Consider the following 72,089-nt stretch of genomic DNA (forward strand, 5'->3'; position numbering starts at 1 on the left):
CTCGCTGCATATTCGTCGCCAGACCCACTGGCTCCAGGTCATCTCTAAGTCTCTGCTAGGTAAAGCTCCGCCTCATCTCAGTTCACTGGTCACGATAACAACACCCACCCGTAGCACAAGTTCCAGCAGGTATATCTCACTGATCATCCCCAAAGCCAACACCTCATTTGGCCGCCTTTCCTTCCAGTTCTCTGCTGCCAGTGACTGGAACAAATTGCAAAAATCGCTGAAGCTGGAGACTTTCATTTCCCTCACCAACTTTAAACATCAACTATCTGAGCAGCTAACCGATCGCTGCAGCTGTCCATGGTCCATCTGTAAATAGCCCACCCAATCTACCTACCTCATCCCCATACTGTTTATATTTATTTACTTTTCTGCTCTTTTGCACTCCAGTATCTCTACCTGCACATGACCATCTGATCATTTATCACTCCAGTGTTAATCTGCTAAATTGTAATTCTTCGCTCCTATGGCCTATTTATTGCCTACCTCCTCATGCCTTTTGCACACACTGTATGTAGACTTACTTTTCTCTACTGTGCCATTGACTTGTTTATTGTGTTATTGGCTTGTTTATTGTTTACTCCATGTGTAACTCTGTCGTAACTCTGTTGTCTGTGTCACACTGCTTTGCTTTATCTTGGCCAGGTCACAGTTGCAAATGAGAACTTGTTCTCAACTAGCCTACCTGGTTAAATAAAGGTGAAATAAAAAATAAAAATAAAATTGCTGAAACATTTAAATGAATTGCTGGCAGCAATATTCAGCCAAGAGTAAAACACACATAGCCTTTTTCTGTTTGATAAAGTGCTTTAGCGTTGCCTTTCCCGACCTTTATCAAATCAATCTTATTTAGCCCCTGACTAGCCTGCCAGGGCTCATGATATGCAGTTCTACCATAATTCAATTAATTTATCCGGTGGAGTAATTTGCATTTGCAATTCTACAGGCACTTAAACTTAAATAAAGTGGAGGAAAAGTCAGTTGAATTAGCCGCGGCGCTTGTTAGCCAATGGGATGATCTGGCGTTCTTTCCATCGTCTCCTTCTCAAAACCCATTAGAGGAGAACGGTAAGAGAGGCGAGAGAACGGGAAGAGTATGCAATTGAGATCTTCCCAATCTATCATCAACTACTCAGTGAAATCATTGACAGTCTTCTTCCTCCCTTCCTCCTCTTCCACCCTCAAGATGAACACTCAAACTCCCTATGTGTAACGGTTTTCTAGTGGTGATGAAGGAGAGTCGGACCAAACTGCAGCGTGTCGATTGCGATCCATATTTATTAAACAAAACGTAAACACGACTAAACACTAAACACTACAAAACAATAAACGTAATGAAAACCGAAAACAGCCTATCTAGTGCAAACTAACAGAGAGTACAAGTAAGACACTAAGGACAATCACCCACGACAAACTCAAAGAATATGGCTGCCTAAATATGGTTCCCAATCAGAGACAACGATAAGCACCTGCCTCTGATTGAGAACCACTCCAGACAGCCATAGACTTTGCTAGACAACCCACTAAGCTACAATCCCAATACCACCACCAAAACCCCAAGACAAACACACCACAATTACAAAAACCCCATGCCACACCCTGGCCTGACCAAATACATAAAGATAAACACAAAATACTTTGACCAGGGCGTGACAGAACCCCCTCCTAAGGTGCGGACTCCCGAACGCACCTCAAAACAATAGGGAGGGTCCGGGTGGGCGTCTGTCCATGGTGGCGGCTCCGGCGCGGGACGTGGACCCCACTCATTTAATGTCTTAGTCCCCTCTCCCTTCGTCCCTGGATAGTCCACCCTCGCCGCCGACCATGGCCTAGTAGTCCTCACCCAGAACCCCACTGGACTGAGGAGCAGATCGGGACTGAAGGACAGCTCGGGACTGAGGCAGCTCGGGACCTAGGGGAAGCTCGGGAGTGAGAGGAAGCTCAGGAGTGAGAGGAAGCTCAGGAGTGAGAGGAAGCTCAGGAGTGAGAGGAAGCTCAGGAGTGAGAGGAAGCTCAGGCAGGTAGATAGATCTACCAGCTCCTGGCTGGCTGGTGGTTTCAGCAGATCCTGGCTGACTGGCAGATCCTGGCTGACTGGCAGATCCTGGCTGACTGGCAGATCTGGAAGATCTGGAAGAGTCTGGCTGACTGGCAGATCTGGAAGAGTCTGGTTGACTGGCAGATCTGGAAGAGTCTGGTTGACTGGCAGATCTGGAAGAGTCTGGTTGACTGGCAGATCTGGAAGAGTCTGGCCAACTGGCCAGGCAGATCCTGGCCGACTGGCACTACTGGCAGATCCTGGCCGACTGGCACTTCTGGCGGATCCTGGCTGACTGGCACTTCTGGCAGATCCTGGAAGACTGGTGGATCCTGGCTGACTGGTGGATCCTGGCAGACTGGCGAATCCTGGCTGACTGGCGGATCTAACTAATCCTGACAGACTGGTGACGCTGGGCAGACTGGCGGCGCTGGGCAGACTGGCGGCGCTGGGCAGACTGGCGGCGCTGGGCAGACTGGCGGCGCTGGGCAGACTGGCGACGCTGGGCAGACTGGCGACGCTGGGCAGACTGGCGGTGCTGGGCAGACTGGCGACGCAGGGCAGACTGGTGACGCTGGGCAGACTGGGAGCACTGGCGGCGCTGGGCAGACTGGCGGCACTGGTGGCGCTGGGCAGACTGGCGGCACTGGCGGTGCTGGGCAGACTGGCGGCACTGGCGGTGCTGGGCAGACTGGCGGCTCCTTGCAGACTGACAGCTCCTTGCAGACTGACATCTCCTTGCAGACTGGCAGCTCCTTGCAGACTGACAGCTCCTTGCAGACTGACGGCTCCTTGCAGACTGACAGCACTGGCTGCTTCATGTAGACTGACAGCTCTGGCTGCTCCTTGCAGACTGGCAGCTCCATGCAGACTGGCAGCTCTGGCTGCTCCATGCAGACTGACAGCTCTGGCTGCTTCATGTAGACTGGCATCTCTGGCTGCTCCATGCAGACTGGCAGCTCTGGCTGCTCCATGCAGACTGACAGCTCTGGCTGCTCCATGCAGACTGGCTGCTTCATGCAGACTGGCAGCTCTGGCTGCTCCATGCAGACTGGCAGCTCTGGCTGCTCCATGCAGACTGGCAGCTCTGGCTGCTCCATGCAGACTGACAGCTCTGGCTGCTCCATGCAGACTGACAGCTCTGGCTGCTCCATGCAGACTGACAGCTCTGGCTGCTCCATGCAGACTGACAGCTCTGGCTGCTCCATGCAGACTGACAGCTCTGGCTGCTCCATGCAGACTGACAGCTCTGGCTGCTCTATGCGGACTGACAGCTCTGGCTGCTCCATGCAGGCTGGCAGCTCTGGCTTCTCCATGCAGGCTGGCAGCTCTGGCTGCGCTGAACAGGCGGGAGACTCCGGCAGCGTAGGAGAGGAGAAAGGCTCTGGCTGCGCTAAACAGGCGGGAGGCTCCGGCAGCGCTGTAGAGGAGGAAGGCTCTGGCTGCGCTGAACAGGCGGGAGGCTCCGGCAGCGCTGTAGAGGAGAAAGGCTCTGGCTGCGCTAAACAGGCGGGAGACTCCAGCAGCGCAGGAGAGGAGAAAAGCGCTGGCTGCACTGAACAGGCGAGGCACACTGAAGGCCTGGTGCATGGTGCTGGAACTGGTGGTACTGGATCGAGGACACGCACAGGAAGCCTGGTGCGGGGAGCTGCTACCGGAGGACTGGAGTGTGGAGGTGGCACAGGATGGGCTAGACCGTGAAGGCGTACTGGAGATCTTGAGAGCATTGTTGGCACAGGATGTGCAAGGCTAGGGATGTGCACAGGAGGCCTGGTGCGTGAGGCTGGCACCAACTTCACCAGCCGACTAACACGCACCTCAGGACGAGTATGGAGCGCTAACCCAGGTGCCATCAAATCCCCAACACGTTCCGTCGGGCGAATTCCATGCAAAAAGCACCAACACAGCAACTCCCTCATTTCTCTCTCCTCCAATTTCCCCATTAACTCCTTCACAGTCTCTGGTTCTGGTCTCCTCCTTGGCTCCTCACGATAAACAGGGAGAGTTGGCTCAGGTCTGACTCCTGACTCTGCCACACTCTCCCTGAGCCCCCCAAGAAATTTTTGGGGCTGATTCTCAGGCTTCCATCCGCTACGCCGTGCTGCCTCCTCATATCTGCGCCTCTCAGCTTTCGCCGCCTCCAGTTCTTCCTTGGGGCGGCGATATTCTCCAGGCTGAGCCCAGGGTCCTTTACCGTCCAGTTCTTCCTCCCATGTCCATTTCTCCAGGTGGTGCAGCCTCTCCCACTGCAGCTGCTGCTGCTCCTGCTGCTGCTGCCTCTGTTGCCTCTCCTGTGGTTCCTGCCTGTTAACACGCTGCTTGGTCCGTTGGTGGTGGGTGATTCTGTAACGGTTTTCTAGTGGTGATGAAGGAGAGTCGGACCAAACTGCAGCGTGTCGATTGCGATCCATATTTATTAAACAAAACGTAAACACGACTAAACACTAAACACTACAAAACAATAAACGTAATGAAAACCGAAAACAGCCTATCTAGTGCAAACTAACAGAGAGTACAAGTAAGACACTAAGGACAATCACCCACGACAAACTCAAAGAATATGGCTGCCTAAATATGGTTCCCAATCAGAGACAACGATAAGCACCTGCCTCTGATTGAGAACCACTCCAGACAGCCATAGACTTTGCTAGACAACCCACTAAGCTACAATCCCAATACCACCACCAAAACCCCAAGACAAACACACCACAATTACAAAAACCCCATGCCACACCCTGGCCTGACCAAATACATAAAGATAAACACAAAATACTTTGACCAGGGCGTGACACTATGAACAGTTTTTCACTGCAGAAGATAAATTATTTTAAGGAGTGCAGATTCAAGAATACTCATAGATCTGTGTAGCCTGGCGAAAGTAAACCCAGCACAGGATACAAACTCATTTGGGGTTGTTTATTCTGTCAAAGCTTAAATTTAAAATAGGATCATGTAGAAGGGAAGTCACCATCAAGTAAAGTTCAGTCTAAATCACAATCAAGTGAAATAAATCTGCATGAAAACAATCTAAGTACAATAAGTACAAAGTGAAATGTCTAAACGGTAGTGGCTCTGCTTTCTATAGAATAACACAAGAAAATACAGAGACCGCAATGTTCACAGTTAGAATGGACTTTCTGACATTTCAAATATCTGGGTACAAGATGTCTATAGATAAAATGACATTATGCATGAAAACAAAAATAAATGCTGTCATAAAACAATATGAATACTTACAAAGACTCTGTCCAGGTGATACCCTAACACCAAAAGGAACAGTAGACCGTCATCTGACCCATACTGCACTGGGGGAAATGTCATATCAACAGTTACAATTAAAAAATGAAACAAAATACAACACCCTATAGCTTTACACGAAATAGAATGCTATTCTGATAATTACTCACGCTTCAAATAATGTTATCATCAACTCCACAACGTGGTCCCGAGAGCACTGGTATTCAGCTAGCAAGAAGCTAACATCCTCATGTCAACCTGACAGTATCAACAGGCTAACATGACCATCTGGCATAAATATTACAAAACAATCTCTTATACACTGCAGATTATGCAAAATATGATATATTCCGGTACAAGAGTAAGATAAAAAGGTTAATTTACCCATCTAAAGTAGCGTTGGACCCACGATGGATTTCAACAGCTCTCCAGTGAAATTGCTTGCCCTCACTCTTACAAACTACACACACCTTATTTATGGATCTCTTAAAGGGACAGTGCCATCTAGTGGATATAAATGAATACAGCTACGTGCTTTTACCACCTGGCTACATCTGTTTTCCCAATTAAATTGCAGAGCATCATTCCAAATATTCAACTAGATACTTAATTTCTTTCATATGAAATGCAATTTTCATGATACGCAATCTGACTACTATTAACGACATATAACATAAGAGATGTATTCCCTTTGCAGAACAGAAGTCAACCTTTCTCACAGAATCAGCTAATTACATTATGGAACTCAATTGTCTCGTAGTCTAGGACTATTGCCTTATCCTACAGTTCTTCCTTTAGAAGCGGCACTGCATGTTGTAGCCTTCTATAAAAAATACATTAGCATTCTGCTGTATGCCTACCTGTCAATAGTGAGTAGCAAACCAATTACTCAACCAATTCAGTTTGAGTATTGAATTTTTAATTGCATTACATCATTCTTTTATCCGCCATTTACTGAAGAGCGTAACACAAGCTTTTAAATTCTCATGTTTGACCTTGCTTTTATTAATATGTCATGTCTGCTGAACCATGGGGAAGGCATTGCTTGTGAAACGTGCCTTGTTCTCAGTCTAGCAATGATGAATGCCTCCTTGCATCACACATTGGACAAGAACCAATCATAAAGCCTTTCGATTAGGAAAGCAATATTTAAATAGTGTGTGTTTCGTACGCTTCTGAAAAATGGAATGTTCAGTCATTTTCCTAAGGTCACTGCAGGGAAGAAACAAATGAGTGGAATGTTTAGTCAGGTATAAAAATAAAAATGTTCCATTGATGAATCTCTCTACCTGCTCATAATGTAATACTTGGTTGCCTTGGTTTAAGTAGCTTTTGGTTTCTATTGGTATGTTCGCAAATGTTATTGAAAAACCAAGGCCTATGCAGACTATCCTGTATATGTACGCAGGGCCGGCTCCAGGCATAAGCGACAAAAGCGGTCGCTTAAAAATATACCTCTTCTATTTACCTCTCCAAATGACTTTAGGACCATCAACTGTCCGAGCCCCCCAGGAGGTATCCCGTCCACCAGAACCAGTGAGTTCGGATCAGTCTGATTCTCTGTGCTCTGAGTCGGAGGGGGACCAGCTTGAGGTAGGCTACGCCTTCCACAAGTGTTGAAAAGTACATATCTCCCATTTATAACACTGCACTAATCCAACAAATGCTCTTACAGTAAAGTGTGACCTGTGAGATACACAGATGAACTAAAAACACGAGCACTGCAAACACTCAGAACAAAGAGAGCAGCCGTGCCTGGACTTTGCAGTCTGCCTCTTCAAGTCCCCCTTCTGAGACTGGCTGCCTGTTGAGAACAAGTGACAGGCAGAACCTCCCACCTACACAGCAACCACCTCCTCTATATTCCACACACCAGAATTCATTGCCATGTGAGTGCACAAAAAAAAAATCGGTGAAAATAAATGAATGACACAACTGTACCAAAAACGATCAAAGTTGATGTATTAAAGTTTATTTATTCAAATATTGCCAGGTTGGTTTGCACAGCAGTTTCACAAGGTGTTCATTATTGTAAGTTGTATGGTATCCTTTGATGGTATTTATTTGTTCCACATTATTCATTGTTGTATCCTAGGACCTACAATAAATACACATATACACTACTGTTCAAAAGTTTGGGGTCACTTAGAAATGTCCTTGTTTTCCATGAAAACATACATGAAATTAGTAGCAAAATGAATTGTAAATATCGTCAAGAAATTGACAAGGTTATAAATAATGATTTCTAATTTAAATAGTAATTGTGTCCTTCAAACTTTGCTTTTGTCAAAGAATCCTCCATTTGCAGCAATTACAGCCTTGCAGACCTTTGGCATTCTAGTTGTCAGTTTGTTGAGGTAATCTGATAGATTTCACCCCATGCTTCCTGAAGCACCTCCCACAAGTTGGATTGGCTTGATGGGCACTTCTTACGTACCATGTGTTCAAGCTGCTCCCACAACAGCTCAATAGGGTTGAGATCCGGTGACTGTGCTGGCCACTCCATTATAGACAGAATACCAGCTGACTGCTTCTTCCCTAAATAGTTATTGCATAGTTTGGAGCTGTGCTTTGGGTCATTGTCCTGTTGTAGGAGGAAATTGGCTCCAATTAAGCGCCTTCCACAGTGTATGGCATGGCGTTGCAAAATAGAGTGATAGCCTTCCTTCTTCAAGATCCATTTTACCCAGTACAAATCTCCCACTTTACCACCACCAAAGCACCCCCAGACCATCACATTGCCTCCACCATGCTTGATAGACGGCGTCAAGCACTCTTCCAGCATCTTTTAATTTTTTCTATATCTCACGAATGTTCTTCTTTGTGATCTGAACACCTCAAACTTAGATTAGTATGTCCATAGCACTTTTTTCTAATCTTCCTTTGTCCAGTGTCTGTGTTATTTTGCCAATCTTTATCTTGTCTTTTTATGGCTTTTTCTTTGCAACTCTGCCTAGAAGGCCAGCATCCCGGAGTCACCTCTTCACTGTTGAAGTTGAGACTGGTGTTTTGTGGGTACTATTTAATGAAGCTGCCAGTGAGGTGTCCATTTCTCAAACTAGACAATCCAGTGTACTTGCTCAGTTGTGCATCGGGGCCTTCCACTCCTCTTTCTATTCTAGTTAGAGCCCGTTTGCGCTGTCCTGTGAAGGGAGTAGTACACAGCGTTCTATGAGATCTTCAGTTTCTTGGAAATTTCTCGCATTGAATAGCCTTAATTTCTCAGAACAAGAATAGACTGACGAGTTTCAGTCTTAGTTTCTGGCCATTTTGAGCCTGTAATCGAACCCACAAATGCTGATGCTCCAGATACTCAACTAGTCTAAAGAAGGCCAGTTTTATTGCTTCTTTAATCAGGACAACAGTTTTCAGCTGTGCTAACATACTTGGAAAAGGGTTTTCTAATAATCAATTAGCCTTTTAAAATTATAAACTTGGATAAGCTAATACAACGTGCCATTGGAACACAGGAGTGATGGTTGCTGATAACGGGCATCTTTACGCCTATGCAGATATTCCATAAAGAATCTGCCGTTTCCAGCTACAATAGTTATATTCAACATTAACAATGTCTACACTGTATTTCTGATCAATTTTATGTTATTTTAATGGACAAAAAAAAGTTTTTAGGTGACACAGTGGTTAAGGGCGTTGTACTGCAGCGCCAACTGTGCCATCAGAGACTCTGGGTTCAAGCCCAGGCTCTGTCGCGACCGGGAGGTCTGTGGGGTGACGCACAATTGGCCTAGCATCGTCCGGGTTAGGGAGGGCTTGGCCGGTAGGGATGTCCTTGTCTCATCGTGCACCAGTGACTCCTGTGGCGGGCCGGGCGCAGTGCGCGCTAACCAAGGTTGCCAGGTGCACAGTGTTTCCTCCGACACATTGGTGCGGCTGGCTTCTGGGTTGTGTAAGCAGTGCGGAGGAGGACGACGCATGGCTTTCGACCTTTGTCTCTCCCGAGCCCGTACGGGAGTTGTAGCGATGAGACAAGATAGTAGCTACTAAAACAATTGGATACCATGAAATTGGGGAGAAAAAGGGGTAAAAAAAAAAGTGTTGTTCTTTCAAAAACAAGGACATTTCTAAGTGTCCCCTAAATTTGTGTGTACTAATGTACTAATGAGCTATGCGAGATAGAACATAAATGATCATAATAGAGGACTGATGAAATGATTCCAGTGTAGACAAGGGAAGGGCAGGTTAATTAAAAACATGACAGCCAGACAAGCCAGTGTATGAATCAAACTGATTTGCAAATGAATGGAGTGGAAATTAGTTGACTTCCTGATCTGTAAGGTCACTTTAATGTGTCAAGCAGATTACACGTTTTCTTTGCCATTTCCCGAAACGTAGCAACGTTAAAGCCATAGATGTCATGTTGTAATGTTAACAAGGTACCCAAAAGTAGTTTGAAATAATGTTTTCATTTTATTAGCTAAACAAAACTTGTTTAAACAGCGAAATTGTCGCGGAAATCAGCCTTGTTTGCATAGCAATGATGTAAAGAACGGCATTGAGGCTGTAATGATCTCCAAAATTCGAATCATTAGGTCCTCACACTGTTGATATAGCAACGGACACACATAGTTTATCGAATCCCATTGTGACATAGAGGGGGACATTATTTGCCATGACTCCATGATTCCAAAAAATGTAATATGACAAAAAGCACAATTTTGTTTGAAAAGAAATAATAGGAACTCAGTCTGGTCTTAACTTACTTTGAGAGTAAGAATAGTAGAACACACCAGGTGCAATTTCGAAAATGTTATTATGCATCACACAGGAGGTTGGTGGCATCTTAATTGAGGAGGACGGGCTCGTGGTAATGGCTGGAGCGGAGTAGGTGGAATGGTATCAAATATATCAAACTCATGGTTTCCATAGCAAAATTAGTAAAATTGCATGAAATTTGTCATAAAATTGCAATATTTTGTTTCTCCGCCCCATGGAAAAAATTGTAGAATTGCAGGAAATGAACTTTAAAATGAACTTTTTCTCTCCGCCGTCAAGAGGAAATCTCGCTCAGGGCCCCCAAAAGGCTTGAGCCGGCCCTGTGTGTACACTCTCCAATGAAATATGCTTGAAGAACAAAAACTGTGCTGTTTTCACACAGCACCGACAACCTTCACTTAAAGAACTGCATATGCTATTCTTCTAAAAATCATGAACTAATTAGTCATTCCTTTACAAATGATCAATGAATATATGGTCACATAATAAATAAAGGAAATGTTTGAATGTAAGGAGCACCCTTAAAATGTATATACAAGTCAATGTCATGTTATTGTTGCTCTTGACAATCAAACTGAACAGGTTGAACGGTTAGACGCATAACATCCCAACGAAGATGCTGAACACAATTACCCCATTCTGAATTCCTTCCTACTCAAGCAAAATGTCAAATAAAACACCTATAGTACCTTTGCAACTGTGGTTCCCATATTATCCTTTAGCCTTCAAATCCCACTTCGAGTACAGGAAACCTCTGAAACCCAACTGATGTAACGAATAATCCGCCCAGGCAAGGTGGAGTCCCTGGAGACACAACATAACATTGCAGGTAAAGTTCAACATTAATAAATGAAAGGAAAACATCACCTCTACACCTCGGTCAATATAGGAAAGATATCGGGCTCGGAGACATACCATCAAAGGAGATCTGCTCGCTTTTCGAAAGACTAATATCACACATCAGCAAGGTAGGCTACAGTATATGAGTCCCTGAATGAAAATGGAAGATGAAATTGCTGTGCTTTTTAGAAGAATAAGAATGGATACTTCAGTTATATCCCATTGGGCATAGACATCAATTCAACGTCTATTCCACATTGGTTCAATGTAATTTCATTGAAATATGTCTTTTAGCAGACGCTTTTATCCAAAGTGACTTACATTCATGCATGCATCCATTTTTCGTATGGGTGGCCCTATGAGGATGGCATGATGATGATATCGTTTGGTGAAATTCGATGAGTTGTGTCATTCATTCACAATGTTTGCTTGTTTCACAGCTACTCTGAAAATACAGTTTACCAAGAAGAAAAATATAGTTACTTACTTAACTAAAGTTACTTTGCAAACGTTTTCATATCTATAAAGCTATCACGTCCTAATCAGAAATGTTATAGGCTCTGACTGGGAACAGACGTCAGTCAGTTCAACGTCTAGTTTTGATTTACATTTGGTTGAGTTGTCAACTAACGTGAATTCAAGGTGAACTCAAGAACAAAAAATCACCATGTCACTGGATTTAGGTTAAAGGTTGGGTGAGAAAAAGACAGCGCCCTTTACGTTGAGGACTTTTTGCAAATCCAATTAATTTTCCTTGTTGATTTAACGTCATCGCATGTACAGTATGTAAACTGTATGTAAGCTGACATATGGAATTGTTTTAAGATCATACTAAGGTCATACTATGGATAATTTAACTATTTGATTTAGAATTTTAGGACCCCTTTAGGTATACAAAAAAATATGTTTAAATGATTTGATAAAATAATGAGTTTGGCCTTTACTACTATAGTCCAGAGAAATACATTGAATAACACATTCATAAATGGCTATAAAGACAAGTAAAAAAAAAAATCATAAACAACAAGGTTTTGAAGGTGTTTGATAACAGATTGTTGAGCCAACCCGGGTGTGTATTGACAGTAAATCAACTTCGGATTTGATTACTGTATCAAATCAAGAGAATGTCTGTCGGTCAGGAGTCTTAAATATTGGTTTTAGTGATCATATGGTAACCTACTGTACCCGTAAGAAACCAAAAATGCTTCTAGAGCCAGGTAATAACTACAGGAAGGGACGGTCTATGAAACAATACTCAAAATAACGTTTTGTAGAAGGACTTGGATTGGTCTCATGTACAAAACTGTGATGATGTTGATCTCTGGTTAAGTTTTAGTTACTCACCTTCTCTGGACACTATGGCCAGTCTTTCTTTAACAACTTTTACCATAGCAAAGGTAACGCAAATGATTTGTTTGAGCTGTGCATGGTAACAGAGGACAATGTTTCCAATCTACACTGCTTAATGAGAACAAACAAATCAGCTGGGCTGGATAACCTTCCTGCAAGATTCATAAAGGAAAGTGCTTGTGTCACTGCTAAAATGATAACACATATTTATGTTATCACACATATTTGTAAACCTTTCTATTCGAAGGATCCCAAAACAGCCCGGGTGTTTCCACTCCACAAGAAGAGCAGATCAACACATGTAGGAAACTACAAAGTTGTTGAGAGATTAGTTTTATTCAACTTGAGGGATACCTTCTTGAGCACAAACTTCTTTATGAACTATAATCTGGCTTTAGAACCGCTCATTCCTCTTATACTTGCCTTATCCACCTTTTTGACCACATTAAGCAGGAAAGTGAGAAGTGGAACTATACAGGTATGGTCATGTTAGACTTGCAGAAAGCTTTTGACACTGTGGACCATGATATTCTCCTGATGAAACTGAAATCCATGGGTCTAAATGATGTAGCAGTGAATTGGTTTAGGTCTTATTTGACCAACAGAACACAAGTATGTAATGTTGGTGATGTTCTGTCAGAGGCCAAATAAATATTCTGTGGAGCACCTCAGGGATCAATTGTAGGGCCTCTCTTATTTCTTATATACGTTAATGATATGCCAGATACAGTAAAGTGCAAACTCCTGCTTTATGCTGATGATTCAGCCATACTGGTATCATGGTATCAGGAAGGATACAGTTTACATAGAGGAGACCCTGAGTAAAGAATTGCATTTTGTAAGAGATTGGTTGTCTGACAACAAATTGTCACTACATTTGGGAAAAACTGAATTGATTTTGTTTGGAACAAAATGTAAATTGCTTAGGGCTGACAAGATAACGGTAAACTGTGCAGGCAAGGAGATTGAATCTAAAACAAGTGTATCTTATCTTGGTGTGTCCCTAGATCAATCCCTTTCTGGAAACCTGATTGCTGCTAAAATTCTAAAATGCCAAAGAAATTGAAATGTTTATATTGTAACACTAGATATTTTGACATTAAAGTTAAGAAACTGCTTGTCTCAACCTTGATTCAGTGTCATTTGATTATGCCTGCTCTGCTTGGTATAGTGGGTTATCAAAAAAGCAGAAAAAGAGAATGCAGGTCATGTAAAATAATGTTATCAAGTACAGTGCCTTGCGAAAGTATTCGGCCCCCTTGAAAGTATTCGAAACCTTTTGCCACATTTCAGGCTTCAAACATAAAGATATAAAACTGTATTTTTTTGTGAAGAATCAACAACAAGTGGGACACAATCATGAAGTGGAACGACATTGATTGGATATTTCAAACTATTTTAACAAATCAAAAACTGAAAAATTGGGCGTGCAAAATTATTCAGCCCCCTTTAAGTTAATACTTTGTAGCGCCACCTTTTGCTGCGATTACAGCTGTAAGTCGCTTGGGGTATGTCTCTATCTTTTTTGCACATCGAGAGACTGAAATTTTTTCCCATTCCTCCTTGCAAAACAGCTCGAGCTCAGTGAGGTTGGATGGAGAGCATTTATGAACAGCAGTTTTCAGTTCTTTCCACAGATTCTCGATTGGATTCAGGTCTGGACTTTGACTTGGCCATTCTAACACCTGGATATGTTTATTTTTTAACCATTCCATTGTAGATTTTGCTTTATGTTTTGGATCATTGTCTTGTTGGAAGACAAATCTCCGTCCCAGTCTCAGGTCTTTTGCAGACTCCATCAGGTTTTCTTCCAGAATGGTCCTGTATTTGGCTCCATCCATCTTCCCATCAATTTTAACCATCTTCCCTGTCCCTGCTGAAGAAAAGCAGGCCCAAACCATGACGCTGCCACCACCATGTTTGACAGTGGGGATGGTGTGTTCAGGGTGATGAGCTGTGTTGCTTTTACGCCAAACATAACTTTTTGCATTGTTGCCAAAAAGTTCAATTTTGGTTTCATCTGACCAGAGCACCTTCTTCCACATGTTTGGTGTGTCTCCCAGGTGGCTTGTGGCAAACTTTAAACAACACTTTTTATGGATATCTTTAAGAAATGGCTTTCTTCTTGCCACTCTTCCATAAAGGCCAGATTTGTGCAATATACGACTGATTGTTGTCCTATGGACAGAGTCTCCCACCTCAGCTGTAGATCTCTGCAGTTCATCCAGAGTGATCATGGGCCTCTTGGCTGCATCTCTGATCAGTCTTCTCCTTGTATGAGCTGAAAGTTTAGAGGGATGGCCAGGTCTTGGTAGATTTGCAGTGGTCTGATACTCCTTCCATTTCAATATTATCGCTTGCACAGTGCTCCTTGGGATGTTTAAAGCTTGGGAAATCTTTTTGTATCCAAATTCCGGCTTTAAAATTCTTCACAACAGTATCTCGGACCTGCCTGGTGTTTTCCTTGTTCTTCATGATGCTCTCTGCGCTTTTAACAGACCTCTGAGACTATCACAGTGCAGGTGCATTTATACGGAGACTTGATTACACACAGGTGGATTGTATTTATCATCATTAGTCATTTAGGTCAACATTGGATCATTCAGAGATCCTCACTGAACTTCTGGAGAGAGTTTGCTGCACTGAAAGTAAAGGGGCTGAATAATTTTGCACGCCCAATTTTTCAGTTTTTGATTTGTTAAAAAAGTTTGAAATATCTAATAAATGTCGTTCCACTTCATGATTGTGTCCCACTTGTTGTTGATTCTTCACAAAAAAATACAGTTTTATATCTTTATGTTTGAAGCCTGAAATGTGGCAAAAGGTCGCAAAGTTCAAGGGGGCCGAATACTTTCGCAAAAATATGCTGTATATGCTGAATGTCCCCCCTAGGACCCACATAGGGGTACAGGAGTTCTGGGAGGTGGGCTTGTTGCCTGTGGAGTTCCGAGTGGAGTAACTTAATCTTAATCATATGTTTGACATCTTAAATGATCGCGCAATTAATAGATTGTTTTAATGTGAAATTAACATTGTTGATTTTTAAGGTTAGGGAGAAGTGCAGAGAATAGTGACACTTTTTAGGATGTCAATATAAATACATGTATTTATGGTTGTGTGTAATTTTGTCTTGTCTTATCATTATACGTGTTATTGTTTTTACCATCGAGGACCACTTTGGAAACAAGCGTTTGAATTAATACTTTCAAGTGATATCCTCTGGGTCCACGTTGTGCATTTTGTTGTAAATGTATGTTGCCCAAAATAAATTCAGTTCTATTCAATATATCTAGGAGATATAAGAAAGCTTAGGAAATATTTAGGGTTATTTTGTACACATATTTAACCCCTTTTTTTGAGTAGGCACAAAACTACCTTCATACATTTTTAAACTGGAGCCGGTTACCTCCAGATGACTCCCGTGACACTTGTGGGGGTCTCAGAGCAAAATGGAACAAAATCTCCCCTTTCCACAATGGTATCATATTAGTTGGTAGCCCAAACTGATATCTCTAGCTTTAACTGACAGATTTGGATGGGATTCCTTTATTATGTTACTTAGATTGACACACCGGTGCGTCAATCGACTCTGGGGGGTTTTAAACACAAAAACAATGTTTCAGGTGAGAATTAGTCAGGTCTGATGTCGGGAAAAAAAGGAAATTATTGTCTACTTCACCCATCTTTTATTCGATTTTTTGCACAAAACAAAAAGTAGTGTGTAGTTCCAGTAGTTAGCAACACCGCTACATGGAAAAAAGTCATTAAGAACTGAAAACACTACCAAGATTTGAATTTAGTTCAACTACCACCAAGCTACAGCATAATGTAATTTAATGACTACATGAAGTTCACTACTCCCCAACACTGTTCATTCAACACAGATGCCAAAGAGGAAACAGTGTTGATATGATTATTAGCTAGTAGCAGTTTCTCTATCTACAGTGTCCAGTCCACTTATATGCCAGTACCCAATCATATAGCAATCATACAGTATTAAACGGTAGTGGTATTGTCAGGTGAAACTATTTCAGCCATTTATATCTTTAAAAAAGTGATTAAGATACGTTTGCAGATACAATGCAGATGTGCTTGCTCTTTGGTGTTTTAGGCTGGGTATCTGTGCAACTGCTGATGTAAAAAGGGCTTTATAAATACATTTGATTTATTTATTTATCATCCTTACCAATCGTAATGAATTGATAAACCCTGCAAAGAAAGATACTGACTTGTTTCTATCAACCAGATTACATTTTTCATTTCCGGTTGCTGTAGGATTATTACCATGCAGTAGAAAACTGACCCAAATTAAGATCCTACATCTGTTATAACCTGCTGATATGTTGCTGAAGGAGTTCTGTTTTAATTGTACATTGATGGAGGCTGACAGAAACAGCTGTTAGATTGTGTAAAGTCTTCATCTGGTTCAATAGACCAGGACAACAGCTCCATCTACTGTAGACCGTAGTGTGTGTGTGTGTGTGTGTGTGTGTGTGTGTGTGTGTGTGTGTGTGTGTGTGTGTGTGTGTGTGTGTGTGTGTGTGTGTGTGTGTGTGTGTGTGTGTGTGTATGTGTGTGTGTGTGTGTGTGCGTGTGTGTGTGTGAATGCGTACATTTGTGAATGCACTTGCGTATGTGACACGTGAACTGTAGACAACTGCAAACCATCAAATCTCACAAAAATGTCTACTCTCTTTCCAACTTTTAGAGATGATGTCATTCTGAATCTACCCAGTACTTATTTTTCCCTTTGTGGTGCGGTTCACTCAGAAAGTGCAATGGCAATATACTCCTCAGAGACTCAATTAGATTGTACTTGTCAGCAGGATCTCTGCAAGCCTCATTACCATATGGGTTATTCATTGTGACCACGGTGTTGTTTTGTTTCCAACCAAAGTGTATGTGGTTAATGATGGCTGGCTTCACTGTAGCTATGGTTAGGTCTTTAGGAGGGCGCAAGGGAAGAGATAGGATTAGATTTTGATTCAAGTGTACAGTGGGTTATTATTGATCTCTGGGTTGTCATCCTTTGTGGGTTTTATGATGGATGAACTATGTGGAACAATTTAACGAGGCACTCTCAGCACCTTCGGCTGTGTACACAGTACAGTACATACAACGTCACTTCTTCGACTCTCCACAAAATCTGTAGCATAACATGATAGACAACCTGTATCACAAAGATACTTTGTAATGTATCTACGTGTGCATACTGCTAACTTTTAATATTGTAGGTTTCAATTCATAGCTATTTTCTGCTAAATTGTCCGCATCTCGAGTAAGCAATCACAGAGTACTGTGGAGTAGTGATTCATGGTGTTGTGTTGCTGCTGAGTGCTTTTTGTCATTGTTTTGGAGCCGGAGGAGAGCATTGATGGAACAGAAGGGGATGGATGGCAAATTAGTGTATATTCAAAATGGCTCCTCATCCACATGAGCAAGGTGGGCCACATCCCAAATGGCACCCTGCGGGCCCTGGTCATAATGAATCTACTATAAGGGGAAATTGATGCCATTTGGGACGTACCCTCAGTCTGTGATGAGTGATTTCTCTTAGACCATGGAGGCTCATGAATATCACAAATACAGTTAATGAGTACACATTACAGAGTGGTGTTTGACTTCACATTCAATTATAGGAGAGCGGAGAATATTTTTTGGCAGCAAAGTCAACTAATTAAAGGTGAGACCTCACTCTAGTGAACTGTAGCGGATGAAGGAATATGAGGACACTGGTGAAGAGGAGCTGTGTCTAGGTACAATAGGGACACTGAAGAAGTCGATGTGAGATGAGTGTTAATGCAATGAGATATTCTTATCGGAATTTCTGTGCTAATGTCCTTGAATCTTTTTGGACAGGGAAGTCTAATTACAATACATAAATGTCATATAGTCATAAACAGTAGTCCCTACAATGATATGGCTGATCAATTCACATTACACATCTAACACAAATAGGCTGCGTTTACACAGGCAGCCCAATACAGATCTTTTTTCACTAATTGGTATTTTGACCAATCAGCTCTAAAAAAAAGTCTGATGTGAAAAGATCTGATGTGATTGGAGAAAAGACCAATCAGTGGAAAAGAAAATAACAGAATTAGGTTACTGGGTGTAAACACAGCCTTAGAACTTGGGTAATCATGCACATATATGCTAATGCACACTGCATTTTCACAGATGCATGCACATTTTTCTGGCAAATAAAGCATTCATGGGGCTTTTTTGAATATTACATGAGTCTTTCCCTAGTGTGCTGAGACCTGCTGAACTAAGATTCAACCTGGCACACACACGCGCACACACGCACGCACACACACACACACACACACACACACACACACACACACACACACACACACACACACACACACACACACACACAAGGAGTAGGACATGCAGACCTTGTTAAATAACTCCATGAACCCTGACTTAGGTTGCTTGTTAGTCATAAGAGGCAGTAGCTTAGGATGGGGGTTTGTGGGTAATGTCATGATAATTGCTACAATGTCAACAGTGCAGTAGGAAATGTAAATGCTTATGTAAATCCACTGTAAATCCCAGTTCCCCTTTCTTTGTTCAAAGTTGTATATCATGTTTATCTCTTGTCAATTTTACACAAGAATAACTGTGTATTTCATTTGGAATTTGAATGGCTTGCATTAGCAACACAAAATATATAGACTTTTTTTTATTGTGTTATCGACTGTACGTTTGTTTACTCCATTTGTAACCATGTGTTGTTGTTTGTGTCGCACTGCTTTGCTTTTTCTTGGCCAGGTCGCAGTTGTAAATGAGAACTTGTTCTCAACTGGCCTCCCTGGTTAAATAAAGGTGAAATAAAAATTCCCAACCGGGGGGGACACGGACTGTCTTCTTCGGCCATCTCTTTCCTGTGTTTGAGAGGTGCAAAATACACTTGTAACTTAAATCTCACAGGACTGATTGATTTAATTTTGCTCCTGTGACTCTTTCATACTCTTGTAATGACCCGTTTGTAATGACCTGTCAAACACACCCTGGTAATGGCTGAAATGGGCTCAATGGAATACATTATCCTTCTGTTGTATCTTAAAGAGTGCTGAAGTGTTGTCGGGGATATAACGCCCCGTCTCGACACTTACGTCACAAGAAAGAGAAGAAAGAGAACTTTCCTTTTATGTGCAAATTAACAAAGTAATCGTTTAGTACAGTAGAAATGTTTACAAATTAAATGTGCTGAAAGGAAAGTAACCTCCGAAAATGAACACTCGGATTATAGTGATATTATGTCTAATCTTACAAACAATGTAAAGTAGATTAGATAAATGTAATCTAGAGCCAAGCATGTTGATTTTTAATCTGAGGGTATCCTGCTATTGACACAATTGTTGAATTTTGCAAGAGAATGTGAAAAAAACAGTAATTAATGAGTCAGTCTAGACAGCACAGGTGAGTGCAGCTCCACCCATTTATGTTAATGTTTCATATATGCAAATACACCTGGTGTATTCACGCAAATTAGCCACATATAATTTCATTTATTTGAACACAACATATATAAAAAATACCTGATACAATAAGAAAATGTATATGAGAGCATTCTAAGAAATAAATACATTTGACAATCAATTAAATACCTGAACTCCATTCATTATTTGTCCTTGCCTATAAAATATTTAATGCTATATATAATTCAGTCAATATCTAATGGATTATAAAAAAAAAAAAGTTATGAGTTTGGAGCATCTTCGTCCATTGCCCAACTGTTGCATTTATTAGAATTCTTTTGAAAACATTTTATCTGTTTCGACGCCCGTTGCTACTTATATTGGTAGCAACATAATGCCTCCACCCACAGCACACTGTCTACTTGAATGTAGTGTTCTCAGTATCATTTTATTTGTCAACAGTAGGCACCTGAACTGTCACAAATGTGTGCAGAAGACTTAGTCTGGCATTTTTGTACCAATACTAGTATACTGTATATAGTCAAAATGTGCATTGCAAATTACCATCCCTGTCTATTCCTCAAGACAGCCTCTTTCAATTCATTCTTCTGTCATTGTCCTTCACTTTTTTTTCAACCTTTATTTAACTAGGCAAGTCAGTTAAGAACAAATTCTTATTTTCAATGACAGCCTAGGAACAGTGGGTTAACTGCCTGTTCAGGGGAAGAATGATAGGTTTGTACCTTGTCAGCTCTGGGATTCAAACTTGCAACCTTTAAGTTACTAGTCCAATGCTCTAACCACTAGGCTACCCTGCCTCCCCACTTTTTCCTGTGGGCCTGCCTACAAATCTCATCACATGACATAACCAATGTCACTGCCAGACAGGCCGCCCTCTCCCCGAATCCACCAATAACAGGAGGGGCTCTTCTAATCACGCATCAAATGAACTAAACCCCTAACATTCCTTTATTAAACCCTGTTGGCTCTGCAGGTCTGTAGCGAGAGTAGGTTATCCCTGTACAACTCAAGTCTAACAAGATGTCGCCACCATGTCTTCCAAGAGAGTATATGTGTTTAGTATGGATTGGGGGCTCTGTGACACGTATCGGTCATCGATTGTGACACTAAAGCGGGTCCGACGGAACAGTGTGACAGTCACGGAGAGATGAAGACACAACTCTCCAGTGGCCAATTAGAATGGATATTTTGACCATTTCTGGTTGCTTATCAGTGATCACGCTTCAATTGGGGATTTGTATTGAATTGAGTGCTGCCATTAAATCAGTGACTGTTTAAGGAATACAGTTACTGTCACCAGTTTTTGTCACCAGTTTTTTTTAAATAATTCAAAGTTCAAATTAATTCAAAGTTTTGATATTCAAGCTTTTCCGTTCATCTCGAAGGCTTACGCGTATGTCAGCTAGCTCGTCAGGACACAAGCTCTTTTCTGACAGTTTGTGATATCAGTTGTTATGTGGACGATGATTATAACCTCCCCCATGCAATATTCATGGCCATATTGGAGCTCCTTCCAACTGGACACAGAAGGCATTTCAACATCTAGTTTTGATTTACATTTGATTGAGTTTCAACTAATGTGAAATCAACAACAACAACAAAACTGAAACAATTCCCTTATGTTGATGACTTTTTGCAAATCCGTTCTCAAAGTTGATTCAATGTCATCACATTTATTTATTTATTTTATGATGCCGAAACAACGTTGATTCAACCAGTTTTTGCCCAGTGGGTTATCTCTATGCCCAGTGGGTTATCTCTATGCCCAGTGGGTTATCTCTATGCCCAGTAAGTGGCTGTCCTTCATTGACAAAGACCAGGGTTCCCCAATAGGCGACCCACAGGTCAATAATTTATAATTTTCACTGTTGGACATAAAAGACTGTAAAATCACCAGGAAATCATCTCAAACCCACGCATAAATAAAGAGGCATATGTGATCATATTCTAGTGTAATCAAAATTTGAAAGCATTATGTTTTTGTCAAATATGATCTATTTGGGCCTCTTGCGGACAATTTGCAGTGTTAAAATGATTTAGAATTATGTTCCTGCTCCCAGACCATCCGCTCAAGAAACAATCGGCCCAGAGATTAATGTCATTGAGGACCCCTGACAGAGAGAGAGGTTTTTCATTCGAATTTTGAGTTTAGAGTTTTGTAAGAAACAAATGATAACTGTCTGCACACAACTGTTAACCGCATGCAAACATTTCATTATCATAGAACAGCCTTGATATGGACTTAATATTTGCCCCATTGTGGTTCTGTGCCCCAATCATATTCAACTATGTGTCAACAATGTGCTCGATATGATGTCATACTGGCACATCGTTAGCATCTGTTTTTGGGAGACTGAATCAACAGACAGACAAATTGAGTAGCAATAATTGCTGCCACACAATTAGTTGTAATTACTACATGTGTACTGCTGTGACACAGCAGAGTTATTGTGGGTGATGATTGGGGTGCAAAGCACCCTCTCTGTGACCTACTGTAGTAGCATGCAGTAGAATATACACTGAGAATACAAAACATTAGGAATACCTTTCGAATATTGCTTTGCACCCCCTTTTGCCCTGAGAACAGCCTTCAATTTGTCGGGCCATGGACACTGCAAGGTGTCGAAAGTGCTCCACAGGGATGCTGGCCCATGTTGACTTCAACAATTCCCACAATTGTGTCAAGTTGTCTGAACGTCCTGTGGGTGGTGAACCATTCTTGATACACATGGGAAACCATTGAGCGTGATAAACCCAACAGTGGTGCAGTTGTTGACACAAACCGGTGCGCATGGCACCTACTACCATACCCTGTTCAAAGACACTTCAATATGTTGTCTTGCCCATTTACCCTCTGAATCGCACAGATACACCATCCATGTCTCAATTGTCTCAAGGCTTAAAATCCTTCTTTAACCCGTCTCCTCCCCTTCATCTACACTGATTGAAGTGGATTTAACAAGTGACATCAATAAGGGATCATAGCTTTCACCTAGATTCACCGGGTCAGTCTATGTCATAGAAAGATCAGGTGTTCTTAATGTTTTGTGCAGTGTATGTGAAGAGACATTGTAACTGTAGTCTTTCATTTCGTCTAAAAAGTTTTTTTAAAGTGTCATTTGAAATTCTTTCTCATCCCCAAAAACTCCCCGCTGAGAGGAAGAAAGAGAGAGAAAGTGGAGAGTGGATGAAAAAAGATGCAATCGTTCATTGTCCCACGCCTTCCTTTGACAAACGGCTTAATCTTCTTATAAAAGGAGAGTTAACTTCCAAAGACGTTGATCCTTCCTCCCCTTCCTCCCCTTCCTTTCCCAAAGTTTTCTGTTCTAAATGTGATGGTGCTTCTCTCCTGAGTGTCTGACACCGCTCTCTGGCCTTTATGAAGAGGTCATCTGGGGATACAACACCTAGACAGGCTGGAAGACAATCTGCCTCTACCGATCTTACTTTCAAACGTCACACGCTCAAAGAGAGTGGACGTGTAGGAGGGGGAATAGCTTAGGGAAATACTCCCCGGGCATGGGGACCGACTGAGATCGAAGAGAGCAGTGAGAAAAGGTCTGAGGCCGTCTGTGATGACATCACGGAGGCGTATTGCTTAGTGGTCGACTTACACTAGCCTCCGATAATGCTTTTCAACCTTTCAATCACATACCGTATTTCATACGCAAAGGCGGAGGTGTTGCTATCATTTACGATAGCAAATTTCAATTTACAAAAAAAAATGACGTTTTCGTCTTTTGAGCTTCTAGTCATGAAATCTATACAGCCTACTCAATCACTTTTTATAGCTACTGTTTACAGGCCTCCTGGGCCATATACAGCGTTCCTCATTGAGTTCCCTGAATTCCTATCGGACCTTGTAGTCATAGCAGATAATATTCTAATCTTTGGTGACTTTAATATTCACATGGAAAAGTCCACAGACCCACTCCAAAAGGCTTTCAGAGCCATCATCGACTCAGTGGGTTTTGTCCAACATGTCTCTGGACCCACTCACTGTCACAGTCATACTCTGGACCTAGTTTTGTCCCATGGAATAAATGTTGTGGATCTTAATGTTTTTCCTCATAACCCTGGACTATCGGACCACCATTTTATTACGTTTGCAATTGCAACAAATAATCTGCTCAGACCCCAACCAAGGAACATCAAAAGTTGTGCTATAAATTCACAGACAACACAAAGATTCCTTGATGTCCTTCCAGATTCCCTCTGCCTACCCAAGGACGCCAGAGGACAAAAATCAGTTAACCATCTAACTGAGGAACTCAATTTAACCTTGCGCAATACCCTAGATGCAGTTGCACCCCTAAAAACTAAAAACATTTCTCATAAGAAACTAGCTTCCTGGTACACAGAAAATACCTGAGCTCTGAAGCAAGCTTCCAGAAAATTGGAACGGAAATGGCGCCACACCAAACTGGAAGTCTTCCGACTAGCTTGGAAAAACAGTACCGTGCAGTATCGAAGAGCCCTTACTGCTGCTCGATCATCCTATTTTTCCAACTTAATTGAGGAAAATAAGAACAATCCGAAATTCCTTTTTGATACTGTCGCAAAGCTAACTAAAAACCAACATTCCCCAAGAAAGGATGGCTTTCACTTCAGCAGTGATAAATTCATGAACTTCTTTGAGGAAAAGATCATGAGAAAATATTAGAAAGCAAATTTACGGACTCCTCTTTAAATCTGCGTATTCCTTCAAAGCTCAGTTGTCCTGAGTCTGCACAACTCTGCCAGGACTGAGGATCAAGAGAGACGCTCAAGTGTTTTAGTACTATATCTCTTGACACAATGATGAAAATAATCATGGCCTCTAAACCTTCAAGCTGCATACTGGACCCTATTCCAACTAAACTACTGAAAGAGCTGCTTCCTGTGCTTGGCCCTCCTATGTTGAACATAATAAACGGCTCTCTATCCACCGGAGGTGTACCAAACTCACTAAAAGTGGCAGTAATAAAGCCTCTCTTGAAAAAGCCAAACCTTGACCAAGAAAATATAAAAAACTATCGGCCTATATCGAATCTTCCATTCCTCTCAAAAATGTTAGAAAAGGCTGTTGGGCAGCAACTCACTGCCTTCCAGAAGACAAACAATGTATACGAAATGCTTCAGTCTGGTTTTAGACCCCATCATAGTACTGAGACTGCACTTGTGAAGGAGGTAAATGACCTTTTAATGGCATCAGACCAAGGCTCTGCATCTGTCCTCGTGCTCCTAGACCTTAGTGCTGCTTTTGATACCATTGATCACCACATTCTTTTGGAGAGATTGGTAACCCAAATTGGTCTACACGGACAAGTTCTGGCCTGGTTTAGATCTTATCAGTTTGTCTCTGTGAATGGTTTGTCCTCTGACAAATCAACTGTACATTTCGGTGTTCCTCAAGGTTCCGTTTTAGGACCACTATTGTTTTCACTATATATTTGACCTCTTGGGGATGTCATTCGAAAACATAATGTTAACTTTCACTGCTTTGCGGATGACACACAGCTGTACATTTCAATGAAACATGGTGGAGTCCCAAAATTGCCCTCACTAGAAGCATGTGTTTCAGACATAAGGAAGTGGATGGCTGCAAACTTTCTACTTTTAAACTCGGACAAAACAGAGATGCTTGTACTAGGTCCCAAGAAACAAAGAGATCTTCTGTTGAATCTGACAATTAATCTTAATGGTTGTATAGTCATCTCAAATAAAACTGTGAAGGACCTCGGCGTTACTCTGGACCCTGATCTCTCTTTTGAAGAACATATCAAGACTGTTTCAAGGACAGCTTTTTTCCATCTACGTAACATTGCAAAAATCAGAAACTTTCTGTCCAAAAATGATGCAGAAAAATTAATCCATGCTTTTGTCACTTCTAGGTTAGACTACTGCAATGCTCTCATTTCCGGCTACCCATATAAAGCACTAAATAAACTTCAGTTATTGCTAAATACGGCTGCTAGAATCCTGACTAGAACCAAAAATTTGATCATATTACTCCAGTGCTAACCTCCCTATACTGGCGTCCTGTCAAGGCAAGGGCTGATTTCAAGGTTTTACTGCTAACCTACAAAGCACACATACCTACACGTACGCTACGGTCACAAGACGCAGGCCACCTAATTTCCCCTAGAATTTCTAAGCAAACAGCTGGAGGCAGGGCTTTCTCCTACAGAGCTCCATTTTTATGGAATGGTCTGCCTACCCATGTGAGAGACGCAAACTCGGTCTCAACCTTTAAGTCTTTACTGAAGACTCTCTTCAGTGGGTCATATGATTGAGTGTAGTCTGGCCCAGGAGTGTGAAGGTGAACGGAAAGACTCTGGAGCAACGAACCACCCTTGCTGTCTCTGCCTGGCCGGTTCCCCTCTTTCCACTGGGATTCTCTGCCTCTAACCCTATTACAGGGGCTGAGTCACTGGCTTACTAGGGCTCTTTCATACCGTCCCTAGGAGGGATGCGTCACTTGAGTGGGTTAAGTCACTGATGTGATCTTCCTGTCTGGGTTGGCGCCCCCCCCCTTGGGTTGTGCTGTGGCGGAGGTCTTTGTGGGCTATACTCGATGATGATGGTCATTTATGAACATTTGAACATCTTGGCCATGTTCTGTTATAAACTCCACCCGGCACAGCCAGAAGAGGACTGGCCACCCCACATAGCCTGGTTCCTCTCTAGGTTTCTTCCTAGGTTTTGGCCTTTCTAGGGAGTTTTTCCTAGCCACCGTGCTTCTACACCTGCATTGCTTGCTGTTTGGGGTTTTAGACTGGGTTTCTGTACAGCACTTTGAGATATCAGCTGATGTACGAAGGGCTATATCAATACATTTGATTTGATTTGATATTTATTTCACATATATTTCACACGTTTCAAATATATTTATGTATGACGTGCATTACGGATGTGCTATTCCAATATAGCGGTGAAAAGACATGACTGTGCTGTGTGACACGTCTGTACTCTTCTTTCAACATGCAATGCACGGGCCAGAGCCTACAAATCGCTGGAGATCAGATTAATACCTTTTAGAGCAACTGCATGTGATTGAATTGCTTCTGAATTTGATTAAGAAGGAATGTCAGGGTACCTTTCACCTCAACCTTGAACCTGGGGCAGATCGTAAATCAATTGACAAGCTCTGTGTTCAAGCTGGCTTTACTGAGCATCACGAACAGCAACCTCAAAGTCGGAAGGATGTTGTCAAACGGTAAATTCATATAGAGGTGTTGTATACAGTGCATTCTGAAAGTATTCAGACCCCGTGACTTTTTCCACATTTTGTTACGTTCACAGCCTCACTGTAAATGGATTAACTATTTTTTTCCCCTCATCAATCTACACACAATACCCCATAATGACAAAGCAAAAAACGTTTTATTGCAAAAACAAAAATCGGAAATATCACATTTAAATCAATATTATAACCCTTTACTCAGTACTTTGTTGAATCACCTTTGGCAGTGATTACAGCCTCGAGTCTTCTTGGGTATGACGCTACAAGCTTGGCACACCTGTATTTGGGAGTTTCTCCCATTCTTCTCTGCAGATCCTCTTAAGCACTTTCAGGTTGGATGGGGAGCGTCGCTACACAGCTATTTTCAGGTCTCTCCAGAGATGTTCGATTGGGTTCAAGTTCCAAAGCCAAACCTGCGTTGTCTTGTCCGTGCGCTTAGGGTCATTGTCCTGTTGAAAGGTGAACCTTCGCCCCAGTCTGAGGTCCTGAGCGCTCTGGAGCAGGTTTTTTATCAAGGATCTCTCTGTACTTTGCTCCGTTCATCTTTCCCTCGATCCTGACTAGTCTTCCAGTCCCTGCCGTTGAAAAATATCCCCACAGCATGATGCTGCCACCACCATACTTCACCGCGGGGATGGTGCTATGTTTCATCCAGAGGTGACACTTGGCAATCAGGCCAAAGAGTTCAATCTTGGTTTCATTAGACCAGATAATCTTGCTTCTCATGGTCTATGAGTCCTTTAGGTGTCTTTTGGCAAACTCCAAGAGGGCTGTCATGTGCTTTTTACCGAGGAGTGGCTCCCGTCTGGACACTCTACCATAAATGCCTGATTGGTGGAGTGCTGCAGAGATGGTTGTCCTTCTGGAAGGTTCTCCCATCTCCGCAGAGGAACTCTGGAGCTCTGTAAGAGTTATCATTGGGTTCTTGGTTTCCCTGAGCAAGGCCCTTCTCCACCGATTGTTCAGTTTGGCCGGGCAGCCAGCTCCAGGAAGAGTCTTGGTTCCAAACCTCTTCCATTTAAGAATGGTTGAGGCCACTGTGTTCTTGGGGACCTTCAATACTGCAGAGATTTTTTGGTACCCTTCCCCAGATCTGTGCCTTTTTTAAGAGTTTTATATCGTAAAAAAAGACAACACCAAAATCAATTTGAAGTTTTGTTGGCATTTTCGGAGGTTTCTTATTTTTCTTGATTCATAACTCTGTAGTGAAGTGTATGAAAGGGTTGTTTTGTGCCAGGTAGGACTAGAAAGGTTCGAGGCCTAATGTGAAATCGATAGCCTGACTTGTCCCATTTGACAATATGTGTGACCTTCTGTTGTGTTGCTGAGTCTAAGAAGGGATGAGTTTGAATTGTATCCTCAGATACCCCAACGTCTATCAACAACAGTCTTTCGATAACATATTTGCTATCTATATTGATGAATATTTGAGCTTCAGTAGTTTTATGGTTTGAAACAGTCATGCAATGTAGCGTCATGACGTCAGTGTTATATTACATGACTTCCCTCAATTTTTCAACTGAAGCTCTGACCGACAGAAGCATAATATTAGTCATCGGCAAAGAACTACAGGTCTTAAATGTAGTCACCTCCAAAATCATTGGCACCCTTGAAAAAGATGAGGAAAAAAACACTGTAAAAGAAATAATACAAACACTGAGCTAAATTGCACGCTCAAGAAAATTAGATACAATTGTATAAAATACTGTACATGCACATGTACATAAACATTGCAACTGAAATCTAAATCCACTAAAATATACCCCTTCGTCCTTTACCAATAACTACTCAGTTCAATTCACTCGTAGTCTTACTCTTTAATTTGCCATTATATAAGTAGAAGCCAAAATCTCACATGTTCAGGAAATTCTCCCAACGAAGGGAACCGTAGTGAGACAGCTTTCTATTTTGGGTTTAAGGCTGGGTTTCTGTATAGCACTTTGTGACATCAGCTGCTTTATAAACCATAGAGAGACATCCCCTTCTATTACATGAAGTAACTTTCTCCCTGCCTTGGCTTCCCCCCCTGGTTTCATGGAAAGCCATTTCCCCAACCGATGTTAGCCTGAGAGCATTTGATATACCCTCCTCATCACACTGTATTAAAGCATCCAAGAGCCCTTGTAATGTCACGACATTGCTATTAGCCGCTCCATCTAATTCGTATACTATATCCAGGCCGTATCCGGGCAGAATGATGATTATGCTGCTTGGGCTAATGTTGGTTTATTCAGATGTCAGCAAGCAAGGACATTTGTGAACACTCTCTCCTTCTAAAGTAATGTTCCCATTCCTATTAATTCACTACTAACCTCTTCTAGTCCTAATAACCCTCAGAGGACTGGAGAAGCCTGGGATGTATTCACTAGGAACCAAACGGGACAACATCGGGAGGGATCTACCTGAATTTGTTCAATAGAAGCTCTTGTTTATGTTGGAGGGGAAAAAGGGGTTGCTACAGTTTCCACTAATGAATACGCCCCTGCTGATCCACGTCCTAGGAAGAAATGGATAAGAAATCTCTGATGGAGGAAGTGACCGTACAGATGGGAAACTCCCTGAAGACTAATGGGGAATTCCAATGCAAAAGAGAGCAGTGGAAATCCACTAATCTATTATAGCTGATGGAAAGTTCATAACAATGTAACATGTCATACATTATTGATCCTAATGAAGCCATTCAAAATGTCCCTCGATACCTGCATGCACTGGTTTGTGATAATGAGGAGACACGTAACACATTACCAGGCTGTATTCTCTAACCTCTGGAGTCGACAAGGAGAAAGAGGCTAGGTCAGTAAAGTAACGAGAGAGAGAGAGAAGAGAATAGAAGAGAGAAAAAGAGAGAGAGAATGAGAGAGAAGAAAAGAGAATATATAAAAGAGAGAGACAGAGAGCACACTATCTCTGGCTGACAAACAACAGATATTGGTTTGTCTCTCTCTCTCCCCTTCTCTCCTTCTTTCTTTTTTCTCTCTCTCTCAGTCTCTATCTCTCTCTCACTCTCTCCCCCCCTCTCTCTCTGTGGGCCTCTCTCTCTGACTCCCTGTCTGTCCCTCCCATGCCACCTCATCACAACCAGCAGGAACAAAGCAGCGATCCTCTCTGTCACTGCAAACCTCTCCTTCCTCTGTCATCGTCAACAGCCTCACACAGCATGGGGCTATTAAAATGATAACTACGCTCTGTAGTCACTAATAATGGATGTGTTTGGGTGAAATGGAGGTCAGCTAAAACCACCCAGTCATCCTGCAGCTGTCTGCAGCCCAATAATCCATTGAGGAATTCATAATGCCAACGGCCTATTCCCCAATTCTCCCTGGAGATATTCACATATAACAATGATTAAGGAACGGTTGCCTTTGTAGCAATCTCAGTGGACTCCCCATGTGAATAGATTTTTAATATCATGATCTGAAGGTATGAGCCTCAGTACAATAACTCCTGCATTCATGTGGCATGTGGCCATGTGAGCTTTACATAGTGACTCAGGGAACCCAACCATGGAAGGAAGGAGTGGTGAGGTTCACTGAAGGAAGGGTGGTGAACAGAGGAGGCTGGGGGGAGGAGCCATAGGAGGACAGTCTCATTGTACCGGCAGGAATGACATTAATGGAACGCTATCAAACATATGGAAACCATGTTTGATTCCGTTCCATTTATTCCATTCCAGCCAATACAATGAACCCATCCTCCTATAGCTCCTCACACCAGCCTGCTCTGATAGCGACAGAGGGATGATGGAGGGATGACAGAGGAAAGAGAAACAGAAAACAACTATAAAGAGATCGACTTGGGCATCAGGCAGTCTGTCTCTCTGACTCGACAAAGTCCTCCAGTACGTCACAATGTCTGTCAATGCCATATATCAGCAAGCCAATTATCCTCACACTAACATCCACAGTCAATAGCATTCTATGGTTGCATCTGAAGTGGCACCCTATTCCCTATGTAGTGCATTGCTTTGAACAGGGCTCTGGTCAAAGTAGTGGAGTGCCATTTTGGACATAACCTATGACCCTCTACGATCCCCCTGTCAGGACCAACCATTACATCCACTGTGCCCTGCATAGGCTATTACGCTGAGTCTGGAGAGTAAATGAGCTTTCCCTCTTTAGAAGTGAGATATTGTTCTACTCTTTTGCATTATTTTCTGTCCCTCTAGCAGGAAGGAGCAGCGGCTGTTTCTTTAAGGATCGATATTGTATTGCAGTGAGAGATGTGTTGAGGTAAAATGGGTCAAACGTTGTGCTGAATGCATTATTAAGTCTTAGACTTGGATGTATTGGTCACCTTTATTTCTCCAGTGTGTTGTTCCCGCTCTGTTGAGAGACAGGGAAGGTTAGTGGTTTAATTGACTGAGGGTGCAGCACTCTAAGTACGACCAACAGGACGGCGGGCTGGACTGCCCTCTTGTGGACAATCTATCCCACTGCAACCAATGGAATGTAGGTCCTGTTTGAATACTTAAAATTGCCTTCTTCCTCCCTTCCTTGAATTCACTTATTATGCTTGGTGCTTATGCACCAATTGATCATATATTTTATGAGGGAGGAAGGATTGCATGTTAAAGGTTGAATTTGATTATTAGCAGTAGAGGCTTTGCTTCTTCATAACAGGTTTGTCATGAAAATAATTTGTTTGTTGACTTAGGTAGCCATGGTTATAAAGTCCTCCTATTCACTGCTGATATGATTCATTTGCATAGCTGTAGATATTGACGTCTCCATGGAAACGGAAGGGAATAACGTTATCCACTTTGGCAGCCTCTGACCACATCTATTTTAACACGGAGGGATGGTCATTAAACATCAATAAATACATGAAAACAAAGTGACTAGAGACCCTGAATCTGCTTGATCCACTCTATGACTTCTGCTTTATCCCAGCCCCTCCGAAAGACACGTATAGGCCTACAGGTTGAAGAGGTTGGAGCAGGGGGCTGCCACACTGAGCACCCATGGAGCGGTTGCTGTGGATTTCTCAATAGCACAACGGAAGACAATGGCATCTAGGATTTGATACCAGCAATCTTCCCGGTACGCTAGCTCACTTCCCGACAGATTTTTCATGTCAGACCCGGGATTCGAACTGTCAAATCTCTAGCTCGCCTTTCAAAACCTGCTAACAACTAAGCTATTTGACGCCCCACCTAGTAGTAATGGTTGATATTCCTCAAAAATGTAGACACAATACTATTCACTAAATCATAGCACATCCCTCTAAGGCTGACTAAGGATCTGATCCTTTTTTTTCCCCCCGCCTAAAATGACATACCCAAATCTAACTGCCTGTAGCTCAGGACCTGAAGCAAAGACATGCACATTCTTGATACCATTTAAAAGGGGTGGGGGGGGGGGAGTGGCGGGACACCTATCTCATAGAGGTTAAAGCTGACTCCACTATGTCTCTGTGTAACGCTTGATGTGAACATGCATTTCATCTCCACACTCACTGCCTTTTAGAGTGAAAGCATTTTCTGTTTAGCCTAATTAATTAAAACCATGGAAACGTTCAATATTAATCTCCTCAGCGCTCTGAAATCTAACTGCAGTCATAATCTTATACAGACTAATGCTAATTAAAGTTCCTTCAAGGTTATCTCTAAACAGGCCAACTGGGATCACCAACAGCTTAGTTCTTTATTGTGGAAATAATATCATTGAGTGGTCACAGACTTGCAACTCCCCTAGAGTTAGAGGTAGAAGAGATGACTCTATTTGAGGTCGAATGGGAGCACAGTGCCTTCTTTTGTATTCTCATGAGCTCATATTACACTTTACCACATGGGGGCGCTAATGGACCATAGAAGATATACGTTGTATTAAAAATCCTCAGGCATGCTGGCCTCCTAGTTCTCTTGCCAGACTAGACACAGCTGGTAAATACATAAATATGTTTAAAAGCCTTCAGTATTGATAGAAAGAGGAAATGTATTCATCTACCAAAGCCTACATTGACTGGTGGATTATGTCTCTGATTTTCCTGAAATGCATCATCCATGAATCACAGCTAGACTTAGAGTTAGAAACATGTATTAAAGTGGCACTTGACAATGATACAATAATACACAATACTTAAACACATTGTGGAAAGCTCCAACTGAGTTTTGAGACACTGAAAACAATCATGGTCAAACACGGTACATGTCTATAATACATTGCATCATCAATACACATGTATAAAATAATCATTGTAAAAAACAATTTAAGTACAGTGGATAACCCCAAACCTAACTATGCATCACAAAACCCTCATTCGCATTGGTGTGTACTGTTACTTTTTATTTGGCCAACATTTTTTTAAAAGTCCGTATCAGTTGGAAGCTTCTGTGTTTATAGTCTCAACTCTGAACATGTTTCAACTCAGAAAAATCATTCACCTGTGACATCATGTCTAAACTTGTCATGGCCGGGGCTATGCTTTATGGGATAGGTGGATAAGGGTATATGGGGGAAGGTTAATGAGGTATAACAACATATCCATAGATAGTACAGTATACAACATTCAGAGCTCAGTTCTGACCCTGTTAGCAGTTTGAATTCAAACCCAAACAGAAGTTTACCTGGTCCTTCAGGAGACCAGTGTAACAGAGAACAACTACCAGCTGCTCCTTACTGAATGTAACTAAGCAAAACATTTTCCTATCCCCCATTTAGTAAGTTTGCTGTGCTCTTGTCTTCTCTTTGGTATGCCCCGAGTGCTTGAATACCTTAACTGGGAGGAATTTGCTTCAGCAGAGAGCAGTGGAGCTGCCAGGCTTGTGGCTACAAGCACACAGTTAATTGCATCACATCCGCAAGAGTGATCCAGCTGGGTGTGTGTAGCTATGTGGCTGTGTACTCTTTAGGTTTCTCTCTCCCCTCCCTCCCTCCCTCCCTCCCTCCCTCCCTCCCTCCCTCCCTCTCATTCTCTCTCTCCTCCTCCTCTCGGTGAGTCTCTAGGTGAGTCAAAAACAGCCCTGAATCAGGAAGTAGGATGCCGTGACAGACATTAGTAGGCAGAAGGAAATGGGCACCACCACCACACAATGTCACTATGTCTGCTGCTGCTCCTGTCCATGGTAACACAAGGACGAGAGGGAGGAGAGGCCACAGGGAAATGACCCCATCGTCGATCATGTTGCTGCTGGCTCTGACAGCCTGCCTGGCGGGGACTGGTAGGTGTGGACTGTGGATAGTAAAGATGATTTGCCCTTACTGCTCATTGGAAACAGAGCTTTCATGGCTTTCTCTACTCTCCCACTTTCATTACTTGTCTGTTTTCTATTGGTGTCCTTCCTGTTCTTCTTCTTTTTCCCAGTTTGCCTGAGAATGTAATAGTCTGCTGAAATGTGGTTGATATTGGCGGGTGGTGGCTGCTGAAATATGTGTGGACACGTTTTATGAAGAGATAGTGAAAGTTCTAGGCCTTTTGACTACATGGTATTCTATCCAGTAGGTCTCACACACTGTACCTGAGTAATGGCTGCTGTATGGTTACATGTGCCTTTGAGTGGCTTCACAATGCTTTCTGAAGTTGAATATTTGAATAGCTCTCCGAGAGCTTGTTCACTTCTATTCAAACGGATGTTATTGTCTTTGTACATCCCTGTCACATGTCAGTTGATGTTCCTGTTTCATTTCAAAAGATCCATCTCCACCAAAAGAACGAGAACATTGTGTTTTGTCAGTAGGAGAACCATTAACAGAACATTTTTCGCAATGGCATTACCCAGGTTCTAATGGCACAGTTTGTTCCCTCTGTGGTGCACGTTATCTCCATCTGTGTGATACTTCTTTTGAGTTGAAAGAGTCATAGAGTCTACTGCCAGTATATGTGCCTTGCCTTTATCACTGTATCCACTGGCTGGTAACCAAGGGATACGTTCATTTGAAAGGGTTTTTAATGCCATGTCCATGTCTCCTCAACACATTCATTTTGAATTACACTGTACATGCCCAAACATTTACAGTAAGATGTGTCTGTGATGGTCCTTGGAATGTCCGGGGTTAACCTACACAAAGAAAGGTGCTATCTAGAACCTAAAAGGGTTATCAGGCTGTCCCCATAGGAGAACCCTTTGAAGAACCCTTTTTGGTTCCAAGTAGAACACTTTTGGTTCCAGCTACAGAGGGTTCTACATGGACCCCAAAGGGGTACTACCTGTAACCAAAAAGGGTTCTACCTGAAACCAAAAAGGGTTTGCCTATGGGGACAGCTGAAGAACGCTTTTGGAACCCTTTTTTGTAGGAGTGTATGATACATAGGCCCATTTAGTTAAACATGATTAAGGTCACAGCTCTCAACCAGGTACACTACTGACAGGCCCAAACTGATTCACATCCAAAGATCTGATGACTGTTTAAACTCATTTTTCTGGGAAACAGTATCACACTGTCTGACACAGTGTAGTTTGCACATAGTGGAGTCTTTCGTGGGTTTTCTATGAATCCCCAATATTCTAAATTGCATAAAACAAGGGTGATGACTTCTTTCCTGGCCAAGTGACCCGGGAAAACTCTTGGCTCTCGTTATACCGTAGGCTTGAGGTCAGGTGGTGTTATAATGAAAACCCCCTGGCCCTATGTTGCTTAACCATGGACTCTTTCATTCATTGCAGTGTTCTGCCAGGGTGAAGAGGACACAAGTACTGTTGAAGAAACACAAACAGAAAGTTATGCCGGGTTCTCAGGTGAGCTTTAGCTGTTATCTGCTCCCCCCATGCGCATGCTCCTCCAACACAACCTGGTGGCAATAGCTCATAACTGTCCCTGGTGGCAATAGCTCATAACTGTCCCTGGTGGCAATAGCTCATAACTGTCCCTGGTGGCAATAGCTCATAACTGTCCCTGGTGACAATAGCTCATAACTGTCCCTGGTGGCAATAGCTCATAACTGTCCCTGGTGACAATAGCTCATAACTGTCCCTGGTGGCAATAGCTCATAACTGTCCCTGGTGACAATAGCTCATAACTGTCCCTGGTGGCAATAGCTCATAACTGTCCCTGGTGACAATAGCTCATAACTGTCCCTGGTGGCAATAGCTCATAACTGTCCCTGGTGGCAATAGCTCATAACTGTCCCTGGTGGCAATAGCTCATAACTGTCCCTGGTGACAATAGCTCATAACTGTCCCTGGTGACAATAGCTCATAACTGTCCCTGGTGGCAATAGCTCATAACTGTCCCTGGTGGCAATAGCTCATAACTGTCCCTGGTGGCAATAGCTCATAACTGTCCCTGGTGGCAATAGCTCATAACTGTCCCTGGTGGCAATAGCTCATAACTGTCCCTGGTGGCAATAGCTCATAACTGTCCCTGGTGACAATAGCTCATAACTGTCCCTGGTGACAATAGCTCATAACTGTCCCTGGTGGCAATAGCTCATAACTGTCCCTGGTGGCAATAGCTCATAACTGTCCCTGGTGGCAATAGCTCAAAACTGTCCCTTTCCAACGGGTTTGGGATTAGTTGTGCTTGTGTTGATGCTTTTCTCAATGTCCCCAGTGATCCCACCTGTAAGTGATGCTACCCCTACACCAGACTCATACCTATCATCTGAGAGTCCTTCAGGTGAGATTACACCTGTCTCCATAACACAATTCCATTACCTGATTTCCATCAGAACCTTGCATGGCAACAACAAAAAGGCCCTCTGGTTTCTCATTTCATTTCATGTCATTTCAGAGGGATATGAGACTGAAGCTGAAGCTGGTTCTGGGTTCAGTCCAGGTGTCAATTTAGAAGGTATATTACATCAGTACATCAGTACTTTGTGACAACTGCTGATGTAAAAGGGGCTTTATAAACTTGGTTGATTTGATTGATTGATTGAACACAAATTACAAAACTGATGGAGTGTTTAAGAAAACCGTGTGTTAGAAACGATTATTGAGATGGTGAAAATAATTGCAGAAACATTGCAGACAAGCTGGTGTTACATCTATAGCAGCACGCTCAGTTTCCCACCATGATGGTTCCTCTTCCAGGGGAGGATCATCAATCCTCTGAAGCACCACTGGAGGACAGTCTGAGTCTCACCTTCGTCATGGTTCCTGTTGTGCTGGTGGTCGTGATAATCGCCATGGTAGTGGGAGTAGTCATAATCAACCGCAGATGGAATCGGAAAGGAAAGAGCAATTCTGGTAAGTCATGAGAACTGTGCTATAGCCGGAAATATGTCCACATGATGAAAGTGCCATGTCCCCATTCTCATACACCATGACAGATCTGCTTGTGACTAGATGTACTGTACAATTCAGTCGTCCATTTCATTGCATGGGTACTTTACACCACTATGACGTGAAAAACAACTCTGAGTTGGGGTATGTTTAGCTTTGTGCACACTTATTTAGAATAGTGTGTAGGCCTACAGTTGTGTACTCAACCACAATACAGTATACAATGTATGAGTGGATATTGTTAATGTACTTTGACATGACTTTATTAGACGGTGCACGATGTTGGCTATAATGATGGTTTCCTATTCCAGATCATGTAGAAGAGGATAAATATTTGCATGGTAGCGATGACACAGAAAAAGTTCCAATGTAAGTATGAGTTATACAGTGCATTCGGAAAGTATTCAGACCCCTTGACTTTTTCCACATTTTGTTATATTACAGCCTTATTCTAAAATATACAATTATTTCCCTCATCAATCTACAATCAATACCACATAATGACAAGGTGCAAACAGGTTTTTAGACATTTTTGCAAAGAACAGAAATACCTTATTTACATAAGTATTCAGACCCTTTGCTATGAGACTCGAAGTCGAGCTCAGGTGCATCCTGTTTCCATTAATCATCCTTGAGATGTTTCTACAACTTTATTGGAGTCCACCTGTGGTAAACTCAATTGATTGGACATGATTTGGAAAAGCATCGAAGGTCCACAAGAACACAGCAGAAATAAATAATGTAAACTGTTCTAATGTGTAGTGAGTTTCACTTACTGCCTAATACACAAGGGTCCAAAACTGTAAACCTAAAAAAAAACACTAAATAGATTCTTAAATGGAAGAGGTTTGGATCCACCAAGACTCTTCCTAGAGCTGGCCGCTCGGCCAAACTGAGCGATCATGGGAGAGGGGCCAATGTCAGGGAGGTGACCAAGAACCCAATAGTCACTCTGACAGAGCTCCATAGTTCATCTGTGGAGATGGGAGAAGTTTCCAGAAGAACATCCATATCTGCAGCGCTCCACCAACCAGACCTTTATGGTAGAGTGGCCAGACAGAAGTCACTCCTCAGTAAAAGGCACATGATAGCCCATTTGGAGTTTGCCAAACAGTACCTATAGGACTCTCAGACCATAATAAAAAGGATTCTCTGGTCTAATGAAACCAAGATTGAACTCTTTGGCCTGAATGCTAAGTGTCATGTCTGGAGGAAACCTGGCACCATCCCTACGGTGAAGCATGGTGGTGGCAGCATCATGCTGTGGGGATGTTTTTCAGCGGCAGGGACTGGAAGACTAGTCAGGATCGAGGGAAAGATGAACGGAGGAAAGTACAGAGAGATCCTTGATAAAAACCTGCTGCAGAGTGCTCAGGACCTCAGACTGGGGCGAAGGTTCACCTTCCAACAGGACAATGACCCTAAGCGCACGGACAATGACCCTAAGCGCACAGCCAAGACAATGCAGGAGTGGCTTTGGGACAAGTCTGAATGTCCTTGAGTGGCCCAGCCAGAGCCCAGACTTAAACCCGATCGAATATCTCTGGAGAGACCTAAAAATCCCCAAATACAGTTGTGCCAAGCTTGTAGCGTCATACCCAAAAAGACTCAAGGCTGTAATCACTGCCAAAGGTGTTTCAACAAAGTACTGAGTAAAGGGTCTGAATACTTATGTGAATGTGATATTTTTTATACATTTGCAAAGATGTCTAAAAAACTGTTTTTGCTTTGTCGTTATGGGGTATTGTGTGCAGATTGATGAAGGGACAAAACTATTTAATCCATTTTAGAACAAGGCGGTAGGATAACAAAATGTGTAAAAAGTCAAGGGGTCTGAATGCTTTCCGAATGCACTGTATCTAGGCTACTGCTCTTAACTGTGCTCTCTATACATTTTAAGTTGCAGGCACTTAAATTCGTGTATGGCAGTAAATCTGTTTCTCTTGGTATGATTTTGACCTCACCCTTTCTCGCCTCTGTTTGTTATTTCCTGTATAGAAAGAAAGACGTTGAGGAGTTTGAAACAGGCGTGTGTGTGTGTGCTCTGTGTGTGTGTGTCTCTCTGTCTCTGTGGGTGGGTGTGTGTGTGTGTGTGTGTGTGTGTGTGTGTGTGTGTGTGTGTGTGTGTGTGTGTGTGTCTGTGTGTGTGTGTGTGTGTGTGTGTGTGTGTGTGTGTCTCTCTCTGTGTGTGTGTGTGTGTGTGTGTGTGTGTGTGTGTGTGTGTGTGTGTGTGTGTGTGTGTGTGTGTGTGTGTGTGTGTGTGTCTCTGTGTGGTGTGTGTGTGTGTGTGTGTGTGTGTGTGTGTGTGTGTGTGTGTGTGTGTGCGTGCGTGCACGTGTGCTCTTTTCCTCAACAAGTTGTTTCACACAAACACACACGCACCAGTCTCTCATATCTGACATAAAATATATAGTCATGTGTGAATCGAAGTGTTTACACCTTAGCCTGAGAGCTTATGAAAGAGCATTTCAGCAGAAATATGGCAAAGCTCAAGTTCCTCCTGCTATGACATGACACCCTGTCCCTGGTAACCAGCCTCCACGTGAGAATGTACGGTATGACTAAGGTATCTTTAGTGTAAGAGAAAGACTAACATAAAGGAAATAACCGTCAAATACGATCTCCTGTCAAAACTTTACACTGCACATGAATGCTCTCTCTCTCTCTCTCTCTCTCTCTCTCTCTCTCTCTCTCTCTCTCTCTCTCTCTCTCTCTCTCTCTCTCTCTCTCTCTCTCTCTCTAAGCCAATCATGTGTCCATGATGAGCATTGACAGAAAACTATAATCAATGACGAGAGCGCCCTCTTGTGAGAATCAGCAATACTACCACTCAAATGGCCTCGAGTAGAAAATCATGTCAAACTCTATTGGAGGGAAGGACAGTGCTTATTCAAATACGAACAGTTTTGGGTGGAAATCAGTGAAAAACAGCTTATTCCTAAGGAGTTTAATTTGAGACCAGTACACCGTGTGAGAAACCCCTCAACTGTTTTGGATTGTCTTTATACCTCAACAGTGGATGTTTGTATTTTCCCCCCCTCTACACTCTCTTCATTTTAGTCCCTTTATTTTGTCATTTTTCAAATGTCAAAACAGTAATATGACGGGCTGACGATGTTGGCTGTTTTCCAGGCCCATGTTTGAGGATGATGTCCCCTCTGTGTTGGAGCTGGAGATGGAAGACCTGGAACAGTGGATGAATAAAGATGGTGAGTCATCTTAAAACCCACCAAAAGAAAATGTATAGCAGCCCACTAATAATTATCTTTGAAAGTCATGTCTAACTGGAACAATCTGAGCTGAGGCTGTATATCTTGTATGTTAGTTGGCAGTGGTCGTCCTTGTTCTCCGAGCATTAGACTACTCTTGGTTCACAATAAGAAGATCTGTCTCTTGTCAACTCTGTTGACTACTCACTCCTGTTTTGTAATTGAAATTTGGACATTTGTAATCACATGCCTTTCCCTGATAAATGCCGCTGTGAAAACAGGTTGGTTGAGTATACCTTTTCTCCAATAGAGGGCGCCATTGCATACTTTATTACTGAACCACTGCTAGTGTTTCGATAGCGTTCATACGTGGACAAGACTGGAGTCAATTCCTTTTATATGTGCACTTTAAATATCTAAGTACATACTGATAGGAAAGCTATTCGTAGACTGTAAATGTCCATATTGTTTGGGATTTATACAGGGATATTGTATTCGTCACATGAGTTGTCAATTTGTTTTTTAGGTGGAGTTCTAATGGACTCTGGACAAGGGATCTAACATGAGATCATGGTAAACATACACCTGTTATTTACTAACACTATAGTAGTCAACTCTACTGTACTTTGCTGATTATGTAGCAACGCTGCAGGATAAGAGAATGGGCTCTATTCAATCTGCATCACTGAATCGTTACAGATTGCGCGATATAAATGTAAAGGTAATTCCCGATTGAGCCGACATAGGCAGCGTTTACCGTGAACGTAGTTTCCGCTAACGCGAATATTTCATTTACATTTCAATCACGCTTTAACGCTGAATATCTCTAATACGGATCGAATAGAGTCCAAGGTGGTGACTGGTGAATGCCACACCCATCAATGCAACTCAGGAACAGGGAGGGAGGACAGACAGCCTGGTGATGACATAATGTGTTGTCCTGGTGACATAATAACATGACCTGCTGCTGTTGACGTGGGTTGACCTGTCCTGCTGTTACTGTAACATGAAACTCAACAGTCTATCATTTGATTAAGAGAAAGGATCTAGGATCAGTTTAGCCTTTTAGATCATAATTAATAAGATGGACATGGATGAGGATCAGCACATGTACTCTGTGACACTTTATAAATACAGGCCTTGGTCAGTGGAGGCTGCTGAGGGGAGGACGGCTCATAATAATGTCTCCAAGGGAGCAAATGGAATGGCATCAAACACTTGAAAACAACATGTTTGATGCAGTGGTGCAACTTTTGTTTTAGAAGTGGGAGGGACATTTTTTTAATACATATATTTTTTAATCCAGTCGGATAGACACTCCAAACAGCCTACCCAACCTCTTGGAGGCGTCCGTTTTGTATCACATTCCAATGATAAAACGGGGGAACAAATATCCAATTTCAGAATGTGGAGGGGACATGTCCCTTCTGTCCCCATTGAAAGTTTTGCCCCTTGTTTGATGTATTTGATACCATTCCACTTATTCCGCTCTAGTCATTACCAAGAGCCCGTCCTCCCCAATTAAGGTGCCACCAACCTGCAGGTACTATTAATAAAGCTGCCAGTTGAGAACTTGTGAGCATCTGTTTCTCAAACTAGACACTCTAATGTACTTGTCCTCTTGCTCAGTTGTGCACCGGGGCCTCACACTCGTTTTCCTATTCTGGTTGGAGCCAGTTTGCGCTGTTCTGTGAAGGGAGTAGTACACAGCGTTGTACAAGATCTTCAGTTTCTTGGCAATTTCTAGCATGGAATAGCCTTCATTTCTCAGAACAAGAATATACTGACAAGCTGACAAGTTTCAGAAGAAAGGTATTTGTTTCTGGCCATTTTGAGCCTGTAATCGAGCCCACAAATGCTGATGCTCCAGATACTCAACTCGTCTAAAGAAGGCCAGTTTTATTGCTTCTTTAATCAGAACAACAGTTTTCTAACATAATTGCAGAAAGGTTTTCTAGTGATCAATTAGCCTTTTAAAATTATACACTTTGATTAGCTAACACAATGTGCCATTGGAACACAGGAGTGATGGTTGCTGATAATGGGCCTCTGTACGCCTATGTAGATATTTCATAGAAAATCTGCCATTTCCAGCTACAATAGTAATTTACAACATTAACAATGTCTACACTGTATTTCTGATTAATTAGATGTTATTTTAATGGACAAAGAATGTGTTTTTCTTTTAAAAACAAGGACATTTCTAAGTGACCCCCAACATTTAAACAGTAGTGTACATACTCATCATGTGCAGGTATTGATCCTTAATTTAACTAGGAAAATCAGTTAAGAACAAATTATTATTTACAATGACAGCCAAACCCAGATGACGCTGGGACAATTGTGTACCGCCTTATGGGACTCCCAACCACAGCCAGATGTAATGCAGCCTGGATTCGAACCAGGGATTGCAGTGACCCTTCTTGCACTGAGATGCAGTGTCTTAGACCACTGCACCACTCAGGAGCCCAATTTAGCAACAGCATCTCTTTTTATAGTATTTTACCCTGTTTTCCTCCCCAATTTCATGATATCCATTTGCCATCCAATTACAATATTGTCTCGTCGCTGCAACTCCATAACAGGCTCGGGAGAGGCGAAGGTCGAGTCATGCATCCTCCGAAACATGATCCGCCAAACCACATTTCTTACCAACCGCCCGCCCCTAACCCGGAAGCCAGCTGCACCAATTTGTCGGAGGAAACACTGCTCAACTGACGACCGAAGTCAGCCTGCAGTCGCCCGGCCCACCACAACAGTCATTTCTGTTCCCCCTGCACACCTTGTTTTGATACACACACACACACACACACACACACACACACACACACACACACACACACACACACACACACACACAACACACACACACACAGATACAGAGCGAGACAGAGTCTCACATACTCCCACACATGCTTCTATTATCTCTCTGACACACACACTCACACGCACAGAAATATACACATGACTGCACAAACACATGCCTCACTTACTGACATAAGGGCACACACACGCACACAGTGGCTGCTGAACTCTGTCCCCTAGTCCTCCTCTGTACCCATCGTAACCTTCTAACCCTCTGAAGCAGGAAGAGTCCTGACATCTGTTAGCGATTACCACAGGCATGCATGGAAGTGTGGCGCAACAGGGCGTAGGGATGGCCCCTTGTTCTCTCTCTCAGAAAGGCTGGGAGGGTCAAGGTCCATTAGACTAGCTGTGAGCTCACGTCATTCACACACAGCTTTTTTCCCCCAGAGTTCTGTGGGTTTGCAGTGTGCCATAAGGGTGGAGGGTCATAGACTACTCTCAGTTAACTGTGTATGGCAGGCCTACTGTAGACCAGTGGAGGCTGGTGGGAGGAGCTATAGGAGGACGGGCTCATTGTAATGGCTGGAATGGAATAAATGGAACCGTTTAAAACACATCAAACATGGAAACCACATTTTTGACTCCGTTCCATGTATTCCATTCCAGCCATTACAATGAGCCCGTCCTCCTATAGCTCCTCCCACCAGCCTCCACTGCTGTAGACAGCATGCCCTATTGTAGACCTACTGTAAGTACATAAAAATCAACTGTAAATATCTGTTGTTTCCAATGGGGGATTTATTGACAGTTTGGTGTAAACTAGAGGATCAACATGCCAGCTGATTGGGAAATGACATCATTCTCATTCCTTCCCAGGAACCTTTGTGAATTACATACTGTAGGACAGAGGGTCTGGTGTGACAACCAAACGAATGTTAAAACATCACGTCACTCCTTCTAATGAAGGATGTTATTCTATTGATTGTATGAACATGTACTGTACTGTAGTCGCATGACCTCTCCCTGTCTGTCTGTCTCCTATAGGCTAGTCCCTAAAGAGTCACGGAGTCAGTCAATTCTCTCTCTCAACCGTCCTCTTGCTGTACTGCCGGTGACAAAGGACATTTCCCCATCGCAGGGAAGGACATTCTGTTACCCAGCAGCACTGTAGGCTTCTTCTATTCATGTCAATGTCAAAGCAACGTCATCAACCGACCACATTGACAACAAGAAAGCAACACCTCCACCAAGGTGACTGCAAAAAACAGGAAATGCTGAATTTATTTTCCATTTCAGCATAAACAAAAGACAAGTAACAATAAATGCACAAGTTAAACTTTTTTAGAACGTAACATCTTAAAATCTGCGCACTCCACCGTCAAATGTACTGTGGTATAGACTCTGGAGAAACAGTGTGTGGCAATAGTCCTTTCACTACACGGATCCTGATTGTGGTCGGCCTAATAATGCGCCATCAACTCAGTACTGTGCCTTTTTAGTCATTGTTTCAAGTTCATATACACTTTTTATGTGATTGTTTTACTGTCTTTTGTATTCAGCTGTCATGCAGTGAGAGAGGAAGGAGTAAAACAAAGGAGGTTGGTGGCACCTTAATTGAGGAGGACGGGCTCGGGGTAATGGCTGGAGCAGAATGAGTGAAATGGTATCAAATGAATCAGACACTTGGTTTCCATGCGTTTGATGCCATTCCATTCGCTCCGTTCCAGCCATTATTATGAGCTGTCCTCCCCTCAGCAGCCTCCTGTGGAGTAAAACGTGTACAACTATTGCTGAAAGCGGGTGTAGGTAGCCATGTTCTGACACCCAGACAACAATATCAGGACTTGACCTCCAAAGATCCTACAGGCCCTCCCCTTTACAACATAAACACATATTCCATGCCCACAGTAAAGCCATACCAGATGGTATATACCCTTATTCCAACGGCCAACTAACCCAGTCCCATGATAGATATGATGGCTCTAACCCAGTCCCATGATAGATATGATGGCTCTAACCCAGTCCCATGATAGATATGATGGCTCTAACCCAGTCCCATGATAGATATGATGGCTCTAACCCAGTCACATGATAGATATGATGGCTCTAACCCAGTCCCATGATAGATATGATGGCTCTAACCCAGTCACATGATAGATATGATGGCTCTAACCCAGTCACATGATAGATATGATGGCTCTAACCCAGTCACATGATAGATATGATGGCTCTAACCCAGTCCCATGATAGATATGATGGCTCTAACCCAGTCACATGATAGATATGATGGCTCTAACCCAGTCACATGATAGATATGATGGCTCTAACCCAGTCACATGATAGATATGATGGCTCTAACCCAGTCCCATGATAGATATGATGGCTCTAACCCAGTCCCATGATAGATATGATGGCTCTAACCCAGTCACATGATAGAGATGATGGCTGTAACCCAGTCACATGATAGAGATGATGGCTCAACAAATGTTTATGCTAAAGACTGGCTAGTGTCTCCTCCTCTGTTCTGCTCTGTCCCTTCTGGTTGTAGTATACAGACTGCACGTGGATCTATCTCTCTGTCTCTCTTTCACTCTCTCTCTGTCCCTCTCTCTCTCTCTCTCTCTCTCTCTCTCTTTCACTCTCTCTTTCTCTGTCTCTCTCTCTCTCTCTCTCTTTGTCTCTCTCTGTCTCTGTCTCTCTGTCCCTGTCTCTCTCTCTGTGCCTCTCTCTCTGTCTCTCTTTCACTCTCTCTCTCTCTGTCTCTCTTTCACTCTCTCTCTCTCTCTGTGTCTCTCTTTCACTCTCTCTCTCTCTCTCTCTGTCTCTCTCTCTGTCTCTCTTTGTCTCTCTCTGTCTCTCTCTCTCTCTCACAAACTCCGACTCTAATTACGAAACCCTGCCTATTGTTTTATGCATGAGATAACTGAGAACTGCTGGCTCACTGCTTTGCTATGGTTCATGCCCATCACGCAATGCTAAAGCTGTTTAGAATTCAAGAGGGATTAGGGAAGGTAATTTCTGAGATGGTCTGTGAGATATTTTCACAGAGTGCAAATTTCAGTTGGGTTTTTTGTATACAGTGACTGTCTTGTGATGTTTTGTTTTCCCTGATTTTCTTTGAGAAACAGTATTTAACAATTACTGTCATTCCTTCCTAAGCATGTCATTCCCTTTGATGGTACACTGTCTTTCATTGGTTGAATATGTTTTTCCTCCAATGATAGTGGTGTTGTTGATATGCAATCTGAATCTACAAATTCTCGTCACATCGATGTATAAATGTTTTGCTCAGCTCTACGTGACAGTCAGTATTTTGCAGTAACTTTCATTGTAAATATGTGGAAGATAATTTTTTTTACTTGCGTGTATATTTTTTAAATGTGTAAATTGTGCTTGATTTGATACAAATATTGATATTTGCTTATGGTCATTGGAGTGAATTTGGTCCCTCAATCTCTGTTAGGTTCTCATACTTGTCAGTAATCCAAGTGTTACAGCAGTAGTTATTGTAATAAAGAGTAATCATTTCAACAAGGAACCAACTGTCCGGCCATACATTTGCATATTTGTAAATCATCAATAAATCTGTGACGTGCTATTTTGTTTGTGTGCTCGTGCCTATTAATGTGTGCCACTTCCTCTGTCCCTGTATGCGTCACAGGAGGTTGGTGGGACCTTAATTGGGGAGGACGGACTCCTGGTAATGGCTGGAGTGGAATAGGTGTAACGCTATCAAACACATGAAACACATGGTTTCCATGGTTTCCATGTGCTTTATGCCAGTCCATGTGTTCCGTTCCAGCCATTATTATGAGCCGTCCTCCCCTCAGCAGCCTCCACTGGTGTGCGTGTGTGGTAGAGACAGAAACTCATCCCCCATCCACCTCTCTCTACCCTCTCTTCCCTCCATATACCTGATGGACACTCATTGGATGGTAATGGAATTCATATTAGAGGAGGCTGGCGAAGAGCAGCAAGGACAGACATCCTGGAAAGCAATGCATATCAATAAGGACTAAAAGGCAGGAGAAATGGAGTCGCTATTCTCCCTCCTCTCGCTCTCTCTCTCTCTCTCTCCCTCCTCTCCCTCCTCTCTCTCTCTCTCCCTCCTCTCCCTCCTCTCGCTCTCTCTCTCTCCCTCCTCTCCCTCCTCTCGCTCTCTCTCTCTCCTCTCTCTCTCTCTCCCTCCTCTCTCTCTCTCTCCCCTCCTCTCCCTCCTCTCTCTCTCTCTCTCTCCCCTCCTCTCGCTCTCTCTCCCTCCTCTCGCTCTCTCTCTCTCCCCTCCTCTCCCTCCTCTCCCTCCTCTCTCTCTCTCTCTCTCTCCCTCCTCTCGCTCTCTCTCTCTCTCGTTACATCATTACCAATGTGCTGTCTGAAACTCCAGCTCAAGGTCTCGCACTAGTGTTTCTGCTTTTCACCTGGACAGTTACAGTGCCAGTATATGGCATATAAACATGTTTTTATCTCTTTAGATCATTGAAACATCTGCCGTTTTTTGATGAGTGTCTGGAGGAGACCTTTAAAAGTCATTTAAGAAGTCTATAAATCTACTTTATAAATATGTCTTGAGTGAAGGAGGTTGGGGAGGGGGGGGGGCAGGACAGAGACAGAGGTTAATGTGTCTCCTCCATATTTTTTCAATATAAATAAAATAAAATAAACATTTTTAATTTTTTAATTTTTTTTTTATCTGGATATATCTGATACAGTTTGGGCTCCTGACTGGTGCAGCGGTCTAGCACACTATATCTCTGTGAAAGAGACATCACTACAATCCCTGGTTCGAGTCCAGGCTTTATCACATCCGGCTGTGATTGGGAGTCCCATAGGGTGGCATAGACTTGGCCCAGCGTCGTCCGGGGTAGGCCGTCATTGTAAATAAGAATTTGTTCTTAACTAACTTGCCTAGTTAAATACATAAATAAACATCTCGTTGATATAGCACTGCATGTATTGGTACTCTACTGCACAGCCCAGGGAAAGTGTGCCCCTAAACACAGACCTAATATTACTTTACCTGATTCTGAACTTACTGTAATTGTTAACAGTTGAAATGCAAAACTGATCACAGATGAGCTAATAACTATTATACTACCACATATTACACTGGACTGGTAGTTGACCTCAGACTGCTTCATATGTAACCTTCATGACAGCGGTGTATGGTAGTTGACCTCAGACTGCTTCATATGTAACCTTCATGACAGCAGTGTATGGTAGTTGACCTCAGACTGCTTCATATGTAACCTTCATGACAGCAGTGTATGGTAGTTGGCCTCAGACTGATTCATATGTAACCTTCATGACAGCAGTGTATGGTAGTTGGCCTCAGACTGCTTCATATGTAACCTTCATGACAGCAGTGTATGGTAGTTGACCTTAGACTGATTCATATGTAACCTTCATGACAGCAGTGTATGGAAGTTGACCTCAGACTGCTTCATATGTAACCTTCATGACAGCAGTGTATGGTAGTTGACCTTAGACTGATTCATATGTAACCTTCATGACAGCAGTGTATGGTAGTTGACCTCAGACTGCTTCATATGTAACCTTCATGACAGCAGTGTATGGTAGTTGACCTCAGACTACTTCATATGTAACCTTCATGACAGCGGTGTATGGTAGTTGACCTCAGACTGCTTCATATGTAACCTTCATGACAGCAGTGTATGGTAGTTGACCTCAGACTGATTCATATGTAACCTTCATGACAGCAGTGTATGGTAGTTGACCTTCATGACAGCAGTGTAGACTGACTTTCATATGTAACCTTCATGACAGCAGTGTATGGTAGTTGGCCTCAGACTGCTTCATATGTAACCTTCATGACAGCAGTGTATGGTAGTTGACCTTAGACTGCTTCATATGTAACCTTCATGACAGCAGTGTATGGTAGTTGACCTCAGACTACTTCATATGTAACCTTCATGACAGCGGTGTATGGTAGTTGACCTCAGACTGCTTCATATGTAACCTTCATGACAGCAGTGTATGGTAGTTGACCTCAGACTGCTTCATATGTAACCTTCATGACAGCAGTGTATGGTAGTTGACCTTAGACTGCTTCATATGTAACCTTCATGACAGCAGTGTATGGTAGTTGGCCTCAGACTGCTTCATATGTAACCTTCATGACAGCAGTGTATGGTAGTTGGCCTCAGACTGCTTCATATGTAACCTTCATGACAGCAGTGTATGGTAGTTGGCCTCAGACTGATTCATATGTAACCTTCATGACAGCAGTGTATGGTAGTTGGCCTCAGACTGCTTCATATGTAACCTTCATGACAGCAGTGTATGGAAGTTGACCTTAGACTGCTTCATATGTAACCTTCATGACAGCAGTGTATGGTAGTTGACCTTAGACTGCTTCATATGTAACCTTCATGACAGCAGTGTATGGTAGTTGGCCTCAGACTGCTTCATATGTAACCTTCATGACAGCAGTGTATGGTAGTTGACCTTAGACTGCTTCATATGTAACCTTCATGACAGCAGTGTATGGTAGTTGACCTTTACCTGCTTCATATGTAACCTTCATGACAGCAGTGTATGGTAGTTGACCTTAGACTGCTTCATATGTAACCTTCATGACAGCAGTGTATGTGAAAATATGGGCATTTCCAGGGCTGTGAGCATTGTTCTCCCAGTCAGAGCTAGATTCTGGTTGCACTGGTTTGTGTCGTGTCTTTGTACGGAGCAGAAAGGGACGCTCAAACAAGGTGACCTGACACAACCTAAACATGACCTAAGCCTAATGTTGACGCTCACTGATATCAGACAAAGGCAACTTAAAATAAACAGATGAGATAATCCAAAGAGATAGGAGACGAGCCAAGATGACAAGACAACTTCTTGTGCGTGAGAAAAATAGAAGACAAGATGATTAGCTAGAAGAGTTCTTCTGAGAATTGGGTCAACTTGCAAATGACTTTTCTTTATACAAACGATACAGTATCTATTCATGGGAAACTAATAAGTGAATCTACAGACTGATGAATGACGATACATCCCTCTGAGATATCAATACATTCATCAAGTCAGCCTTCTGTTTTGTCCGTGTTCATTCTGCCCTGCCAGAGCATAAAAATGTTTATCTGAAATCTGTGATATCAACACTGTACATTCAATTCAAATGCCATATCAGGTTTCTGTTTCTCTCTCTGTGTTCACTATCCTCAGTCTGGTCTGCCCTGTACTGGATCCATGGTTTACTGTAGTGCACTGTATCATTATCTGGCCTGAGCCATTGTTACTGTCACCTCTAATCAATTCTCCCTCTCAGCCACACAGTCAGCCATGTTGTCCTTTTCCAGAGAGGCTGCGGTGTTCTGAGGCGACCTCTTTCTCATCTCTTCATCTTTCTGTTTGTGTGTGGCTTATCTATGCTACCTACTACACTGAACCAGTGGGCAGAGGGTAATCACACACAGCCACAGTACACACTGTGTGTGTGCGTGTGCGTGTGTGTGTGTGTGTGTGTGTGTGTGTGTGTGTGTGTGTGTGTGTGTGTGTGTGTGTGTGTGTGTGTGAAACAGAGAAAGTGTGTGTGTGGTATCATCCTCTATGATAGTGACACACTTTGCCTCCAGGCCTAGTCCCTCTTGACGAGTTGTGTCCGGCGAGAAGAGAAAGGCCCCCTTCCTTCCCGCACTCATCATCAAAGATATGAGATCTCACACTGCACTATGCTGCTGCGTGTGGCACAACACGCCTGATGAGCAACACATGATCCTTTTCCGGCAATACTGGGTTAACCCTTTCATTCACAGCAAGAAACCCTGATGCAGCCAACTGAGCTATATTCTTCCTCTGTGAGCTCATTTGACTACTGAACAGGGAAAGGCCTATACAAACAATACCGATGTCATCTTCCCTATTGTACAGAGTAAGAGCTGTGTTTCCCTATGGTCATGTTGGCAGTTGTAAGGGCTTGACCTCAGAGTAATGGTTTAATCTAGTCAAAACAGAGCAAAGAAGTTTCCTGAATGTGGGAAAGCTTTGTATTATTATGATGAAACCCACTTTCCATCCATCATTACACAGACTAGCCACATGACCACCATCCAACCTTGTGGTCAGCAGACAACAGCAGTTCTCCATCACTGACTGTGACCCTCTATTTCTCAACACAACACAGCAGCCCTTCAATGGACATTGGGTGTGTGTCAAACTATGAACTCTGCGGACCTGGAAATACCTCGGCACAAGTCGAGACTCAGTTCAGACTTTGTGAGCGAGACGAAAGACATCTGGGATTTGGCATTGGTCTTTAAAAAACATATGATGCAAATAGAATGGGAAGCCTTGTCTATATTTGAGAGTGGAGTTATGATTTGTAAGAAAAATGCACAATGAGAATGCACAGGCCAGGCCCAATTCCAGTGAGTGTCTTAACAGCCAAACGTGGCTGAACACTCTCCAGCAGCACTGGTCTGGATGCTAGTGGTGGAGCAGTCATAGAAACAGATGGAAGCCATTTGTTGTGTTTTTTCCCCCTCTGTAGCTGTGGTCTGGACAGCCTAGCCTAGGCTCCATGTTAATCGGAGTAATGTGTGCAGTTATGTGAGGAATATCGCGGTGTAAATTGAGAATCGTCACAGCAATAAGCTGTCCTGTTGTGTCCCTGTCCAGAGGTTTAACATACAGAGCTGACACTCTGTCATTGATGGATTCCTGCCATATTCTAAATGTTCTATGGAGCCTGGGTCTGAGACATATGTTCTATGGAGCCTGGGTCTGAGACATATGTTCTATGGAGCCTGGGTCTGAGACATATGTTCTATGGAGCCTGGGTCTGAGACATATGTTCTATGGAGCCTGGGTCTGAGACATATGTTCTATGGAGCCTGGATCTGTCCCGAGACATGAGACATATAGGATGTTAACGTTATTCATTTCCCCTCATATTCCGCAACTCTATGTTGCCCGATGCGATGTGGCCTAAACATATAACTCCAACAAAGCCTTTGGTATTTCAATGTGAAAACTAATATGACCATACTGATTCCTCTGACTTTGTCTGGATACTCAAATAAACCTAATGTACTATTAGAATATGAAGACAGACAAGTCAGAGGGACTTTTCAATTTCCACACAAGGATTCCCTGCGTGTGGAGGTTTCAACTGCCGGGCTGCTCTGCTATCCACAGAGGCTTTTAGTTTATTTGTGTCTGCCTGGCCTGGAAAAGCTCTCCCTCACTCACTCGCATATTTTTCAGCTTTCGTTGGCTCAGTGCCAGTGTCAATTCCATGCTCCTCAGAATCACATTCTTTGGCGCTTAGTGATATCTCAGGCCTTCAGACTAGCTCCCCCTGGCAGATTAAGATACAGGACATGGAAATGACCGTAAAACAAAGCAAAACAATACCGGGCACACAGCCGCTTCGCTTCAGCGCTGTGCTAGACACTGGTCCAGGAAATAGCGTTATGCTCAAATTGGTTGGTATGGATCTCCTGGGTTTTTCACACAGATACATTTCAAGTTTCAAGTTGTATTACTCATATGTACTGGATACACATGGTATACACCATCCAACGAAATGCAACAACAATAAAAAATAATAAAAGATACACACATAAAGCGCACAATCACACACACCCTTTGTATGAAATTTAAGAAACAGTAGCTAATAGACTGGACCAATTTTATGAAAACAATCATATTCATAATAATAACTACCCTACACAATACAGGTTCAAGCAACTATTTCGGACGTAACATGTTTGCGTCTTTCTAAAAAAAATGTTTTGGCATCGTCATCATCCTGCGACTACCAACTCTCTACTAGTCAGTGAACGGAGAACCGAGAGCACTAATCGCTTGAGGTAGCGGAGTGCATCAAGTGGATAAACTCTGTCTAATTTTCAGCTAATTCCCCTTCAGTGCTGTTCGGACACGGACCATACACCATCCCCAAGTGGATTTTTTTTTGTCTGTGGGTGACCCGAACTGTTGGACGAATTTAAAAAATATTATAATTTGGCATCATATCTAAGCAGAAACGAAAGTATTGAGAGTGGTATCCGAGGTTAGCCAGTTGGCTAACTGGGAAGGTTGCCTAGCTAGCTACTGCTGAGAAAATACGAAGCAGAGGGAGACCCCAGCGGCAAAAAGGGCCATCGACGTGAGCTGTATCCTGAAGAGGAGCGCTCCGTTTTCCTGGACACATCAAGAGGAGCCGGAGTCCATTTTGCTGTGTTCTACTCTGATAATTTCGGAGGTAAGAGATACAAGGAAACGGGTGCACGGTCCCGGCGTAGAAATCGTTACAATAGAGCGCTGGGCCAGACAGTCAGCGGCGGAATGGTTATCTAACTTTAGCGAGATAGCTAGCAATTCCTTGCTAGCCAGCTGCAAGAGTGTTTATCACTAAATTGAGCTATTTGTAAACATCAGCTTTGCATATACATTGATAACGAATTAAATGTGTTAAACTGTGAGGCAACGAAACGGATACATTTGTTGTAGATAACATGACCACCTTGACCTAGCTAATGGGGCTAGTTAGCTAATATAGTAATGTAGTCCATATCGGCTAACGTTAGTAGCTAGCTACCAACCATCTGCTGGACTTTAACTAGCACTAGCAAGCTATCTTGCTGGCTGACAAGAAAACACTTTAATTACACGAACAGCAAGTCTTACGTTGTTTATTTAGCTTGTTTTGAGAGTATGCTAACGTTCTGTTAGTGTTGATTTATAATTTCAGTAATTCGCTGGATTTATCCATCCAACTAGATTGCACCGCACGCTAAATCAAGCTAGCTAGCCAGTCTCCTTTTGTGATGCTAATGCTAGTCATCCAATTTCTGATAGCATAACATCCTGACTTACTCGCCACAACACAGCATGCAAGCACAATAACGTTTAGTTTGTAAGAGCTGACTTTCGAGTTCGATACCCTCGCAAGCTAACGTTTATGGGTTTATGGTTTTGTACTTTATCACATTTTATTTTGCATCGTGTTTTTTCGTAAGGTTGGTGAAGCAAGGTAAACGTTTTGGAGTGCATCTTACTAGCCGCGAGGAACGGCGCCAGTGTGAGCCGAGCACATGCTCCTGTCTATGGCATCAGTCAGAGAATGTAGAAATTCGAGATTATCAAGCGAGGATAACAAATGCATCTCTTTTATTATAAATGTACAATTTCATATAAACCACGCATAAAAAAATAAACACGTGCAAACTATTCATCTAACTAATACAGCAATATCTGCACGCATAGGCAAAACGTCCAAGCACAGTGAGTTCTCATATTGGCTAGTTATGTGTTTAAATTGACAAAAATAATATTGTTGTCACTTTAAGATTTTCTGTTTACGTAACCTGTATGGGTAGCGTTGCAAACGTATCAAAACAGCCTAGATATCACACCGGAATAATTACAAAAACTAGCCAAAGTGTGCACGGTCCCGTTAAAATGATGGGGAGCGAGAGATGGGTTAGGCTTGATGTGCGGTTTTGAGGTAGCTACTGTTACTATCCCAGTATCACTAACTGTCATACTTGACTGAGTTGCCGCAGTGAATCAAGTTAAGTAAACGGTGCATTTCAAAATTTGGTGCCTGCTCTTATGAAAGACTATAGGGTGTCATGTAGGCAATACCTGCATGTTCTTATGTCATCACTATTGTCAAATGTATTATTGTTCTTCCTGTGTGTGCCATTTTCCTTATGAAATGTACCCGATGACTCCTCTAACAACTGTAAGGATATGTGATGCAGCACTTAGGAATGTTAAACAAGACACCCGTTGTATAGTCTTTTCAGCTGCATTTCTCCCCTAACAGATCTGGGCCACATGAATAGCTACCTATAGTTCCTCAAAATAAAGCTGTATGCCTATAACAATGCACTGTCTGTAGGCAGGTACATACTGCTATTCTTTACAGCCAGTTTCTTTCTTCTCAAGACTTGGTGCTGAGGGTTCTCATGCAATCTTGACAGTTCAGTGTGGTCTCTTTTTGTGTTGTCCCCTGCACAAGACAAAATAAAGTTAAATTAAAAGTAGGAAAGTAAGATAAAGGAAGCCCTTTTTATTTTCCTGCTCAAATAATTCCTTTCTTGTAACACTCCCTCTGTGCTCTCCTCTTGCTTTCTTTCTCCCTCAGTCCCTCTGTCTTCATAAGGCTTAGAGCCTCTCTGCTTTCTCCCTGCACAGTGAGTCCTCAATAACTCCTCGGCGCTCAGGCCCTCCACAGACTAACAGAATGGAAGAGGAGAGAGAAGCGGGAGGGAGGGAGAAGGCCCTTAAGGACTCCAAGAGATATATAAAACAATGTCGTGCTCTCCTCTCTTAATGAAAGCCAGGAAGTGGGACAACCAAAGGTTTTCTTTCTCTGAATAACAGCTTTTTTCACACTGATTGTGGTGGTGATGGAGAATGTTGGTAAGAGATTAATGGAACACATTCATGTTCACTAATCCAAATTGTTTATGTGGACTGTCTGGATGTTTCTTTGAGGGCCTCTGAAACTCTAAGCCTACGGGCCTGGCTATTAAATTGTCCACTCATTTAATACCCTTTAGTGTCGAGTGGTGATTTATCCAAGAGGGTTTGCATCATGCTCTTACAGCCATGCAAATAACAGATAACAAAATCATTGCTGCTGCTCTCACAGCATAAAAACATGTACACACACGATTCTCAGTACAGTTTGTGCTTGGAATTGCCAAGGTGGTACTGCCTGTCGCTACTCAATAACAGATTAACCGACATCTTATACACACTAGTCATGTAATGTATAGCCTGGCTCTTACTCACTTCAATGCCTGTGTGATTGCTTTGTGAGGTTAACCTCGTCAAGTGGCTTTTCTTTTGTCTATACCATTAATATTAGGCCACAAATTTAGGCTATATAAGTCTCCTTTTTATGGGAGTTGTAATAGAGCAGGGGTCTCCAACCTTTTTTAGCATGAGAGCTGCACAACAACAATATTAATATTTTTAAATAGGCACCATCTTCTTCTCTCCCCTTCCTCGTGTCCTTAGTGTCAATATACACTACCGTTCAAAAGTTTGGTGTCCCTTGGTAATGTCCTCGTTTTTGAAAGAAAAACACATTTTTGTCCATTAAAATAACATCAAATTGATCAGAAATACAGGGTAGACATTGTTAATGTTGTAAATTACTATTGTAGCTGGAAACGACAGATTTTTTTATGGAATAAGTGCATAGGCGTACAGAGGCCCATTATCAGCAACCATCACTCCTGTGTTCCATTGGCACATTGTGTTAACTAATCCAGGTTCATCATTCTCAAAATTAAATAGTACCCGCAAAACCCCAGTCTCAACGTCAACAGTGAAGAGGTGACTCCGGGATGTTGGCCTTCTATGCAGAGTTGCAAAGAAAAAGCCATATCTCAGACTGGCCAATAAAAATTAAAGATGGGCAGAAGAGCACAGACACTGGACAGAGGAACTCCGGAAGAATGCCTAAAAGGACAGCATCCCGGAGTTGCCTCTTCACTGTTGACGTTGAGACTGGCGTTTGCGGGTACTATTTAATGAAGCTGCCAGTTGAGGACTTGTGAGGTGTCTGTTTCTCAAACTAGACTAATGTTCTTGTCCTCTTGCTCAGTTGTGCACCAGGGCCTCCCACTCATCTTTCTATTCTGGTTAGGGCCAGTTTGCTCTGTTCTGTGAAGGGAGTAGTACAGTGTTGTACGAGATCTTCAGTTTCTTGGCAATTTCTCGCATGGAATAGGCTTCATTTCTCAGAACAAGAATATACTGACAAGTTTCAGAAGAAAGTTCTTTGTTTCTGGCCATTTTGAGCCTGTAATCGAACCCACAAATGCTGATGCTCCAGATACTTAACTAACCTAAAGAAGGCCAGTTTTATTGCTACTTTAATCCGAACAGCAGTTTTCCGCTGTGCCAACATAATTGCAAAAGGGTTTTCTAATGAACAATTAGCTTTAAAAAAAAATTCTAAACTTGGATTAGCTAACACGGCACGCTGTTGGACCACAAGAGTGATGGTTGCTGATAATGGGCCTATGTAGATAATCCATAAAAAATCTGCCTTTTCCAGCTACAATAGTCATTTACTACATCAACAATGTCTGCACTAGAGGTCGACCGATTATGATTTTTCATCGCCGATACCAATTATTGGAGGACCAAAAAAAGCTGATACCGAATAATCGTCCGATTTTAAAATGTTTTTTATTTGTAATAATGACAATTACAACAATACTGAATGAACACTTATTTTAACTTAATATAATACAAGGAAGCTAGTTAGCAACTTACTTTGGCTTCTTACTGTATTCTTGTAACAGGCAGTCTCCTTGTGGAGTGCAATGTAATCAGGTGGTTAGAGCGTTGGACTAGTAACTGAAAGGTTGCAAGATTGAATCCCTGAGCTGACAAGGTAAAAATCTGTCATTCTGCCCCTGAACAAGGCAGTTAACACACCATTCCTAGACAGTCATTGAAAATTAGAATGTGTTCTTAACTGACTTGCCTAGTTAAGTAAAGGATAAATAAAGGTGTATAATTTTTTTTTCAATCGGCCAAATCAGTGTCCAAAAATACAGATTTTCGATTGTTATGAAAACTTGAAATCGGCCCTAATTAATTGGCCATTCCGATTTTAATCAGTCAACCTCTAGTCTGCACTGTATTTCTGAGCAATATTATCTCATTTTAATGGACAAAAATGTGCTTTTCTTTCAAAAACAAGAACATTTCTAAGTGCCCCCAAACTTTTGAACGGTAGTGTACCTGCTCCTATAATGGTTAATAAACAACTCCTAAAAAAATATTTTTTTCATGTACATAGAAGATGCCTTGCTGATTTAAGTTTGTCTCTTGATGAATCTGTACATGTTGGTTGGAAGTGGAACCTTCTTGGGCAGAGCAATTTTTTAAATTCTGTTTTATTTTCCCAAATTATATTTTCTCAGTTATATTTTCTCAGTTGTCTAGAGGAATATGTTAACATATTGATTTGAGTGCAATTCCCCTTTAATTACACATCTAGTGTGTGAGGAATGTACTGTCTAATGTGATGGTTTTGTACTGCTGCTGTTCATTTCATGATACATTTTGCAAATAATACATACAAATTAGCGATGCACCGATATTACATTTTTGGTCAATATTCAATATTTTCCTTGCCAAAAGAACGATACTGATAACCGGGGTAGGCTGTCATTGTAAATAAGAATTTGTTCTTAACTGACTTGCTAGTTAAATAAACGTTACAATAACACCACACTGATCAAAGTTATTTTGTTGGCATTTACAGAGGTCCCCATTACTAGTAAAACATAATCCAAACCTATTTCTTTCACTTACTTGTTGTGCGGTTTCATTGTTCAGTCGTTTCATTCTCAACCCGGATTTCTATGGAACGCCGTTTGGGTCTTTGCGTGTCAAAGATACTATTTAACACTATTTGACATGTCAATTAAGCTTGTTGACCAATCACGTCCTGAATATTACTACGTGTCACATAATTTAAGGCGTTCATAATTTTTTAAACGTAGTTATTGCACATTGATTACACTATCACTCGTATTTCATGTCACAACGGTTCATCGATACATCAATACATGTTATGATTTTCTCACCTACAGTGCTGGTCATAAACAAAAATAAAATGAGCTAGCAGGCTCATTGACGCAAACAATGTTCTTTCCCAAAAACATAGCATAAGACAATCTGTTTCAAATCAAAGTTTGTCACGTGCGCAGAAAACAACAGGTGTAAACCTTACTTACAGGCTCTAACCAATGGTGCGGAGAAAAGGTGTGTGTGTGTGTGTGTGTGTAAATAAAGAAATAAAACCACAGTAAAAAGTCAATTGAAAAAAGAGTAGCAAGGCTATATACAGACACCTGTTAGTCAGGTTTATTGAGGTAGTATGTACATGTAGGTATCGTTAAAGTGACTATGCATATATGATGAACAGAGAGTAGCAGAAGCGTAAAAAGAGGGGTTGGGGGGGGAGGCACACAATGCAAATAGTCCGGGTAACCATTTGGTTACCTGTTCAGGAGTCTTATGGCTTGCGGGTAAAAACTTTTGAGAAGACTTTTTGTCCTAGACTTGGCACTCCGGTACTGCTTGCCATGCGGTAGTAGAGAGAACGGTCTATGACTGGGGTGGCTGGGGTCTTTGACAATTTTTAGGGCCTTCCTCTGACACCGCCTGGTGTAGAGGTCCTGGATGGCAGGCAGCTTTGCCCCAGTGATGTTCTGGGCCGTACGCACTACCCTCTGTAGTTGCCGTACCAGGCAGTGATGCAGGATATTCTCGATGTTGCAGCTGTAGAACCTTTTGAGGATCTCAGGTCCCATGCCAAATCTTTTTAGTTTCCTGAGGGGGAATAGGCTTTGTCGTGCCCTCTTCACGACTGTCTTGGTGTGCTTGGACCATGTTAGTTTGTTGTTGATGTGGACACCAAAGAATTTGAAGCTCTCAACCTGCTCCACTACAGCCCCGTCGATGAGAATGGGGACGTGCTCGTTACTCCTTTTCCTGTAGTCCACAATCATCTCCTTAGTCTTGGTTACGTTGAGGGAACGGTTGTTATTCTGGCACCACCCGGCCAGGTCTCTTACCTCCCTATAGGCGGTCTCGTCGTTGTCGGTGATCAGGCCTACCACTGTTGTGTCGTCAGCAAACTTAATGATGGTGTTGGAGTCATGCCTGGCCATGCAGTCGTGGGTGAACAGGGAGTACAGGAGGGGACTGAGTACACACCCCTGGGGAGCTCCAGTGTTGAGGATCAGTGTGACAGATGTGTCGCTACCTACCCTCACCACCTGGGGGCGGCCTGTCAGGAAGTCCAGGATCCAGTTGCAGAGGGAGGTGTTTAGTCCCAGGGTCCTTAGCTTGGTGATGAGCTTTGAGGGTACCATGGTGTTGAACGCTGAGCTGTAGTCAATGAACAGCACTCTCACATAGGTGTTCCTTTTGTCCAGGTGGGAAAGGGCAGTGTGGATTGCATCATCTGTGGATCTGTTTGTAGCTATAGCTATAGTTAGTAACTATAGTTAGCTATCTAACTAAACTTGAAGTTGGAAGTTTACATACACTTAGGTTGGAGTCATTAAAACTCGTTTTTCAACGACTCCACACATTTCTTGTTTACAAACTATTGTTTTGGCAAGTCGTTTAGGACATCTACTTTGCATGACACAAGTGATTTTTCCAACAATTGTTTACAAACAGATTATTTCACTTAAATCTCTATATCACAATTCCAGTGGGTCAGAAGATTACATACACTAAGTTGACTGTGCCTTGTAAACAGCTTGGAAAATTCCAAAAAATGATTTCATGGCATTAGAAGCTTCTGATAGGCTAATTGACATCATTTGAGTCAATTGGAGGTGTACCTGTGGATGTATTTCAAGGCCTACCTTCAAACTCAGTGCCTCTTTGCTTGACATCATGAGGAAATGAAAATAAATCCGCCAAGACCTCCAGAAAAATAATCATAGACCTCCACAAGTCTGGTTCATCCTTGGGAGCAATTTCCAAATGTCTGAAGGTACCACGTACATCTGTACAAACAATAGTACGCGAGTATAAACACCATGGGACCACGCAGCCGTCATACCGCTCAGGAAGGAGACTCGTTCTGTCTCATAGAGATTAATGTATTTTTGGTGCGAAAAGTGCTAAGATTCTGGAGGAAACGGGTACAAAAGTATCAATATCCACAGTAAAACGAGTCCGATATCGACATAACCTGAAAGGCTGCTCAGCAAGGAAGAAGCCACTGCTCCAAAACCGCCATTAAAAAGCCAGAGTACGGTTTGCAACTGCACATGGGGACAAAGATTGTAGCTATCCACAATAAGGATTAGCCACAACAATGGACTTTGGTTAGCCTTCAAACTAAAAGTATGGCATAACTCTCTTTTTCACTGTCAATTATACTTTTATTTTGAAGGCAAACCGCAAATTCCACTTGTGCCTAATCCTTATTGTGGCTAGCTTCACAGTAGTTGAAGCTAGCTGGCTGCTTATAACACATTAGCTTTGGGCAACAGGGTTAAGTAGCTGGATAGCTATTTATTTTCATGATATGAAGTTCAATTTCAATAGGTGAACAACTAGTGGCTACCTAGCTAATACTTACTCACAAGGATTCCTAAATCATTGCTAAGAATAATGAAAATGACTGCAGTTTCTACTGGTCATTGTTTTCAAGCTGGTGTATCGGTGCTAGCTAGATACCAAGCTAAAGCTAGCTACCCCAGAAGTTGCGGTTGAACAAATTTGGCTTTATTACCAACGCGGTATTGTAAGCACATCGTTCGTTCATGGCCGGTGTTTGCTTGTTTGCAAACTTTTGTACAGCGTTGACAGTGCTACTATCTTTTTTGACACGTAAGACCCAAACTTCATTCCATAGTCATGAAGCTAATAGCAGTGACTCTATTAGTGTAATTCCGATAGGGCAGCATCTGAATAATAGCACACTTTGTAGTGTGTACTGGTGCTCAACCAGTTGGCGAAAGCCAACAACACCCACGACAGAGTGGTTGATTTTCAAGGGAAATGAATGGCGTTAATGGATTTTGCCTTTGAGTTGTCTCGCTGAAATTTTCTTGCTCTTTCAAATGACTGCTCGACTTGTTGACTGCTTGATCCACATGTTAACTGAAAAGTAAGCTTACCTGACAGAAGTATATCATGAGTAAGTATATCATTTCTATTAGGGATGCACAATATATTGGTGAACATATCGGAATCGGACGATATTAGCTAAAAATGCCAACATCGATGTCTAGTTTAATGCCGGTGTGCAAAACCGATGTCATAGCTGAAGTGCATACCTAGATAACGTAGGGCTGCGAGCTACGGTAGCTTAAGATCGACCTGACCCCTGTAACAGAGTGTTTGCTTTGGACCCCACAGCAAAGTGCCTACTTGTTTTCCTGAGCTCAACCCTCCATCGCTGTCTCTGCAGCTCCACAATCTGCAGGGGTTGAAAAGTTGTTTTGACAGCTAAGGACTAGGCAGCGAACAGTGGTAGTTTGACGGTTCATATAATCATTTATGATATGAGTCTGGCTCCTACAGATTAAAATATGATTTACAATTAAGTTTGAGGTAGCTGCAGTGTTTGCAGAGTGATGTATTGGGCAGATCCAGGTGGAAAGAATGTGCCTTGCTGTTTAAGTTTGTCTCTCAATGAAGCTGTAACTGTTGGGTGGAAGTGGAACCTCCTTGGGCAAAGCTATAGGGCCGTTCTTCTGGTAATGCTAGAGGGGGGCTTCAGTGAGGGAGAGGCCATTGTCACAAGACGTGTCACATTTAATTTAGGCCTGTATATTAGCCACACCATGACATTCTTCAGGTTCTCAAAGGACTTTGGTTCAGGTCAAGGGTGGAGTTGATGGGTGAATGCATTAATGTCTTTTGCCAAAATGATTTAGGAACTTGACATGGCTTTCGAGAACTATATTCCTACTGGATTATGAGCTGTAATAGCTATTTTCAGATTCCTACCTCTCACACAGAGGGATTTTCTCCACTCACAGCTTTCCAGAATAAGGTCAGTGAAAACATTTGATAGAGAGCATTCATGCATCATTAATCTTCATAGACATTCATGGGCCTCCCTTTTTTATTTTATCTTTGTAAATGGAGGGTGTAGCTAATGTTTCTCTTGCTTGTGTGGACAACCGGTTGGTTTCAGTAGGTTATAGATCCAGCCTTGGACTGCAGTCTTGTTTTTGCATTAGAATGCTTCCTACGTCTAATGGGTTTGTCTCGTGCTGACGGACCTTCTGGGACTATGGGCTAGAGAACATTTGCTGGAAGCAGGGGCCTATATAATGTTGCCTTGCTCTAATGGTTTTGTCTTACTGTGAGGTATGGCTTATCCACATTCTCTCAGTCACCCACGGCTGTTTCAGACGGTAGGATACTGACCCCTGGGCTCTGCTAAAAGCATTCTCATCCACGGCACAGTGTCACTCTCTTGCTTTCAAGTAGATGTTGCCACAACACCGGGGAGATGAAAGGGGGCTTGGCAAAGGGTGTAGCTGTGTATCTCTGTTCTCTTGATGTGCAGGTGTCGTTTTATGTATGTGTGACTGAGACCATGGGGCCTTGCCTAGTGGAAAGGACTTTCGGCTGACTACTTCACTCCAATTTCCGAGTGAAGGCAGACTTTCTGAAAGCCGACTTTCTGATAAACGTATGTCAGAGGGGTCTCGCTAATCAAGAAGACTAGCTGGCTCTTATGACTGCTCCAAGCCGACCATTGAACTGACTGAGGCGACCTTGGCGTGTCCTTCATACTGTAGACCGGTCTCCTGTGTGTCTTGGAAAAGTCGCCTCCTACAAACGGAATAGGCTACCTCTTCTTTTAACCTTAGCCAGGCGACCCTGCCTGCCACGATGACATCCTCTCAGACCTAAGACTTTACAGGATCAAGGTGGAATGTTATTTTCTCCCCTCCACCTCTTCTTGTCTCATTTTTAAAACGTGACGCCATAAAAGTTGGAGCAGGAGCATCATCCGTTCTTCAGTAGGGCCCAGGAGACTTTTATTCTCAGTCTCATTGTGAATGGCTTCATGCAGCTCCCTATCTGCGTTGGTGAGCGAGAAGGACCATGTAAATAATTCAGAGCCCTGCCATGCATGCCTCTCTGGGGCTGGGATCACTGAGGAGTCTCCTAGCAAGGCAGCCTGTGCTTTGATGTGGGCTTCTGGTGTGAATACCAGCCTATGTATGGGACACAGTGAGTCAAGGGACTAAAAGAGGAGGGGTTGATTCTGATAGCTGCATCTCAGGATGATTACAACTGATAGAACACAACTATTTATTTATTTATTAAAGGAATTTTCTATGAAGAGTATTCCGGGTTCTTTCTGACCACTGTGGCACTTCTGTGCCAACCAGCACTCTTGAACCCCATTTGATAAGGAGATGGCATGTAGATATAGTATGATTTTTACAGTTAAAATGACTTGTGCACTATTATCTTTCCCCATGGCTTTCTAGAGGAGTTATTAATTTCACAAGATTACTCCACCCAAGAGAACCAAGCATGCCAAAAACTATACGGAACAAAAATAAAAACGCAACATGCAACAATTTCAATTATTTGAATATATATAAACACACACACAGTTTCAGGTGGCTGGTCTCAGGTAAAGAAGCCGGATGTGGAGGGACTGGCTTGGTTAAAACAATTCTCTAAAATGACGTAGGAGGCGACTTATGGTAGAGAAATGAACATTCAATTCTCTGGCAACAGCTCTGGTGGACATTCCTGCAGTCAGCATGCCAATTGCACGCTCTATCAACTTGAGACATCTATGGCATTGTGTTTTGTGATAACTTCACATTTTAGAAGGGCCTTTTTATTGTCCCCAGCACAAGGTGTAGAATGATCATGCTGTTTAATCAGCTTCTTGATATGCCACACCTGTCAGGTGGAAGGATTATCTGGGCATAGGAGAAATGCTCGTGAACAGGGATGTAAACAAATTTGTGCACAGAATTTAAGAGAAATAAGCTCTTTGTGCGTATGGAACATTTCTGGGTTATTTTATTTCAGCTCATGAAACTTGACCAACACTTTACATGTTGTGTTATATATTTTTGTTCATTATAAATGGAGCCTCCTGCCAGAACTTTAAACAAAACAATAAAAACAACTAAAATTCTAGGAGTATTACTCCCTCATTTCAATGGAAATATTTATTTGATTCCTTAAAGATTTTATTTTCCGCCCATTGCAGAGGCATCTGGAATTGGCCCACTTACATCAAAGTGAATCCAAATAATTGATTCATTGTTCTTCGTTGACACATCAGCTTCTATTTCTAATGAAAGAAAGCAGTACTTGGGCTGTAGAAAATCCTACTTAGCCAAAATGTGGGTCCATATTTGAAGAGGGCCGTGGTTGCTAGCTAGACATCGACGCTTGAGATGTTGAATGGACAAACCCTCCGCCCTCGACCAACCCCGTTTATAAAGAAAGAAATCTCTTTTCCTATTCCCACATTTCGCTGTCTAAGCGTTGTTTTGCCTCTCTTAAAGTTATCTAAAAGGATTACCTCCACGAGCGTTGGCAGTCTAATTCAATGGACCTCTGAAATGGGGTGAAAGGGAAACCACGGCATTGTCTCGCCGGCCGGCGATGCTGAGGTTTTTCTTTTTGTCCTCTGCGCTTCTCATTGGCATTGAACATTTTCACAGTCCGCAGTCTGTCTCAAAACAGCTGCACTGTCCCCATCCCCATAGAAATAGAATTACAAGAACAGGAAACGCCTGACCGCGTCAATGTGATGGAATAGAACACATGGGTACACTTGATTCCTGTTCTAATACTTATTTCTATGCCATGATCCTCCTTTGACTGCAACACTCATGGGTAGAACACACAATGTCTGTTCTAGGTACTCTATTTCTATGCATGGATGTCCCTTCCTGGGATCTTTCGGACAGGAAGCTGGCCCTCTCATCATTTGGAACGGACCTCGCCCAGACCAGGCTCATCCTGGTGTGGTGCCTTCTATGCCCCCTTGCTCTTCCTTTCCTGTCAGGGGATCTCTGGGATGTCTCTCTGTTCCTGAGTGCACTTCCCTGCCGACCAGCACTCTTGAGCTTGGAGCACCGCTGATTGTTTAAGCGAAGCAGGCAGCCCCTTCATGTCGCTCATGGCGCCCCCTCACCCTTCTCACCCCAGCCCCTATCCTTAAAAGCAACCCCCACCACCCCTCTTTCTGAGGCTGAGGAGGGACCAGGATGATACCCCCATGAAAGGAGGACCCCCCCAGCAGAGGGCCTGTTCACATTGAAACGCCTGTCTTTGTGAATGGAGAGGCCTCCCTGACAAGCCCTGGTCAGAGACAGCAGGCCTCCCACCCTCCTCTACTGCAGGAAGCCTGGACCCCACAGCGAGCTCCGCAGCGTGGTTTGCTCTGATGATTAACTCCTGAAGTCCAGAACTGGAAGGCTTTTTGTTTGGGTCTTTGCTCTTATGAAATACTGTTGGGGGTGTTCGAAAAGTATTATTATTTTGTACTGTTGAAGCTCAGTTGCACAAATTTCCACAAACTAAAGGACAATGCCAAATCTTACATAATGTGATCGAGGGCTTGAGAAAAAGGCTCACTCTTACTACACAGGTCTAGACTAGCTCTCATATTGATGTGATGTAACATCGAAATAACGACATTACAGATCTTGAAACATACCATGAAAAATTTAAGCGGAGAGGAATGCCGACGCCGTTTCAAATTCTCAGAAATGTCACAGAGATCCTGTAATAAGTGGCTGTTGCGTTCCAAAGGGTGTATAGTGCAGTGGGCCTTTGTCAAAAGTAGCGCACTGTATCGGGAATAGTGTGCCATTTGGAACACTTGTATAAAAAAACACAAAAAAAAGTTATTTAAATCATGGTTGCTCTGCCCCACATTCCCCTCCCTGCGCACCATGAATTATTTACTGCTTATCAAAATTCTAAGCTGAGACCGGAGAGGCCTTGGTCGGATCTCACCTGATGAGAATGTTTCGCAGTGTGAGGCACAGCAGGCCTTTTCTCAGTCATTGACTGTGGATACTCACACTCACTCGCTCTTCTATAGTCTCAAGGAGGGGTAGCTTAATTATGCCCTAGTGAAGGCGAGCCGGCCGCCGAGCCTGCTGGGTGATATAACACACAGTAACACGGCGGGGTCAGTGACATTGCGTAGTTAATACGCTACTGCAATTCTCCAGGTGTCTTGTGCTGCAATGTAGCATAATGTGGCTACCCCCTGCTGCAATGTAGCGTAATGTGGCTACCCCCTGCTACAATGTAGCGTAATGTGGCTACCCCCTGCTGCAATGTAGCGTAATGTGGCTACGGGTCGACCAGCAGTGACAGGCTGCTGGCCGATATCTGTCCTAGCCCGTGTGTGTGTTGCAGGCTATGCTGGTAGAGATGGGCAGCTCAGTCAAAGTGCCTTAAGGTCTGCTGGACAGAGGTTCGCATTAACCGCCCCTCTTTGAAGAACTGAATGCTTCCCTAAGATAAGGAGTTCACTGCGTGAAGCTGCGTTCTCCCACCACTGCAACATGCCATTGCAAAACGGGATGACGCACAACTGTGTTTGCTGTATCGGTCGGAAAAACTTGAGATGGCGTTGGCTTGCCTTGTCTTTCTGCAGGCTGGCTTTCCTTGTAGTGGAAAGGAGAGTAATCTGGAAAGCAGATGGTTGCCATGCTTTAGAGAAAGTCTGGCTGCACTGAGGGAAGGCGCGAGCAGGGTGTTGGGCGGGTATAGAGTAATGCATTATTGAGAGAGGTACATGGTGGTGTTTTTACTGACTTTGTCATCCTCTCTTCTCCACTCTATCCACTGCTGGACTGGACTCTCCCTAGAGGATTCTCCTCCCTAATCCAGCAATTATAACTTGTAATAACCTCATGTATTTATAGCCGTCTTGTAATATATTTTTGTTGATGAAATGTTTGTCTTCACGGCACCATTTGCAAACAGACACTGGTCTTAATGAGGCTCCCACTAATAAAAATGAGCAGGTTAATGAGATGGATGATTACATTTAGTGTTTGACACTCTCCTAGGGTTATAGATAGAATTTTCTTGATGTTTTCCTTGTAGTTCTACCCATGCTCTCCCTTTGTCACCCCTGCCTTGTTTCACCCCCCCCAATCCTGTTTCCTCTGGCTGGCAGTCTGTGGCCTCAGCACTTCAAAGTGGGAGGCTTTGCAGCTCTCGAGAATAACATGCTGTACCACTGAGCCCCCCGGCAGGTCTGAGGTATGCCTTCGTCATCTAGTGGGAAAGACTGACACGTACCTGTTCTTTCCCTCTTTTGTTAACTCTGCTCTTCTTCTCTGTTCGAGAGGAACCAGGGGGTGTGAAGCCAGTTAGTCTCATTGGAAGGAGTAGTGCTGTGTCTTTCTGTTTCCCCACAAAGGGGGTTGCTATGCTGGCTGTGTCTGTCTTATCTCGGCGCTGCTCGCGAACCTGTTCTGTGAAGATTACCTCGTGCCATTGTCTATACAGCCACCCCTATGCACTGACAGACACACAGGCTAAACACTGTTGTCCAACACAGCACTCCAACACCTTTGCCTTCTACAGCCACCGAATGGTCTGTTTCACCTTATTGGACAAAAAAACAAAAACCAAAGTGATTAATAGGCCTGTATGCTTTCTTTTGTGGTGTTTTGATTTGGCACACGCAGATGGTATCGCAGATGGTATAGGTATCAATCTGAGCCTGTTGTAAGTAGCCCATGTTTTGGTTATTTGGTTTCCTTTTAATTCATTTGCATCAGAAGGATGGACAAACAAAGCTTCAACAGATGACGCCAGTTGCCATATCACTGTTGCCATGGTAGCAGGTTCTTCTTGCCTCTCAATTTCCCCCATAATTTCCTCTGGGGTATAGCACCTTGTGTCACGGCTGCATTCTTTTCAACACACTTTGTATTCCACAGGCACCTCTGTAAACAAATCATTATCTGTGTAGACTAGCATGGCTTAGCATGGCTTTGCCCAACTAACTACATCAAATGGCACCATATTCCCTATATTGGGCATATGGGGCTCTGGTTAATAGTAGTGCACTATAAAGGGAATAGGGTGCCATTTTGGGAGGCGAGCCATCCAGCTCTTAAGAAGCCAGCTAGTCTATAGAGAAGAGGGCCTACTACACTGTCTCCGTCCCTAATTGCAGAATGGACTATTTTTGATCAGAGCCCCTTGCGAATAGGGAAGGTGCCTTTTGGGATGCACACAAAATGAATGTGGTTTTTGGGGCTAGAGACTTCCTCACTATTCTGGATATTGTGTGTGAGAGAATTTATCTACTTCCCATTGACTATATTGCTATGTAGCCTAAATGGTTTGACTTTTTCATAAGCACAACTAAACCATACACGTACAGTTTGTTGGATACCAGTGTACACACACCTACCTGTATTGTTTTTGAATGTAAGGCCTACTAATGAAACCTTTGAGTCCACCTCGTGTTTGAATAAATCAATTTACTCCTGTTAATTCTGTTTTACAGCCACCTTTGTTTTTACACCAACTCATTTTAGTTTTGTACACCAGCTATAAATACCATATTTGGGGTTATTGAAAATATATAAAACAGTGTTTTTATTTAAGGTTGTGGCGGTATGCAGAATTTTATACCTGCATTCCGTCATTTTATTACCGGCTTGGTACCTACCCAAGGGGTCGCCAAAAAGCCTGTTGGGCATCTATTACTTCAATGCTAACTAAATTAGCACAAGTAATAGTGAATTTCCATGGCGGCTGCTAGCTAAATATGCTAACGAGTGCAAACAAAAATCAACTAATTCCAAAGACAGGCAATCCATCTCATAAAGTTATACATCTACTGAACAAAAATTTAAATGCAACAATTTCAACGGTTTTACTGAGATACAGTTCATATAAGGAAATCAGTCAATTGAAATAAATGAATTCGGTCCTAATCTATGGAATTTCACATGACTGGGGAGCCAGGCCCAGCCAATAAGAATTACTTTTTCCACATAAGGGCTTTTATTACAGACAAAATACTTCCGTTTCATCAGCTGTCCGGGTGGCTGGTCTCAGACCATCCCGCTGATGAAGAAGCCAGATGTGGCTTGGCGTGGTTACACGTGGTCTGCGGTTGAGGCCGGTTGGAAGTACTGACAAATGATCTAAAATGAAGGAGGCGGCTTATGTTAGAGAAATGAACATTCAACTCTCTGGCAACAGCTCTGGTGGACATTCCTGCAGTCAGCATGCCAGTTGCACACTTCTCAAACACAACAAAGTTAGCACAATTTCAGCCACTTACTTAGTTAACGCGACCACTTACTTTTTGCTAGTTAACGCAGAATTCTTGGTGTAGCCAGCCTACTTTTCTCCGCTAAAATGAAAGATAAAACTTCAAGCAAAACATGAGGAAATGTAGCTGGCTACATTCTTTCTACGATAAACATTAGAAATATGATGGCCATACATTGTTTTACAAAAATACCTTGGTGTGTGTGTGTCAGCCAAATAACGTTGCGCTTCTCGTCATCTGATGAAAACAAAGCTGTTTTCTGCCGAATGTGTTGTTTTTCTGTGAAGGAAAACCATAGTTGCACATCCCTGAGGACTCCTATTGAAGCCAAAAAACACTGACTTTCAATATAGAACACGACCCTGTCACAGCTAGACTCACCTCCTCCTGCTTTCTTGTGTTGTGCTATTTACAAACAAACCGCTGACTGGCTTAACTGTTCTGGGGAACTATGGCTTCATAATGCTAAATGATTGTGACTGGTAAAATGAATGCTTTATCTCCTCACATATTGCACATGTTGACTGCAAGTATTTACTTAAAGTAGCTTTAACATTTTATTAAAAAACCATCCCGTGGCTGTTTCCAGATACCCCGGTATATGGTATACTTCCCAAGCCTTGTTTTTGGTACACCGATTTTCGACACTTCATTGCTTGTTTGGTCTCAAACTGAACATATTGCCTGTAGTCTACTGTACATGATGGAGGAACATATTGTCTGTCTGTAGTCTACTGTACACAGTGGAGGAACATATTGTCTGTCTGTAGTCTACTGTACACGGTGGAGGAACATATTGTCTGTCTGTAGTCTACTGTACACGGTGGAGGAACATATTGTCTGTCTGTAGTCTACTGTACACGGTGGAGGAACATATTGTCTGTCTGTAGTCTACTGTACATGATGGAGGAACATATTGTCTGTCTGTAGTCTACTGTACACGGTGGAGGAACATATTGTCTGTCTGTAGTCTACTGTACACGGTGGAGGAACATATTGTCTGTCTGTAGTCTACTGTACACGGTGGAGGAACATATTGTCTGTCTGTAGTCTACTGTACACGGTGGAGGAACATATTGTCTGTCTGTAGTCTACTGTACATGATGGAGGAACATATTGTCTGTCTGTAGTCTACTGTACACGGTGGAGGAACATATTGCCTGTAGTCTACTGTATATGGTGGAGGAACATATTGTCTGTCTGTAGTCTACTGTACACGGTGGAGGAACATATTGTCTGTCTGTAGTCTACTGTACACGGTGGAGGAACATATTGTCTGTCTGTAGTCTACTGTACATGGTGGAGGAACATATTGTCTGTCTGTAGTCTACTGTACACAGTGGAGGAACATATTGTCTGTCTGTAGTCTACTGTACACGGTGGAGGAACATTGTCTGTCTGTAGTCTACTGTACATGGTGGAGGAACATATTGTCTGTCTGTAGTCTACTGTACACGGTGGAGGAACGTATTGTCTGTCTGTAGTCTACTGTACACGGTGGAGGAACGTATTGTCTGTCTGTAGTCTACTGTACACGGTGGAGGAACGTATTGTCTGTCTGTAGTCTACTGTACACGGTGGAGGAACGTATTGTCTGTCTGTAGTCTACTGTACATGATGGAGGAACGTATTGTCTGTCTGTAGTCTACTGTACATGATGGAGGAACATATTGTCTGTCTGTAGTCTACTGTACACGGTGGAGGAACATATTGTCTGTCTGTAGTCTACTGTACACGGTGGAGGAACATATTGTCTGTCTGTAGTCTACTGTACATGATGGAGGAACATATTGTCTGTCTGTAGTCTACTGTACACGGTGGAGGAACATATTGTCTGTCTGTAGTCTACTGTACACGGTGGAGGAACATATTGTCTGTCTGTAGTCTACTGTACACGGTGGAGGAACATATTGTCTGTCTGTAGTCTACTGTACACGGTGGAGGAACATATTGTCTGTCTGTAGTCTACTGTACACGGTGGAGGAACATATTGTCTGTCTGTAGTCTACTGTACACGGTGGAGGAACATATTGTCTGTCTGTAGTCTACTGTACACGGTGGAGGAACATATTGTCTGTCTGTAGTCTACTGTACACGGTGGAGGAACATATTGTCTGTCTGTAGTCTACTGTACACGGTGGAGGAACATATTGTCTGTCTGTAGTCTACTGTACACGGTGGAGGAACATATTGTCTGTCTGTAGTCTACTGTACACGGTGGAG

At 42.7% G+C, this 72,089-nt stretch overlaps 1 protein-coding gene across 4 annotated transcripts; it reads left to right on the forward strand.

The window, feature by feature from the left end:
• Positions 1-33,812: 33,812 nt before the first annotated feature.
• LOC112232033 (transmembrane protein 154) lies at positions 33,813-45,212 on the forward strand. Of its 4 annotated transcripts, none has more exons than XM_042311990.1 (9): positions 33,815-34,040; positions 35,484-35,555; positions 36,370-36,435; positions 36,550-36,609; positions 36,852-37,007; positions 37,355-37,412; positions 40,176-40,252; positions 40,779-40,825; positions 42,838-43,108. In XM_042311990.1, the coding sequence occupies exons 1-8, from the start codon at positions 33,920-33,922 to the stop codon at positions 40,811-40,813; spliced, it is 645 nt and encodes a 214-aa protein (XP_042167924.1). In that variant the 5' UTR covers positions 33,815-33,919; the 3' UTR covers positions 40,814-40,825; positions 42,838-43,108. The 4 variants fall into 4 exon arrangements, with proteins under 4 accessions (XP_024254608.1, XP_042167924.1, XP_024254607.2 ...); XM_024398838.2 differs by lacking the exon at positions 42,838-43,108 and adding an exon at positions 44,105-45,212 and having other exon boundaries at positions 33,816-34,040; XM_024398839.2 differs by lacking the exons at positions 40,779-40,825; positions 42,838-43,108 and adding an exon at positions 44,105-45,212.
• Positions 45,213-72,089: the final 26,877 nt, after the last annotated feature.

This window comes from Oncorhynchus tshawytscha, linkage group LG34 (assembly GCF_018296145.1).
Source record: "Oncorhynchus tshawytscha isolate Ot180627B linkage group LG34, Otsh_v2.0, whole genome shotgun sequence".
Lineage (NCBI taxonomy): Eukaryota > Metazoa > Chordata > Actinopteri > Salmoniformes > Salmonidae > Oncorhynchus > Oncorhynchus tshawytscha.

Coding starts and splice junctions, on each gene's coding strand:
- LOC112232033 (XM_042311990.1), top strand. CDS start 33,920: ATGTCTGCTGCTGCTCCTGTCCATGGTAACACAAGGACGAGAGGGAGG. Junction 36,436..36,549: donor ATCATCTGAGAGTCCTTCAG/GTGAGATTACAC, acceptor ATGTCATTTCAG/AGGGATATGAGACTGAAGCT. Junction 36,610..36,851: donor TCCAGGTGTCAATTTAGAAG/GTATATTACATC, acceptor TTCCTCTTCCAG/GGGAGGATCATCAATCCTCT.